Source organism: Solea senegalensis, linkage group LG1 (assembly GCF_019176455.1).
Source record: "Solea senegalensis isolate Sse05_10M linkage group LG1, IFAPA_SoseM_1, whole genome shotgun sequence".
Lineage (NCBI taxonomy): Eukaryota > Metazoa > Chordata > Actinopteri > Pleuronectiformes > Soleidae > Solea > Solea senegalensis.
The window spans coordinates 26,665,251-26,725,817 of record NC_058021.1 but is presented as its reverse complement, the minus strand read 5'-3'; the positions used below and the strand labels follow the sequence as shown (position 1 = coordinate 26,725,817).

The 60,567-nt window shown below is 43.9% G+C and overlaps 1 protein-coding gene across 16 annotated transcripts; it reads right to left on the bottom strand.

Annotated features, from left to right (window-relative positions):
* Positions 1-838: 838 nt before the first annotated feature.
* eya1 (EYA transcriptional coactivator and phosphatase 1) lies at positions 839-60,241 on the bottom strand. Of its 16 annotated transcripts, none has more exons than XM_044032511.1 (18): positions 60,120-60,241; positions 30,288-30,415; positions 29,546-29,611; positions 28,367-28,444; positions 26,461-26,527; positions 26,075-26,220; positions 25,082-25,219; positions 20,468-20,550; positions 19,039-19,225; positions 18,359-18,501; positions 17,508-17,591; positions 14,310-14,399; positions 5,326-5,384; positions 5,072-5,232; positions 4,731-4,845; positions 4,266-4,387; positions 3,373-3,473; positions 839-1,111 (listed from the first exon to the last, which is right to left on the bottom strand). In XM_044032511.1, the coding sequence occupies exons 2-18, from the start codon at positions 30,409-30,411 to the stop codon at positions 1,031-1,033; spliced, it is 1,845 nt and encodes a 614-aa protein (XP_043888446.1). In that variant the 5' UTR covers positions 30,412-30,415; positions 60,120-60,241; the 3' UTR covers positions 839-1,030. The 16 variants fall into 16 exon arrangements, with proteins under 16 accessions (XP_043888446.1, XP_043888430.1, XP_043888456.1 ...); XM_044032495.1 differs by lacking the exon at positions 60,120-60,241 and adding an exon at positions 37,241-37,313; XM_044032521.1 differs by lacking the exon at positions 60,120-60,241 and adding an exon at positions 37,241-37,301 and having other exon boundaries at positions 18,359-18,498.
* Positions 60,242-60,567: the final 326 nt, after the last annotated feature.

Below are 60,567 nucleotides of genomic sequence, written 5' to 3'. Positions count from 1 at the left end.
TATTTTATTTCACTTCCATGAAGAAGCATTGCCGCCTTTCAAGAGCATGTACCTAAATGAATATAGGAAGGAATAGTCCAGTGATTACAAACTTACACACACACAAAAAAAAGAAAAGATTTCCTCTGTACACGATTGTCTCAGCATTGTAAATAAAGTTTTTTGTCATTTTCTTAAATTATTAGAAAACCCCCTCTTTTGTTTCTTCCATAAATGTCTTCCTCTCGCTGCGACGGAAATGAATAGTACTTTGTAAAAAGGCACGAGTCTTTTCGTCGTCGAGGTGCCTTCTCGGCGGCACGGCGCCGCTCACAAAGTCTCCGTTCATAAATAAGAAGCCCGGGACGCCCCGGGACGACAGTTAACAGAGGAGCAGTCGCTTTGTCTGTCTGTCCCATGACAGAGCGGAGGATAAAAAGTAGGTGACAGATAAGGGAACGGGAAAGAGACGGGAGGTGACGAGCAGAGGTTTTAAAAAGAGGGGTGCGGAGAAATGTCACCACCAGTAGTCAAGGGCCTGTGGTTTTTACTGTAGCTGAGTTCTGTGGCGAGGTGAGGCGAGGCGAGGCAGCGAGGCCATCAGTAGCTCTGCTCTCCTCACAGGTGTGAACCCTGACAGAGTCCCGGCACAAACAGGAGGCCGTAAAACACTTTGACAGCTTCAGAAAGCAGCCAATTCACAGTAACCAGGGCAAGCAGCTGCAGCGCCGTAAATTCACCTCTCTCTCTCTCTCTCTCTCTCCTTCGCTTCCAGAAAAAAAAAGTTTAGGGTTAAGACGAAGTGTGACCGTATGTCAGCACATTAACCGTGTGCTCAGCCTTCTTTTTTTCTTTTTTCTTTTTCCATTCACCTTCTTCTTTCCTTCCTGTGAAGTGGAAGACAGACGCCAGGCAGCGCGCGGGGGGGGGCTTCTTTTTTTTTCTGAGCTGTGGAGTCTGCGGCAAAGCATGGGGATGGGGCTGGAGGGCGAAGGTGAAAGGTTGCAGGGTGTGCTGAGGTGGAGCAGGGTGTACGATTGTTGGTGCAGTGCTACAAGTACTCCAGGTCTAGAGCGTGGTGGAGGGCCATGAGGTCTGAATGGCTGGAGATCCTCCAAAAGGGCATGTTGTGCTGTGGACGGGGGAAAAAAAAAGCATCATACTGTATTAAGTTTTATTATCATTAAAAAAAACACAAATGTTAAATATTTTCTAAGCGTGGAATTATAACTCATTTATTAAAAGAAAAGAAATCGTTCAGGCTACAGATTAGAAAACTGTCGATTTATTACTTTTCCCTGTTTGACACAGTTGAGATCCTGAAGAAACCAGTTCATTGTGGTTTTGAACTTAAAATAGACACAGAAACATTATGCAAATGTGACACAGAACACACAGCAATTGTGTGTAATGTCTCACAGTGTGTTTGCAAATATGAACCTTTGATATATCCAAAAAAAAGAAAATTATATCTCACTATATATTATATATTTGCTATGGAATTCTTGCACAGCAAATTAAAAACACATATTTAAAAAAAACAAAACTTATTTGACTGAGATAGAGATTTTCACTTTAAAAAATACAATTCTAATATAAAAGGAAGATTTACACTGCAGCTTTGACGGTGAATAAACAAGGTAAAACTGGTTGGACCATCTTTCTGCTCGCAGCTCTGCAGCTTAACATCACATCTGTGCCTCTGACTTAGTTGCACGTGTGACATTTTACCACTAAACCACCGACCAGTGCCTGCTGGACGTCGACCTCCTGCCTGCTGCTGTGTGTTTTTTAGCACAGTGCAAATGAGCAGTTGGTTCACAAGCAGGAGGACGGAGAGAAACCCGAGTCGCAGAGAATGAAAGGAGCTTGTCAGGTAGAGTCCTGGGCTCCTCCAGTGTGTGGAGCCCATTACCCTCCCTTATCAAAGGTATGGCCTCTCCCAGGCATATGTTCCGCTTAGGAGAGCCTGCACTGACCCTTAAAAAGCTCTTTGCTTTTTGTTTTGTAAATTGTCTTTGCTTTTAAGTTTAAAAGCTGGAGATGTTATCTCCGCCTCCTCTCCCTGCCAATGGTAATAACTGAAGGCGGAATTGTTTCAGGGATTTTTTTCTCTTTTCCTGAGGTGAAGGAATGAGGGCCCCGAAAGAACTTTTAGACGTCTTGCTTTTGTAGTTCCACGCAGCGTCACGTCGTATATGTGCCTCCTGACGGGTGAAATTGTTGTGTTATTACACGTCCTCTCTGATGTTGACACAGAAACCTTTTACCGCATGGCGTGTCGTGGGACTCTTGATGGGGGGGGGGGAGAAAACGCCTCAACCTTCCATCAATGTCACACTCCAACAACTCAAGACTGAGTAAAAATATTTGCATCTTTTTTTCTGCAATCATTCCCTCAAGACTATTTTCCCAGGGCACATTTGCTTTCCATAATAACACAGGGCTATTGCTTTACACACTTATCCGGGGTAAAGGTTGCTACGTCTTCTGAATCGCCGCCTAATCACTCTTCATCTGTCCGCACGCTTCTGCCCATTGTTTACTGAGAAACAGGTGAAAAAGGAGCTGGAGGCTTTTCAAAGGGAAACTCCACGTCTTCTCTTCAACACCGCGGCTCCCCAGACCTGTCGGCCAAATATGCTCCTGAGCCGCTGATTAATTTGCTAATGAATATGTGTTTGCTGCGTGCTGCTTGCATGTGGCATTTGGTTTGCGTCCAAACCTGACAGAGGCTCCGAATACACAAATGATCCGGCAAGAGCCGACAAGCGGGCGCGGAGAGCGGGCAAATCCTGCGATTCACCTGAACCGATACCGTCATGTTCCCTGAGAAAGGCGCAGGAAAACGTTGGCTGTGATCCCTTCTTCGTCGGTCTCGTGCTAACAAGCCCGCCATCGCGGTAAATATTCTATTTTCATCAACAATGATTTAAGTCTCCTTTATGCGTGCTCTATTTACGACGGGCCTTCAACGTGCCTGAAAGGGCCTGTCTAGCGTTACACATACGGCATTCATGCTGCTCACGGCAGCGAGCTGGAATATATAATTATGCCATCTTTGCCGTCCCCTGCTCTGTAAACCTGAGATGGTGGAGGAAGAGCCCTGATTACACACTACAGACTCTTGCTCTTGTACTTGGATGAACTATAAGACGATAAACGCATGCAAGTAAAGGAGGACTGCGGAGGAGGAGAGCTGGAGCACTGATTACTCTCTTTGCGTCGTTACGGCAGGTATGTTTTCTGCTCCGTAGGCATTCACGGTGAACTCTCGACCTTATGGAAAGCAATCACAAGTCCAAACATTATCATTTCTCCTCGCTCCGTGTCCTTCTGATTAATGCTTTCACCACAAGACACCACTGCATGCATTATACCATGAGCTCTTACCTTTTTGGAGCCTTGCTCCTCTTCCACGCCGTCTCCAACGACAATGTAAACAACTTTCCTCCCGAACCTCTGAATTACTCTCTCAAAGCAGCTCTCCTTCCCTGTGAAGGAGCGGATAGAGAGATGTAAGTGGAGCGTTGCATGGATGCAAACAGACACACACGTGCAAACGTTTGCAAAGACAAACGGGAAAAGGCATCGAGTTGATTCAGAGGCGCGGGGCGACAAGAGCCCCCCCGTTTAAAAACACCACAAACACAAACCGGGGCTGAGTGTAAACACTTGGAGCTCAGCATGAAGATGTGATAAGATCGGCCCTTTAGATAAAGACAATTTGAAAAGCATTAACCCACTCCTTTATCCTCCTCAAGAATGGGAATTAAATCAGCTAGACAAGCATGCTGCAGGAGCTTTTTTTGAAAAGTGCCAAGGAACCCTGAGCTGAACCCTGAGCTGATGGGCCTGAAAATGGCACGGGAGTGAAGCTTGATGTTTATTTTGCATTTGAAACACTGAAGAAGGGGAAAGACCAGAGGAAAGAGCAGGGGAGGAAGAGGGGAAGAGGCAAGGGGGTCCTGTTGCTGTGGAATGACATAAATGTGCAGAAGTGGTTTCATATGCAGAGACTGAGCAGGAGAGGCCTGGGGAGGCCCAGCAAAGGCCCAGCTCCAGAAAAATAATCCCAGGCTGATTAGGCCGAATCCTTCATAGAGGAACATCAACCCTCTCCGGTGACTGAATCTCCCACCCTGTCCACACCTCCGCCCTGTCACTGAGGTAGCATATGTGTCTTAACTGTTTACACTCACACGGCTAAAATAGCAAGCCCTCGTGATCGATCGTTGACAGAAGAGAGACACGGCGGACAAACAAAGACACTTCCGGATATTTACCTATTTTGGTTGCGCTATAAATATTCTCGATGGGGAAGACAATTCCCAAGCCATAGAGCAAGACCTTAGCCAGGGCAGGGATGAGCTGCGTGGTGGTCACCAAGATATTCACACAGTTTGACCTGAATTAGAGAAGCAGAGGAGGAGAGAAAGAGGGGATGACATCAGTTTTAAATCACTCCCAGGGAGGACAAAAGAAAAACACGGCGTCTTGACAATGCGCACAAAAGCAATGTATCAGTTGTTCAAAACATGCTCTCAAAAGAAAGACTGTATCTAAAAGTCAAATCTCTTAACACACTTATTTTCCTAAATCAAAGAACGAAGCCTGTCCAAAGGACAAATTTGGAGCGTTGGTGTTTTCTTTAATAGCATGGGAGCATGGGGTTGACTTATTTACACCACATGCGAGTCTATGCATGTGCGGTGTGGGACTGGGTACAATTTTCCTCGCTGGAGTCCTACCTTGAGTGGATTAATGTTAGTGCTTTCAGTGCCAGTGTTAACCAGGAGTCCGTCAAGGCTTCAATTTCTGCTCGCAATTGCAACCAGGCTTCCCTTTTGGCTGGTCCCAGCAGACCTGAAATGCAGGGTAACATTGTTTGGGTTGGACCAGCCCTCTAAATACCACTGAAATTTTCAAAATTTACCCTGACCAAGTGCTGTGGCATATGAACTTTCAGAACACACACACACACACACTCACACTCACACTCACACTCAGACACACAAATGCTCACACATCACAATTTTTTTATTTCTACTGGACAGATGTGTACAGAGCAGCGCTGCTTGCTGGGGATTACCTCCAACGTTATTTTTGTAGGTGGTGTAGATTTCTTTTACTCGTCTGTAGCGGAAGGCCAGTTTCCTCATCCAGTCCACGCCCCCTCGCACCCCTGTGGCCAGACACAGGTTGGCACTGGTCGCCGCTGCGTGGAAGCCGTCGGCGCCGAAGTTGTACGTACTGAAATAGGAAAACGAAAGAAAAATTAGATCACTTGGCGCAAGCTACCTCCTTATTGATGATCTTTATATATGTAGATGTTTGTGTGCTTACCTCAGATCCTGGCCATTGTCGTCGGAGGACACGTCGTCGATGTGTACCTGGTCACATTCCTGCAAAACAAGAACCAAAAAAAATGTGACATTTGAGTGATGTGAAAAAATTCATTAGTCCGGAATTTGTGCTCCGGCCTGACACTTTTTTCCTTTAATCCTCCTTAACCTTGACCTTTCGAATCACCCCTTTAATTTATGTTTCTGAATGGGTTGCAACCACTAGAGGGGTCCAAAGACATGCACACACACACACACACACACACACAGACTTAACAAAGAAAAGACTAAACCAGCAATTTCTGACTGTCTCCAGTTTTGCATTTGAACAAACATAACAACATAACACACAGTAGAAGGGTGCAGCCAAATACTGTGAATAATGTGGTACTAAGGGTCCGTGTGTGAGCATCTCTAAACATGTGTACACACTCCTCCTCCTCCCCTCTGGGGGTGTTCCCGGCCGGGCTGGTCTTGGAAAGGTAGAGGGATTCTGCAGCTCTGCGCTGATTTCACTAGTACACAGTAACACAATCCAGACTTTCTGGTAAATGTAACCTACTAGAAAAATTGAACCTGATGCTAACCGCCAATGAAATTATGACCTCTGATTGCTGCTGCGCCACACACCAACACAGCCCCGGGGCCAGTCAGCCAGCCGGCCGGCAAGAGAGCGCAGGAGAAAGCAGACTAAAAATCTGTTATTAGTTTTCCATTTATAGGAACACTCCAGTGCCTCCCCCTTCCTCCTCCTCCTCCTCCTCCTCCTGCTGCTGCTCTCTCTGCCCTGTGCAGCCAGCTTGCAAATGTGAAGGAGTCCTGCCTTGGCATTGAGATCAACACATTTCACACTGGACAAGGCAGAGAATCTAGTTAAGATGGCAACAAAAGCTTCTTAGGCAACAGCCTGGTTAAGAGCAAAACGCTTTGATGACGATGGTGACGTCCTCTAATGTAGGACAAAAACACAGAGAAGTGTCTAAAGGAATTTTACCAGAAAGCAACAGGTTTTCAAATTGGCGATGTCACTGCCAGAAGTTGGTCTCCACTGATTTAAGTTATGTGAGAAGTAATAATTGAATCTTGAAAGACTGAATTCCTCCATGCCTAACTTTAAAAACTCCCAACTTTGGAAGCGTTTTAAATTGAGGTTTCATCCGGCAGTTAAGACACCCAAACACAGAAAAGGACTTCCTTGTTTTAAGTCAATCTAACCGAGGCCAAATGCTGACGTTATTGCATTCCTCTCTAATGCTCGCGCAGGGTAAGGGTAAGGGCTTTGGACCGTAAACCTTTTTTATTTTACTGGTTCCCCTCTGAACAAATTTTTCATCTCCCTGGATTTGCGGGGAGAGGGAGGGGAGAGCGACGTGAGGAGAAACTCAAACCAGCTGTTCTTTAACAGAATTAAAATCTTGACCCCCAACCCCAGCTCTAATGCAGCCATTCTCTCGCCAAGCCTCTCCCAGCAAGCCCCGAGATCCAAAGAGGAAAAGACTTTGACCCCGTGAACCCTCTCCCCTCCTCTCCGGGGCTCCAGCACCCCGATAAGGGGGTGGGAGGGCAGAGAGGTGGATATGGAGGAGAGCGGCGGGGCAAACGCGGAGTCCAAAGTGACCTCACATGGAGCGAGGCCTGTGTTCCAGAAGATGGACTGCCAGTTGGAGCTGGGGTGCAGGCGGGGGCTCGTAGCTCTGTCGGCCTAATCTGTTTCCAGACACTCACTAGCAAATCTTTAATAGATGAAGAAAGCGGCAATTTGTCCCGACGTGGTGATCATCTGCTGGGAACAAACTTGTGAATAATTTATGTTCACAAAGAAGTTTTCCTCAGAGCAGAGCGTGAGCCAGAAGTACAAGATGTGCTTAATTCCTTAAGTCGTGCAGGCATGTCTGTTTGTTTAGGAAAACAAAAGCCACCCCCTGGGTTAAGCACCACATAAAGCCGTATTTCAAAGACCTCCCATTCTGGTGCAAGTGAGTGGAATGCTTCTATTATCCAGTAATTACCCGCTGATGAGTCTAACACAATCAGACAACTGCACAAGCCCCTGCCACCTCTTTCACGTCAGTACAAGGCCATTTATTCCCACTCCTTTCCTCTATCATTGCCTAATTACATGCTGTCTCCTGGTACCTTGTCGCGTGAAAACAGTTCCTCATTTTATTTCTCCTACGTCATGTGTTTCTCAAGAGTCCGACACCCAGCATGGATCAAAACAGTCATCCGAGAACAATATTACTCAGCCCGTCAATTATGGGCGTGCTCAAGGTGACGTGGCACAAAATTTAAACTGGATATACACAAGTATATTTGAGTTATTAGGACGAACTGCAGCCATAATAAAAGCTGCGTGATTATGAATGATTTCACTGATTTGCACATGTGCGTAAGGCTAATAAACACGGTTTATTTGAATAGTTTGAAGTTTGAATTTTATCCTCTTCAGGACCTAATGAGGCAGAACGTCATTTCTGAGGAACTGGTTGAGTTCAGGGTTAACATTAGGGTTTAGGCATTAAATGGTTATGGTTAAGTCACTGCAGTGTCCTAAGAAGAATGGCTGCGCAAACCTGTGTGTGCGTGTGCTGAGAATAAAAGGAGAGGGCTGCTGGAAAACTGCACAGGCTCCGACAATTACTGTTCCCAGCTGGGGCTGGCATAAACCTCTGCACTGGCTCCCAGGGAGGACTGGAGAAGGTAATAGAGGAGGTGGCTGTGGGTAATGTCGTACAGTAAGCCTTACACATACTCATTAGGAGCCACTTCTGAAGGCCCCATAAACACCATAGAGCCATTGAACGGTGCAGGTTCAAGTCAGTTAAGTGCAGTCACAAGAGTCAAAGTGGTACAAGGAACAATGAAAAACAATTACAGGGAGGTGGATTTTTTTTTTTACTAAGTGGTGGATTCAGTGGCTGAAGGTGTCAAATGAAAACCAGCGTTGTCGGACTGCTGGATTATTAAATGTCCAAGAAACAGAAAAAGGATTTGACAAATGGAAAGTAAAAACCCACGGTAATGTGTTTCTTTAAGAAATAAGTGCCTCTTTGTAATTAAAAAACTCTTAGTAGTTAATAAGAATAATTCATAAGCAACAAACCTTCTGTTCAGACCGTACGTTGAAGAGAAATTAGAGCAAAATGAAATATTGTGTCCGGCTAAAAACCAGATTTAAAAAACCCCAAACCATATTAAAATCTAATTTCTCAAAGTTGGACCAACGCACGTGCAAGCTCCACATTTCCCATCCCCTGGCTTTGACCCGGAAAATAGCAGAAGCAGCCAGTACAAGGAAGAAGAAGAAAACAGCAAAATCCACATTGGTGCTTTTTAGGACTGAGGACACTGAATGAACGGAAGAAAGACACACAACAGCGCTCAAAATGCCACCGCATCTGCAGCATAAACAAACGTGTTTCATTAACAAAGAAGTTAATAAAAAACAAAGTCACTTTCACTTTCTAACTGATATAAGTGTTGTTTGTGCAACACTAACAATAGGATGACGAGCCTTCAACGCGGTGACAAATTAAGGGGAACAGAAATCCAGGAATGTCTTGGAACCTTCCGAACATCTCTTTTCGCTCTCTGTTCTCCTCTCGCCAAGCAAACAGTGGTCCCTCTAAAACCTACAATCACCACTAACTTGCACCAGATGTTCCTACTGTACTGCAGGAGTGAAGACTGTCCACAAGAAGCCGTCACAATTACTCCTTCCGCAATCCCCATTGGCTGCATCTTTCAGTGACAAAAACACAAACGCTTTATCTGCACAGGAAGGGGGGAAACGGAAGTGCACGACTGAAGCCAGGGCGAGTCCATCGCTGCGTCGCTCACTCGCGCCCTTCCTCTTGCTGTCTCACCACTGGTCCGCTGACAACTTCTCACCGGGGAGGAAGTTATCAGAGCCCTCTTTGTTCCTTTGGCATCTGTCATTAGGCAATCAGCAGTGTCGGACGGCGTCTTCCTGTAGCTCTGGAAAGAGCTCCGAGTGGTGACTGCAGCAGTCAGAGCCAGACAGGAGCAAAAAACCCTCAGCGTGTAACGCATGTTACCATCACACAGGAAGGGCCGCACTATCTGAATTAACCTTTAGACCCCCTTTACCCCATTAAGGTCACCGACATGTGGACAGCAAGCTGCCCTCAGTCTCCTGCTTTCTTTCTCTCTCTCTCTCTCAGGTGAGCTGCCGGGGAGGGGGTGGGTGGTCAGAACCAGTGTAAGCGACAACAGCCGTCATCACGGAATTCTTTCTGACCCTACAGCCTAATGCCATGTGAAAAAGACTCATCCATGGTTCGCAGGTTCTCAATACTACCACTCCACCGGCAGAGGCTGTCATCCCCCCCCAAACCCCCCTCCGCCCCGTGGTCTGTGACCCCCAGCAACTTCCTTCTCTGTTCCCACCACAGGCACCCTTGTCTGGGGGAGAAGGGTGCAGAAGGCAGGAGGAGGAGCTGTGATTACCTGGGGGTTGAACACAGGATGTGGGCAACAAAGGAAGAGTTCTTCGAAACCCACTTCATTCCAATCCACAATCTGTGCTTGAACAGTCATGGAATTCAAACAGCAGCGCCAAACAAAGCACAGGTATAGAGCTGTCTATGCTGGTTTTACAAAAAAGAAAAAGAAATCACACGATCCCGAGGGGGGGATGCAGAGGGAAAGGCATGAACCCGGGCTGAATTTGAACGAAACGGTCTGCAGAGTGCCGTTATGAAAGTTGGAAAAGAAGTAAAAGTAAACTCCACAGGTAGCGTAGAGCAACACATAAATTGGTTACGCGTGATGGACGAGCTGCCCCTTATTATTTCCTATTTTTTGGCAATGCAAAAATAATGGCGCTCAAAAGAGAGCGCCATTAAATTCAATATCAAATCTCAGTCATTACAGAGTCCCCGCCCCCTCCGTGCAACAAATGTATCAGCAGAGAAACAGTTCACTCCTGCCAAGGAAACCTTGTTTGGACAAATCGGTCCAACTGACTTCTCTCTTCTCGTCTGCCACAGACCATACTGGGCAGGTGCTCCGTCATCTTTTAAATATCGATGGTAAGAAATCTTAAATATCATAATTTGTCACCAGACATGTTATTCTTTCCACGCGCACGCTCCACCCCGATTGGTGCTTGCGCGGGCTATGTTGTGATAACGGGTAAAGGCGGGGAGTAAGGTGGAGCAAAGACTGACAAAGTGGCTTTCAAACCTCCACTGTCTCTCTGTAGTCTCTCCAAAACACATCAGTGGCCCCCGCTTTGAGACCTGATGGAGTCGTGTCAAGGACGTGACAGAAGTGCTGCATCAGTGGCCAGGCCAATTAGGAAATACCCACATCACTGTGTTCAGACCTAAAGGAGAACATCTGACAAAACACGCCATGTAGCAAATGTTCACGTATACAGTTGCAATTCGGTTGAAGCAGCCTAAGTTATTTTGAAATGGGGGGGAGAAAAGAAACTGTTTCACTGGGAATAAAATCACACACACAAGGAAAATGAAATAAAACCTTGCAATCATATGAAGTGGCAAGTGCAGGATCTGACCCGCTACAGTGGGACATAAAACCAACAGAACGGCTCCACGCTAAGAGGCTCTGGAGGGCCATTTCAGCCATTAGGAGGAGGTAACCGTGCATTTCACGGCATTTCTCATTAACAAGCAGACCCTGGGTGAGAGTGACAGAGGAGGTTTAAAACCTGCGAGGGCAGAGTGGGAGCCATAAAGGCGATTCAGCTCAGTGAGTCACTGAACACGGTGCATGTATGCATGTTCAAGGGTGAGAGTTTTTAAACTCTCATTTACTGCCTGCACTTGTGTACATGACGACTTTGCAGTGTTTAGAGTGTGTGTGTGTGTGTGTGTGAGAGAGAGAGCTGCACGCAGCATGGAGGCATCAGTGGACTAATTTAAAATGTTCCCACCTTTGGAGAACTCTCCCTCCTTCTCTCACTGTGAGTGGTTTGCCCCCGTGCCCTTTATCCTCCAGACAGGGAGTGTTGTTTTCTCACCCCGGGAGGGGGGAGACGGCAGCCCCCGTACCCCACTGAGAAGGGGAGCACAGGGGGCTTGGCCAACGACACCGAGGCCTCTGGTTCCCACATACTGCTCAGTGTTAGGGTTCGGGCCGCAGCGGCGCACCTCCAGTAAACTCACACCCCGAGTCGCAGCAGAGCTGTCAGTCTTCCCAGTGAGCTCTGCGTCAGTGGGCTTCATTACACACATCACTTTAGACCATCAATTAACTCACCCCCGCGCTACACTTCCAGCCGGGAGACGGCATCCGATGCAGCGAAAGAACAACAAACGTTCCTAGTAATTAAATTATCAAAACACAATTCCGAAAAAGTTTTTTTAAGTTAGTCTGAATGGAATGAATGGAAATCAATGCAGTGTAAACCCGTATGTGTGTGTGTGTGTGTGTGTGTGTGTGTGAATGAAGGCTGGGCCGTGTTGATAGAGCTGGTGAGTGACGATTCAGAGGAAAGTCATAAAAAGAAAGAGGGCATGCCGGAGGGGTCAACAGGGATCAGTTTCACCCTTACGTCTCTCTCTCTCTCTCTCTCTCTCTCTCTCTCTCCGTCTTACTCCTCTGACCTTTTTCAGGATCAGCACACTCTCTCTCTCTCTTTTCATTCACTGCTTAATGGCCAGTTCACAAAAGATTTCCCCTCCTGTTCCACACGCACGCACACACATCCAAGTGGAGTAGAATATTATGCTTAATCATGACGTTTAAAGGGCTGTAAAAACCCCTTATGAGTTCATAACTGATGTATGAAGTGTAATTAGTGGAGGCAACTAACACTGAACTGCATATACCGTGATGATTTAAGGAAGCGGAGTCCATATTTAATGTTCCTGCGCAGAGTCTGGCAGGACAACAGGGTGAAGAATTAGATGGGCCACTCACACACTGTTAGGGCCACTAACTCTGCACCTGTGTTTCTGCACAGCCTCTGGGGTCTCCCTTTATGGCTTAGACTAAATTAGATGGACCATATGCATTTCTGCACATGCTTAAATACATAACTGCTGCTGGCCGCGGTATTTATAGCTGGACTCCATTTAGCTCTATCTTAGATGGACGACTGTAAATCAGCGGACAGGAAACACAACTGGTTAGGCATCGCTGAGAACTGGCACTTAACACTCAGACTGGGCCAAGTCACTTTAAGAGAGAAGGTCTCTGTGCCTTCAACTAAATGTCACTCCTCCTTTGGTGTGATTGGTAATGACAAAGTGTCTGCAGAGAGGTCTTTACGTTGCACTATTTAACCTCTATTTATACTGAGAGTCGCGATGGAAAAAGAAAATAAAAAATCCTCAGCTCGTAAGAAACTTAAATAATTTGATTACCGAGACAGAGCAGAACACATTTTATAAGCAGCCTGCGCGGCCAATTCATCTGTGAGCAGTTTCATCACACATGAAAAGAAATCAAAACACAGGACAGATGTTGAGCGAAACCACATTTAAGCGTTGTCACAAACTTTTTTAAATGATTGGGGCACATCTATTAAATAAAGTGCAGCTACAATGGATTCTACATGGCCTGGGCATAAGGGAATATTTAACCAGCCAATTGCAGCCAATTAACTTTGATCACTATGACGGCTTTTGGAATCTCAGTCACTTGTCTCTTGCTTCCCTAAAGGGCTGTCGCGATAATCGCAAAAACGAGACTATCACAGAAGAAGAAGAAGAAGGAAAGATATCACACTCCCGCACATGAGGTTGCGTATCAAGACGGGTTCAGAGAGAAGCAATGACCGCTGCACTGGTGACTAAACAGGTGTCGTGTCCCTTTAAGACAGGGGTGTCAAACTTGTTTTAGTTCAGGGGGCCACAGACGACGCACTCTGATCTCAAGTGGGCCGGAGACAGAAAAACAACAAGATCTCTAAATTGTTCTCTTTTGTTTCACATTAAATTATTTTTTACAAAACATATGACGAACGAACGCAAATGAGATGTCTATGCCTAAGTTTACCATTTACTCATGTGCATGACAACTTACAGATCACACTGGAACAAAACATGTCGTCACAGGTATCTGGAACCGAAAAGTAAGTCACCCGCCGGATCGGAGGGTCCGATCCGGCCCGGGGGGGGAACCTGAGAGCAAGTCCTACACTGTGACTGTGATCAGTCCGCTGGAAAAACACTCGTTTACACATACAAACACAAGTGTGAAAGTGGACGACATAAACGCCCGACAGACACTGTTACACGGACGCAGAAGATATTAGAGAGGGAAGACGGCGGGAGTGTTGATCTCTGCAGCTGCTCTGTATGTGTTACAATATCGGACATGCGCTGCTATTGCATACTGTGGTTTTAAGCCACTTTCGTTTACCGTGGTGAAAAGTGTTTTTTTTCCACCCTCCTCATCCCTGGGTTTTCGTCACGCGGCGACGCCGAGCTCGGCGGTGAGTGATGAGTGGGTGAATATGAATAAATGTTTCTGAACACAGTCCAAGACTCTCTGACCCGCTTTCCTTCTCACTAAAGCAGAGCAGACACCACCATCACACACGGACACACCTACTATTCCGGTGCCCCAGGGGCAGATTGTACACAAGCAGTACATGAATCGGGAGTAAAGAGGCATGGGAGAATAGACTGCGGGGGGATTTCGTGCTGTGACGGGGGAGCGTGTAGTGTAGGTGGACAGCGACACCAAGCACACAGCATGACACACACACAAGACAGAGTGGCCACAGAAACACTAGAGCCTGACAAATTGCACTGGCTGTAAGGGAGTGGGAGGGAGCTGGAGGTGGGTGCGGGACTGGTGACCTGGGGACGACAGAGACTGACAGCACATGTAAAATTCATGGTGTCCCTTGTGCTCTGAGGTCATACTTCACCACTGTGTGACTGATCACTGAGTAACAGACTCCGCACGATAAAAAAAAAAAAAATGACACGTGAATTGAAATGGACTGTTCTGAAGCGACAGAGAACACAAACACACACCCACCTCTAAGTCGTTGAAGAACAAGTGTGTGTCGGCCAAGTTGAAGATCATTTCCTCCATCCTCAGGCCTAGTGATACAGATGTGGGTGGATCCTGGAAAAAAAAGAAAAAAAAAAGGAAAAAAGCAATTAAATACCGAATATTTTTTCTGCATAATATTCCTCAGCAGGCTATTCCCGTAAAAATAAGACATTAGCTGGGCTTGAAAGTTTCAGCCTCTGTTTACGACGCTCTGAAAGCGACTGAAATAGTCGTCAGAAATGCCACAGACTTGAATGAATGCAGTAAAAGCATGTCTCTTCTCAGGAGGGGGGGGGGGCAGTTCAGAAGAGACACCGGGGTCACAGTCACGTCGTAAATTAGCCATTCTCCACATACTTGTGCCGATGCATCGTTTGATTGCTCTGTACGTGACGGAAAACACAGTTCACGCACGAGATGTGTTTTTTCTTTAGAGTGATACATAACTCAAATGTGAGGTAAATAACAGATCATTCATCTGGATTCAATAAAATCGTGATCTCCGTCAGTCATGTGACGGGTGCTCTGACGGTGATATGGTTGCACTGTCTGTAAGACAATACCCAGAGAGGAGGGAACTACACTGTAAATAGTTAATGAGACGGTGACAGTGTGTGTGCGATTTTTAAATTTAAGTTCAGGGAGAAAAAACATCCCAATTTTTTTTTTATTAATTAGCTAAAAAGAAGCACTTCCATTGTTTTTGTTATTCCACAAATTGAATTTTTATCTTACATCTCTTATCAGCCGATCGCCTTTCGGCAAAGGATGAAGGCAGACAATGGCAGGCCAAAGAGGAGGATTTTCAGCAGCTGCACGAGACTTACGTTAAACACAGGCTCGGCAGGACCAGGACCAGGAGTGGGGATTACAGAGTTAAACCACCTGAAGACACACCTGAGCTTTCCACTGATTAGCTGTCACGCCCGACAATGCTCGTGTTTTTACTAAAAATGACAAGGACAAACCACACAAGTAGACCTCAATCCCCGTCTTAAACTCCCAGGTCAAATCAATCTTTCAGTCAGAATTCATCAAAAAAAAATAATTAGCCGTGCGACGTCAGCAGCGGAGAGCAGCGCCCTCTTCCCGGAGTCCGCTCGCCGCTGGATGACTTAGCGCTACGGAGCTGGTTTGGTGGGAAACAACAAGTGAATCCTTTCCCAATTAAATCTAAACAATCAGTCAGTGAGGGAGTTAAGAATACAAGCAGGCCAGAAGGCCAAAGTGCTGCTGCTGTCATTGCTCCGGCACCACCTGTCCCGAGATGTCAGTGCCATCCACAGGGGCGCCAAGTACCCTCCTCCTCCACCCCCCACTACACCAATAACTACCCCCACCCACTTTAAGCTCCAGCTCTGTCCAGCCCAATATGAGTACAGCTGGCCTCAGCCATCAGCTTTATGGGGGTGAGCTGCCTAGATGCCAATTAAAAGAGCTGATAAGAACAGCAGTGTGTTTATGTGTGCATGAGGGTGAGGAGAGGGAGAGAGAGAGAGGGTGGGAGGTCACAGTGAGAGAGAGAAAGTGTCGATGTGTCCTCACTAAGATTCACATCTATTTATAGGAAGTGCAAAGCAGCAGGGAGGGAAATCTATTTACTCACTTTTTTTTTGTTGAGGCCACTAAGACGGGACGAATAATGGACGGGAGGGAGGAGAAGTGGGAGAGGTTGTGGTTGTGGGGAGGGGGGAAAGTTGGGTCTTTACACGGTGGCTGTTTCAAAGATCTGCATTTGCGATAGGCATTGTGGGGAGCACGCGGTGCGGTTTCTGTGAGTAAACACGTCTTCCCCCTCTTATTCTATTTCTTTGTGCCGATGGTGTCGGCAGGTTGGTCGGAGCATGAAAGGGCGGCGGGGGGAGGAAAAAATGGTCAAAACGGGACTGAAATGGGCACCGGAGGAGAAAGACAGGGAACAAAAGAGAGAGCAGAGTGAGAGGGACTCTAGCGGCTGTCACATCCTATAGCTGAGCTCTGATGGAATGGGCCCTTATGGAGTCAGGAGTGTTTCCTGTTTCAGAGGAGCACACAGGAGACCCTGTGTATGCATGTGTGTGTGTGTGTGTGTGTGTGTGTGTGTGTGTGTGTGGGGTTGAAGAGTCCCTCATCACTGAGCCTTAGCCGTCTAAGCCTTAGCACTCTGTCTCTCTCTCTCTCTCTCTTTCTACCCAGCATGCAGGGCTGAGAATAAAGTAAATAAACAGTGGAGGGTCGCGGGGCAGCCCTCTTTCACCCCAAAAACAAAACACTGCCCCCATCAAATACCCCCTCATACCAGAACAAAGGCACAGAGCATGGGCCGCAGACACTGGGCTGTCTGACGTGTGAGGAGCAAATATCTCATTCCCAGCTTCAAAAGCAGACACTTCCATAACCCAAGAAATAAATAAAAGGTGATTTGAAATCCTACTTTGATCACAGTAAATTTTGAATTTGTCATTCATTTATATTCATAGTTTTTGTGTACTTTATCCGAATGGGAAAATCATGAGATGATGACGCTTTAAGTAATCTATATAGAACCTATGACCTCAACAGAACCATGAGAATATCATTCTGCCGTATTTCCCAAATTGTTTGTTTGGAGGGTTTAAATTTAGCGAAGCAATTTACATGGAACAACAAACAGCAAAGCCCAGAGAAGCAAACTTCACAGGGACATGGGACAGAGCAGACCCTCAGTTTTACATATGTATACACGCACTTATATATCTCTGCTGAATTACACTCTCTCTCTCTCCCTCCCTCGCTCTCTTGCCAAGCTCTCCAGGGAGATCCCTGTCTGAAAGGGATGGATTGAGGAGCACTTAATTAAACTAACAATGTGGCATTTCTGAAGGAGAAAGGAACACTTAAGACGTGTCAATAGACACCCCGAGTGCAACTGTTGTGAGCCCCTACAGCCGAGCCCCGAGCAGCCATGCGTAAATCCAACAGCTGCAAAGAGCACTCAAATATTTGTCAAGCCTTGTTGGACCTATTAAAAAAGAAATAATTATCTGTACACCGAGTTCTGCTCGCTCCTCTCGAGGCCTCGAGGCACAGTGAAATCCAACCTCCTCTCAATAGCACCACCACCCCCCCCCACCCCCCATATTTATTATTTTTTTTAACCCTTTTTGATATGTACGTGTTCTTGCTGATAAGCGGCTGCTGCCACAGTCTGATGTCACTCACCCGTCCGTATCTGTTGGCATAAGAACCCGTGAGCAAGGAATGGAAAACGATGATTGTTTCATCCAGGTCCCAGATGAAAACTCGCTGGAGAGATGGTGGTGGTGGTGGTGGTGGGGGAGGGGGAGGGGGTGCAGAAACAAAGAAAAACAGAGAGAAAAGAGGCAAAATCAATGGTGCACTCTGTAGGACTGCAAGGTGATCCTCCTGGTCAATAGGCCAGGAGCGTGTATTTGTGCGCCACAGGGACCCAGAGATCCATTTGCTTGTGTTGGTCACCACAACACTGGCCCACCCCCCGGCCCCCCTCACCCCGCCACATGCTTTCCAGCCTTTGCCCTTTACATTAGAGTAATCAATAGCGACAAACTAATTAACTCGATATGTTAACATACCATGATGTCAGCAATATAATGGGGTGCCATTAACCTTGTTCTAATTCATATCATATTAATGAAGAGCCCGTCTGAGTTACCGAGAGTTCACTGTGACATATGCTCATCAGCGAGCATTTAACACGGTTAGTCACGGGTTAGCTAATATTGTAATCTTTGAAGTGAATAATATATAAATATATATATATGTATATATTATTCACTTCACTCGCGCATTCACACGCCCTATTATATTATTTACAAGGGATATATATGAGAGCTTAATAAAAGATGTTTAGTGAAGTCATATATTCCACGATGCATTAATAATGCAAATAGAGTTAGGGAATCAAATCTTTAAGTATTAATGCCCGTCAAGTGTTAAACCTGGTGTGGCAGCCCATATAGTAAGTAGATTAGTGTCCGTGTGCCTCAGACAGGGCGAGGCAGTCTGTCGCCACGGCAGCGGGCTCACCCTACCTCAAGGTCAGAGTCGGGAGGCGGTGATGGGTTGTTGTTCCTTCTTCCCCGGCCACGTGACTTTCCATCCGAGGCCCGGCGCAATCGATCCGAATCTGAATCTTTAATGGGGGTTGATGGACTGTGGATGGTACTGTACTCTGCTGGAAGAAAGAGAAGAAGGAAGGAGGAGAGTATAAAAAGAGTGTACTGGGGGCTTTTAGCAAAATATGTTGAGGCACAATTTGTCTCGATGCGGGACGGATGGCTTCCTGCACGGGAGATTATTTAGGGATTAAGCAGGTAGCAAACATCATGAATCAGTTGCAGAACACACTGTAAAACCTATTGCCCGGCATGCTGATTTAATAAAGGGGTAACAGAGGATATGTCAAGTAGGAAGAAAAAAAAAAAAGAAGCAAAGATGTACTTTATTTAAATTGGATGAGTGTGTATGAAATTATGTTTGGTTCAAGGCCGGTGCACTCGGGCTTGATGGACGACAATTTCAATTGCAATCATTAAGGTTTGAGTGAGTTATGAAGACACTCGGCTGCCAGATGATGCATTAATGTCACAAGAAATTATTGGAAACTCTTGTATTGGCTCTCAGTCTAAATCTTTCCTGAGCTTTGCTCCAGTACACTGTGCATTGTATGTATATTTATTTTTGTATAAGTTTGAACAAAGACATGTCATACCTGCTGAGTTGTCTGTGAGGGCCTGGCTCGTGACGGCGGTCGGTGGTTCCTGGAGGGTGTAGGTGGTGGTGGTGGACGGTGTGCTCGGACTGGTGTTGTTACTTGTCATGTAAGGGGAAGTGTAGGGCGAACTGTTGTAATACTGAGCGTACTGGCCCTGGCCGAAGGCTGGATAACTCGGGTAATCCTGTGGAGAAAGACAGATATGGGGGGGGGGAGGTATAGTTTACATGGATAGAGATGAAGCGAGATGAGAACTAGAGTTCCTCTGAGCAGTGAGAATGCAGTGTACATCCATCTGTGTCCACACTGTGTTTGTTTTACAGCAGTTTGACGCCTGTGATGTTACATTTCTGCCTCCTTCCTCGTCTTCTCTTCTTATCCATGCTTTACATATGCTTGTGACACTTGATATACGTGACATGCAAACAAGGGAGAATGGCTCTGGCCACACACACCATCGCTAAACACAATGAAAACCTTAAAACAAGGTCAGGTACACAGCAAAGACTTCCTCTTTGCTGTGTTTTTTTATGTTATTTTAGACATTTGTCCAGTAATAAATGTATTTTATCTTTCTCATCGGCAGCCTAACCTTCAGATGTCACTGTGAAGATTCTTTGATATTTGACAGATGGCCTTAAAACGTCTTGTAGAGACTTAATAATTAAAAGTTATTAACTGTATTATATCGTCATATCACATCGACCTTGATCTCTGACCCAGAAACTGTAATCAGTTCACCTTTGAGTCTAAGTGGACATTAATGTGCCAGATGTAATGAAATTCCCTGCAGGCATTCCTCATATAACGGGACAGACATGTGGTTAGTGACCTTGACCTTTTACCTTAAAAAAAAAAACATCCACGAATGTGGTTGAATCTACTCGTTCATTCCATTCCAAATGGACGAATGAACAAACTATCAAGCCTCTGCAGCCAGAATGATTGGAGAAAACATTTGTTAAAACATTTTGGTGGAAAAGACCGAGGCAGAGAGAAGAGAGAAAATGCAGCAGAGCGAGGGGAGGAGAAGTAAGAGAATTGGCATCGTAATGGGAGATATGCCCTGCACCAGTGTTGCTACTTTACAGTGCAGATTCCAAAACCTAAATGCAAACACATGTCTGCTCTGTCCTCCATCTGGACAATAATCTTTTTTATTTTAAAACCCTTTCCTCTGTGGCATAATGCATACGTGTTGGCAGAAGGTAGAGTCGATGATCCCGCGTACAAAGCGCTTGACATTTCGAGAGATTTATGTTTGAACGTGTCACGGATGAAATGTAACATATTGAGTTTGCATGTTTCATATAGATTTTCAAGCTGCGGAAAAAAGAGGCCGGCGATTCAAACGCATTTGAACCGCGAGCTGCGGAATGATACCAGATCAGAGCGACAGAACAAAGAGGAAGAAGTGCACGGCTACCTGTTGTGTGCTGTTGAATCCATTTGAGTTTGTCAGGGAGTTGTTTCCCGCGTACAGTCCTGACGTTGTTGTGAAAGTTCCACCTTAAAAAGACAAAAATAAGAGAGGTTTTAGGCAACATTATGTCAATGATTAAAGCCTGTTTTACTCTAAAAGTAGCAGGTATATCCAGGATCTTTGAACCCACTAATCTGATTCATGACAGAAAAATGTTGAACGCTTTCCAAGGTTGTTAAATGTAAGGTTCACCACAGTCAGACAATGAATGCACATCAAATTAAGATTCCAACCAACTTGCATTGTACACTCATTTAAACCAGGAGAGAATGCTGGACTTCTGACCAGTGTAAATAGTATTTAACAAAGCAGTGACAGGAAGGGGGGGGGATCAGAGGTGAACAGAGGGGAGGCCTGAGGGAGCTACCAAGAGTGACCTTATCTTTCTCCTCTTCCTTTGTTATCAGTGATTGGATCAGGCCTGATGAAAGACAGGGGAGGACAGGAAAGGGTGAGGGACGGACAGAACCTGCTCCCAAAGCCGCCCGAGCTCACACACAAGTGGCTGTTGTGTGCGAGCTATCGGAGCGGGTGGCGTTGGGGGAAGTGGGCGTGGAAAAAAGAAAAGAAAAAGGGGGTAATGGTTTGAGTCGAGGAGAGAGTGGAAGATTCGCCACAACTCCAATGATTGTTTACGCTTACTCAAATAATGATGCTCCAGGGAAATGAAGTCATTCACAGGGGGTTGATAGCATCTAATGACTTAACATAATGACAATTATATGCATAACAGTAGTCACAGAGGCCTCAGGGGCATGACTTCTCTCTTCAGTGCTCATCCACCTGGACTGTCACCTTTTAATGACACTGTCCTCTTTACTCTTGTCTCTGCTATAGATTCCAGGACAAATAACCTCCCTATGGAACTTGCCATTTGCTTCTCCTCGTAAAAGCTTGAGACCTTCGGCGGCAGATCAACAATTCCCATGACCCCACGCTGCTTCCCACAATTGCCCCAGACGGGCAATTTTTGTTATGATTTCGATGGAGAGACCCCTGGCGCCAAAAGTTACATCAGAGGTCTCAAACTTGCGGCCCACGGGCCACATAGGGCCCTACACTCGATTTCATTTGGCCCACCACTTAATGTGAAGTTAAAAAGTGGTGACGTTTATTTCCCACTTGACTGGTCCCCCAACTGGCCAGACTAGATGCTCAGTGGCTCCAAGGTTATTTGAAGTTTGAGGCCACTGAATGACGTACTGTGAGTCCCAAAAAAAAAAGACGCAAAAGATGAGCAAGTTATTTTGCCTGTGCCCACGAACACTGTTTATAACAAGGAGATCAGGTAGTCACAAAGGCTTCAACTGAGCCGGAAGCGCTTGATTTGATGCATACTGTAGCCTGGCAACAAGCAACAAGTATAAACATGGCACCTACTTAACTTTAATGACATAAAAGTTTTAGAGAGCTGTTGATTTTCATATTAGACGCTTGAGTTTTACAGATCTCATTACAAATACTACATTTAAATAAAGATCTGTGTCATAGCAGCACTAACAAGCTTTACATATACGACCCCTGGGCTCTACTACTCATTTCTATACACAATAAGTCATGAAACTCCTCCATGCACCCACTGGGGACATTAATCGTTGCTACTGTAGCACTATTTAAGCTGCTTCTTCACCCATCGCCACAGCGAAACCTCCTGCAGCCACAGAAATGGTGCCATCGCTTCAGTGAAAATGAAGCAGGAGATAAATCTGCAGCTCCTAAACGGGGGCGTAATTACACCTTTGTTCCCAGAGACAAACAGAGTGAGTTCCTTTCATCCTCCAGTCATTGGCCCCATCAGGAGGGCCCTCCCACACCGTGACAAACGTGAAGCAGCTTTGAGAACACGGGGGGGGGACCGTTGAGGGAAATGGGAGCGAGGGGGTCATAGAGGAGAAGCGTATGGAGGAGAGCACAGAAAGGAAGAAGACGCGGTGGTGTAGCGTTTTCGCCCTGTCAGTTATCTACGCGGCACTGTGGCTGAAACAGAGAAACAAACATATCCCCGGCTCCGCAGATTACCCGGATCCACTAATTATTTGTCCAGTTTCTCGCTCTCTGGTTCCAGCAATAACACGCACAGCAGATTTTTACCATGCCTTTCACTCTGGCCTCAGAACTCCTCTCTCTCTCTCTCTCTTTGTTGTTTTGTTTGATATTTCAAGGCCTGCGGGGTGGCGGTGGTGGTGGTGGGGGTGGGATTTAAAACTTCTGCATTCTCCAAAAGTCCACCAGAACAAAAAAAGACAGAGAGAAGGAGCGGTAATGCTGTGAAGGACAACAAATTAGCCTAATGCACAGTTCAAACAGTCATAAAAGCGCTCACTGCTGGGGTTTGAGGGTTGAACAGGGAGCCACATAAAAGCCGAGGGGACCCCTGCAAGCATAGTGAGAATGAGAAGTGGTGGTGCAGGTTATGGTGGGGGGGCAGAAGAGTCTTGGTTTGGGGGCCATGTTTTCTCTCCCTCCCCTGTCCTGCTCCAGTTAGTTCACTCACTCAAGACCAGACAGCATCCCCCCCTCCCTCCTCTCCCCATTCCCTCCTGCCTTCTGGCTCCACAATTGGAAGTCCATTTGCTTTGCTTGATCAGTCCCCTCGCCGTGGGCTATGTCTATCATCATTGCACAATATTTGTAGCAGAAGTTTGTATGCCCCACTTGGGAATAGGCGATCAAGTCCAGATGGGGCTCTCCTTTTAAAGAACGCAACCAAGGCTCTGGCTTCTTCAGCTTGCAACTGCCACTGGGGCAAAATCCTGGAATCCAATTATTCACCTAATTAGCATCTGCTCAGTCTCACCATCTCATACTATCTCTGATAGTTTAGACCTTCTCTGAGACGCCTCCCATACATTCCTCTAAATTGCGATGACTGAGGAGTCGTGTCCCTTTTGTGACTCTGTGCCACAACTTTAGCACCCACACAAAGCTCCATGGCATTGGACACGAAAGCTTGCAGCAAAAACATTAATCTAATCATCCATCGCCTTGACAGCTGGCTACAGGCTGGTGGCAGGGACGCAGACAGGGAGGAGGAGGAGGAGGAGGAGGAGGAGTATCAGATGTGGAAAAAGACTTTTTTTCGGTTGGGACACCCAGGCCTGAGGCACCTCGCCCGGGCAAATCAATAGGCGAGAAGGAGTAATGATGATGGTGTGGCAGAGGGCCAGAGCCACAGTTAGGAAGGCCAGAGCCAGGATAGTGGTCAATCTGTCATCTAACATGGCTGTCAATTACTAACGCACTTAAAGCGATGCGGGGCAAGTGATGGCCAGAGATAGCAGGAGAGAGAGAGGGCGAGTCGGAGGTAGAATGAGGGAGAGATAAAGACAAGAGTAAGAGCATAATACTTAAAAGATGAATGGGCACATAATACTGTCATCGTGAGTTAAACCACTAAAGGCAGGAGAGCAGTGTACATTCTGCTGCACATGCTTCGTCTCCTGTTGCCTGCCTTTCTCTCTCTCTCTCCCTCTCTCTCTCTCTCTCTGCCTCTCCCTTTTTCAGGGGCTCTGATGCATGCTGCAAAACTCTGGTTGTGGCCGGCTGTATTTGGTTAAGAGGCGTGGAAAAGAGGCTTCCCCGTGCCACATCTGCTGCTGTGCTGGCGTTATTTATTGTGCGATGCTTTGGAGGATTTTCAGCAACATGTGGAGATGTTTCTGCTGTCACACACTGGATATTACAGGAGAGAGCAGAACGACTTCACTCGCCGTTCACTAACTGTACTTGCCCGGTGCAGGTGCCGTCAGCGGCGCGGCGCTCCAGGGTTTTTGGTTGGTTTTTTGTTGTTGTTTGTTTTTAACCGACGCAAAAAGAAAAATTGAAACGTTACATGGCAGGAGGCCTGATCTGCACTTAAACTAGCTGAAAGACTGGGCAGCAAGAGCACAAGAGGGGGAGTGCAGGCGCAGCAACTCATTTTTATGGTTTTCAGGGCCATAAATCTCGATGGTCTCAGCTCTTAAACAAATACAAATATGATCACAGGGAGAGAAAAAACAAAGGCTGGGGAGTGGGGACACGGCTGGTGCCTATAAGCGCCTGCCATTTTTCCATCTGTGTTGATTCTTTTAAGAGGAGAGGAGAAGCAAGCAGCAGTTGCGGCCGCACATAACGACTTCTGAGATGCAGCTATTTTCCGGGACGACAGCGACGGCTGTGTTGTGAATCAGCCTGGCTCTGCAAGCTCGGGGACAGAAGACCTACAGTATATCCTCTCATCTTTTCTGAAGGAGGAGGAGAGCAAACTTCATCTGGACTAAACTTCAACTGGACGGAACACATGGCAGACAATGCAATCAGGACAGAGAGCCAGGACAGAATACATGAGTCATTTGACGATGAGGTTGAAAGGACAAAAATAGATGCACAGAGAGTAAAAAAAACAACAAAAAAAACTAAAACAGGGAGAAAAACAACAGATTCCGAGCAAAGCAAAGTATTTTTAATTGAAATCATGTCAGTCAAGATCATTTTTGGCATCTTCTGCTACATTTTGACACCACACACGAGCATGCACAGAGACAAAAGACGCCAGTATCATAAAGATGTCCTCACCCTGCATCTGGTAGCTGTAGGGGGCCTGCCCTGTCTGTGGCGTGGTGAATCCAGAGCCATAGCCGAGGAAGCCCGTCTGTCCCGGGGACTGGGACTGGCTCAGACCCCCCTCTGTCTTTATGCCTGCCCACAATGGACCTAAATCAGTTAGTGACACCAGATCGGTTTGATGCACAGACAACAATCAACACAAAGTTTTAAATTACACTGGACACTGCAGAGGAACAGCCGAGGCCTGTGTCTGCCAGTACAAACGCACTAATCACAGCGGCTGAGCACTGGTGATCTGATTAAAGACTTTTATTAGCATTACTTGTTTAGAAATCCTATCTCGCACTGTCATGCCACACAGGAGTAGCTCGCGAAACTGTACAAAAAAAGCCATACAGTATATTTGGATTGTGTCTGATTTAACGGTGCAATCGTTATAATCATGTGAGCGTCAGTGAGAAGACGCACGGGTAATGAAACGTTTGGCTTGTTTTCCCCCCCCCCCGAGTTAAACAGCGAATCGGTCACGACGCAGTCTCTGCGGAGCGGCAGGTTTCAGGGCTCCATTCAAACAAACAGTGTAAATTCCTCCGCATATTGCGGAGTCTTTCAGGGTCAAAACACTCCAAAGACTTTTAGACAAATAAAGCCTACATTCTCTCGTTTTTGTTTTCAGATTTGTATCTGAGGCTAATCTTTCACATCTATCGGAAAAAGCTTGACGAGCAAATTCCCTCTCGTCGCAGCGGAGGAGAACATGCAGGCACTAAACAAGACCTCAGCATCTCCTCCCGCTCTTGCTCTGCAAAGAACGGGAACTGTGGGAACACGGGTTTGTCAAGAGGCAAGGTCTCACCGCGGACCTTAGGAAGGAAAAATATTTAGTTGCACAAATTCTCCGTCGACGCATGCACCGGGTTCACGGAACAATAACAGTGTGAGCGGGGCTTCTTTGGCAAGAGAAGGAGGAGGAGGCTATGAGTTGTGTTTGAGGAATCTTACCATAAGCTGGGATGCCATACGGCTGGCCAGGCTGGGGGTAGCTCGCATAAGCTGCGGCCTGCTGCATTCCTGTGGTGTACTGCGTCTGCCCATATGCAGCCATATTTTGGGATGAAGGGGTAGGAAGAATATGCGGATATGTTCTGCTATTTGAGAAAAGAAACAAAAGGCAAGAGTGAGAGGGGAAAGATAAACTCCGCGCTCTAAACAATAAGGCACGCTGTGAGACGACAGAGAGCGTCGCACAGCTCACATTATACACAGCGAAAGAACAGACAAAAGCAGGCCCGAGAACCTCCTCACTCGAGCAGGAGGATCTAATTAAAGAGCCCGAAAAGAAGTCGGATGCTGCTTATTTTTTGAAGCAAAAATTAAAGAAGTCTTACTTGGAAGGATAAATCTGTGGAGAGAACTGGTGAGTTTGTCTTGGGCTGAAGCCACTGCTTCCAATAGCTGAGGAGAGGCAAAGAGAAAAAGAGGCAAGCACATATTTAAACACGAAGAATTAAGGCAAATATTATCTTTTGCCAACAGAACTCGGGGATTCCAAGGAAACGGTAATTACATTGCGTTTCTCTATTTATTTCACTAACCTTATTTAAAAGGGCGAAAACCCGGAGAGCAATAATGAAGTAAAAATAATCAGGTAAGAACATCAGGTTTATTTCTGCTGACCTGCCATATCTCTGAGATACTTCTGGGGCTGCTATGGCGACTGCTGGTGTAAACACACACACACACACACACACACACACAGGGTTGCTTGACTCAGTCTCAGCCAGTGGCTTCTGTTGCCTTGGGCTTTTCAAGCCACAACCACATTGGAAGTGACATCACTGATTGCAGGTAATGAGTGCTACTGCATAATCATTCCCTCATTAGACGTACGACCGCGTGGTTCCACGGGGCTGTTCACTTGTGAAAGTTACGCCACGAAATAACTCAAAGTTTTTTTTTTTTGGAATTAGAAGAACGAGGCATAAAACACACATTTGGGGAGTTTTAGAAAAATCTGAAATGAATTGAGAAATAAAGAAAACCTGAGTCTGCTGGACCTCACCTACAAGGTGTATGCTTGTAATTAAAAAGTACAATTATTGCTTTAATTTTATTATTTCAAATATTACACATATCTGTAGATGGTTGTCAAACTAAAAACATTTAATGTTTGGTAAAAACATAAACAAAGAGAATAAATGATGAATAAATAAATAATAATAGTAAATAAAATAATAGCTAATAATAATTCACAGCTAAATAAAAAGCCGGAACAATTTGAATGTCAGTGCAGCTGAGTGGCACCGTTTTGAAACATCTGTCTAATTGGCCATGACATGTAGAATATGGGGATCTGGCTGTGGGGGGGTGGAGCACTAACTGTATGTAACTGTACGCTGTAACCCCTCACACACGTTATTAATATTGAACACTTTTTCCCACATCAGCAACACCTGCCGCTGGACAAAAACGTGCGCTTCTGAACGGAGCCCTGGGTTTCCCCACCCTCCGAGGAGGACAGGGCGGGTGTAAGATTACGAAATTTCATTAATACTGTCACAGTCAAAAGTCGTACCGGTGATTTATGCGCTACTAGTGTTAAAGTATCAGGTGCTTGGTTAAACAGCTCGAGCAAAAACAGGAAAATTAGCGGCAAGATAATCCCACGCACGACTGAACACGGCGCTATTAAAAATACCTGATAGAAAACATCAGTGGTTATTTATTTTATCATTATAGTAAAAGAGTTTATTTAAAGTCAGAGTGTGTGTGTGTGTGTGTGACTGATGTTCCCGTGCTGAGAGGAGGGTGTCAAAACCCCGGCTCTGACAGGGCGATAGGGTAACAGCCCGTGGAGAACGAGGGCCACTGGGACGCCATGTCACTCCACTAGACAGACAGGCTTGGTACATTACAGGTCATAATTCAGTCCTCAGTGGCATGGGAACCAGCAGCGTTAACACACACACACACACACATACATACGAGCAAGCACAGCATATATATATGTGCTGACGAAAGGTAGAGTGTCTTGTTCTTCAACACACACACACACACACACACACACACACACACACACACACACACACACACACACACACACACACACACACACACACACACAGACCCATGTGCTATGTTGGCGTTTTAGCTGCAGGGACACTTCCTGAGGCCCGGCTTATCAGTTGCCTATCTCTCGGCTCATCTCTCACTAATCAGTTCTGCAGCTGTGTGTGTGTGTGCGTGCGTGTGTGTGTGTGTGTGTGTGTGGACAAAACAGTGCTCCCTTCTCACCTGATCCTGAGAAGCTGTCTAGAGAAGTGTCTGCTACTGAGGTGACGATTTCACTGCTGCTCATTGGCTCGGTTTTAACTGCAAACAGAAAGGAGCCACATTGTCACCAAATGATGTTGTGAATAAATGTGTGGAAAAAAGTGCAAAAAAAAAAAGAAAAAAGAAGATGAGATTAATGTCAATAAACATCAAAATTATGCTTTGGAGATGAATGAAAAAAAACATGTTTTCAATGCAAAATAAAAACAAAATGCAGACGTGGGCTGATTTAGTCAAACAACTTTTCAACAGTGTTTTTCTTTATCACCTGAGTGAGCATTAATTATATACTATTATAACAAAATAATATATATATATAATTATATTCATCACTTTTATTTAGTGATGTTCAACCGGGGCACTTAAATGTAGAGTGAAATAAAACACCCCTTCTGTGGATGTGTGTTAAGAGTTAGTGCAATTGAAACGTCAGGGAAATATACGATGTATAAAATCTTTTTAAGAGTGTAGCAAACGCCGTTTGACCTCGACTCCATTGTGCAGCCCAGTGATAGATCTGTAAAGACAATTTCACAGCTATCTGACAGCCCAGGAATCTTTGAAATCAATCCATTTCACTACTACTCTTTTTTGTTCTTTTTTTTGGCATAAAAATGTACAAAGTGGGCAAGGTAGTCATGCTCGGTGGACTCCCTGATGGTTGAAGAAGCCATCCGCTGTCATGTTTTACATGTGTGCACGACGAGCGCCTCTTTCTGAGCAACACACTGATGAAAAATAGTCGGGAAGGTGCATGCATTCACTGGCACACTCACAGCTCACACAACGACACACAACAACCACCGTGTTGGGTTGAAATGAAAGCAAAATGCGCGACTTTGTCATCGGGAACATTCATTAACAACGGACACAAACTCCAGTCGTGTCAAACCATGCTTGAAACAGAAAAACCACGACATTTACAGCAAATACCAAAGAGTTTCTGAATGAAAGGCACAATAGTTGAGGTGAATAAGTGGATTTTTTTCTTTTTTTCTTGGGGGTGATTCTTTGAGTGTCATGAGAGGTTTTTAAAAGAAAATGTAAAATACAAAAGACTCTGTTCATTCTCAGGTGAGAGTGTTGGGGGGGAAACACCAAGTATTGTCCTTTCATTGTGTCACTGAAAAGTAGACAAACCTGCAGCGGACTGTGAGTTAGAACCTAACAACCAGTCTGCAGTGGTAAGCATTGTGATGTTATCACCTATGGGAAAGAAAGAATGGGAAAGGGACACATGACAGTCGGCTCCATGCCTACTGAACCCTGTGTCATCAATATACAAAAAACAAAAAAAATAATAAAAGAAAAATAAACAAAAGAAAAACTGACCAACTGTGAGATTACGTGACAGTGCAGGATGCAATGTAAATGTAATGACATGTTGGTCTCGGCCTGCTTTACTAAACAAAGGCTCAGATTTAAAGCACCTGGCTAAATAACTACTGTATGCACGACAGCGACCTCATGCAAATCTGTGTCATTTCCATGCTGTAGGTTTTGAATAATTATATCGTCGCTTAAATAAACAGCTAAGGGTCGCTGGAAAACAACTACTGGCGGCACTGGGAGGGAAAATTGTTTATGTTCAAAACTGCAAAAAAAGTATTGTTTTTCTCCATACTGTTTCATTTGTAATGTGATAAAAGAAAATTCTCTGCACTCTTAGGTCTATTTTATGGAAAAAATACTAGACTCAATTTCTTGAGCTATTTTAAGAATGAGCTGATTTATCCGGCTATATTAAAAATAAATCCTGCGAAACACTGTTTTCACTTTACATGTTACAGTACAGCTTTCTTTACATCGTAAAAGCAGAGAAAGACTGAGAGAGAGAAAAAAAGAAAATATGAGGAAAAGAGACGTCGCACTGCACACTTACCTTCAGTGCCATTGGGTGTCATGGAATTGTTATTGATGTGTGAGTTGTCGAGGTTGGGACCATTAGGAGATTCACTGCTTCCACTTACTCGGCTGTGAGGACTGGCGAGATCCTGCATTTCCATAGACCTGACAGCACACACACACACACACACACACACACACAAAATCAAATTACACATATCGCTATGGTTTCAAGTAAGACACTCGGCTCAGACACGCAATGCTGTTTACAAAATATGCACTCGTCCAGATTTAGGTGAATACAAAGCGGTCATAGTTACAGTGTAAATCATATTATATATATATATATATAAAATGTAACACATTTGCATTAACAATAAAAAAAAATTTGTACTGCAATGTGATGTTTTTATTTAAATTAAAATGATATAATAAAAAAAAAAAGAAGTACCGGATGAACTGTAAACATTTTGACAAGAACAAAACAGCGAGTGTCAGACGTTTACTATCAGTTTACTCTGGTGTGTGTTGGGAGTCCAAAAAATTGCCTTAAGTGTATATGGTTTTGTACGGTATGGAAGAATGTTAACAGATGTTTGCCGGTCTGAGGCAACGGTTAATGTGCCTGTTAAAAAGTGCAGCACTCTGCTTGATTATAAGAGCCTATGCCTCAGTGATGGGCAGATGAGAAGCTCATGAGGCATGTGTTTGCTCTGGCAAGCGCCTTAATTGTGTCTGTGTTTACACAGAAAGACCACGCCACAGAAAACATTATTCTATCTTCTCATTTGTGCGCTCAGGAAGGATTTGATCGGGGCGGGGGGGGGGGGTCGAAGGCACGAGTGATTTGAAAAGTACAGACACCGACTCCAGACTTCATTTGTCTCTGCCACTGTTCCCATTGCAGCGGCGGTTTAATGAAATTAGGGCAAAATGTTTTGTTACATTACGCTGCCATTTCCAATTATATTCCAGGGATCTTTGGTATCTCTGCTATCGACAAACATCGGCCCTTTTACCCAAGGCCACAGAGATAACTGCTCAAGTGACTCTGAGTAGTGTGAGTGCTATCAGATGCAGAAAAGAAAACCAGAATTATGAGATAAAGAGATTAAATTATGATCCACGCTGGCTGTCTTTAAGATTACACTGTTGTGATAGAGATAGTTTGTCAAACGCAGTCTTTTCTTGTGGTTGAATTTAACAATTAACAGAAAATATAATAATATACCAAGCAGGATAATTCATAATACAATCTTTTTCACACATACTCCAGTAATGGAAGCCGCATTAGCCTTTCCCAAAGGTATACTTATTTACGCCTCTCCTAAAAATATCACACTCAGGCACAGAGCAGGATAAAATAACCTTATTCCTACAACACACACGCTCAAAGCCGTCTTTCTCCTCCTTCGTGACAAATGTTTGTCATGAGCCGACATCACAACCTCAAATCAGGAAAAAACGAGCAGCGAGCTGATAAAGAGAAGTTGTTTCAGCAGAGGCTCTAACTTGAGAGTTCCACGTCTCTCAAAATGCAACCGCGCTCTTACCTGGACCTAGGTGGCTCTGGGTCCTCGCAAAAAAAAAAAAACAAACCCCACCACACTCTCTCTTTCCTTTATTCCGCCTCCACCTGCTGCAGCAGAAACAATGTCACTCGTTGTTATCGCAGCTCTATGTCACAGTCCAGAGCCATCCCTGACACAAAAAGGCTCGTCTGAGAAAACATTATTGTTATTCTGGAGCAGAATGGGAAGAGGGGGCTAGCAGGGGAACAGAGGCGCGCATTGTCTCTCCGAGCCGCAGCCCTGTTCCACTGTTGTTTCCTCCGCCAGGTCCTCCCTCCTCCCCGAGCAAGGGGAGCACAGCCAAATGACGGAAAGGTGATTCATCATTGGTCTACGACAGCTGCAAACTGGATTAGCCCTCCCCCAATCAACATGCAAAGCTGCTTAGCCAAGGTAAGCAGGAAGGGGTGGTGGTGGTGGTGGTTTGGGGAGTTATGGGGGTGAAGGAGTGAAGGTAGGCAGTGAGGGGTGAGGGGTTGGGGGATATCAGGCCGAGGGGGCAGCAGAGGGTGGGTGCTTGCTTTCCTGCTGGAGGTAGCTTGCCGCTGCAAGGGAGATGGGACTTGTTGAGGAGGGACAAGTCAAGCGTGACACCCGTCGCATCTTCAGCAGATCTTTCATCTGCAATTGACACTATCTGAAATTTATCAGCACTCCCCATCCCGGCAAACTGACAGCTCCTAATGACCGTCAGGGCTGCTCTCCGCGGGCCTGCCCCAGCCTGGGGCCATACAGCACAGCACAGCACAGCACAGAAACACAACTTTCGACTTCACAGTCCATTCAGAATGGACAGGACAGCAAAGAGAGAATAATGTACGCACACACGCTCACACACTCACACGGCAAAATGGATAAATCTTTTCTTTTCCTGTGGCAACATGAAAATTCATGCTTCTGTCTTTTTCTTTACGCACAGAGAGACACATAACTTACGCCTCTATGTCTGCATGTGGACACACACTCATGCACACTGCACATCAGAGGGCCCCCACATCAACGCACACACACACACACACTCACACATGCAGGGCACTTTAGAGGCCCCCGGATCAGTGGTGCATCTCAGACAATGAAGGAGACTGGAAACAAGAACACAGAGAGCATATGGAGCCACATATGTTTCCTATGACGCTACGAATGCCTCTATTACTCTCCTTTAGCTGACAGTTACATTTTCGCTGTCCACTCCCGCTCTGCTCGTCTCTCTCTCTCTCTCTCTCTCTGTGCAAACATCAAGCGGAGCCATATACTTGTATGACTATAACACTATATTTGACCCGACTCCAGCCCTCCACGGAACACAGGGTCCAAAAAAGGTCAAAGGTATTCAACTGGTCATGAAAAAGAGAGAAAAGACATTAAAAATCCTGGTATGATTTTTTTCAATAGCCGCCTGTTTACATGAGCCGCGGTAACCTGAGCTGCATGCATGGTCTTAAGTTTTTTGCTCTTCACACCACGGCAAATCTTTCATGAATACCATTCCAGGGCTTTACAATTCACTCTCTCTCTTCCACTGCTCGTGGCACAGCCATCTTAGCCATTACATTTCATTTTCACTTAAGAATCCACGGCCCACGAGCAGCAGTGCCTCCTCCTGGCATTTCACAATACTGAAATGTGCAGAGGGGATGTACAAGAAAAACAAAAGTACAACACAATACAACTGGAAAGGAAAGTGGACAGAAGTAGGAGCCGTAAAAGACGAAAGAGAAACACATTTTGCCACAGCACATTAACAGCGATCACAGAGTCGGGGAGGGGAGTTGTGAGAGAGATCTGTGGTGGGTTGATGTGGGATAGAGTGTCTGTGTGTGTGTGTGTGTGTGTGTGTGTGTGTGTGTGTGTAGTGGCTGGTTCCTGTGTTCAGCAGTGCAAGCCAGTGAAGCCATTACCATGCCGGTGTCTGAGCCAATGCCAGCAGGTGAAACCAGCCAGGTGAAAAGAGAGAGGAGGATGAGGAAGACGAGAAGGAGGAGGGGGATTTTAAAGCAAAACCAAGTCCTTTCTTCTGCCTTGCTAAATATTTATTGTTTAAAACAAACAAAAAAAAAAAAAAAAAAAAAAAAGGTGACTGCAGTCAGTATCTTTGATGTGCTCCTTTCGTTCGACCTGAACCGCCGCGGTCTTTGAAGCCGACGAGAACAAAGCCGAGTTCTGGATGAAGCGCTGGAAGTGTCATCAGGAGAGAAAAGAAAGAAGTGCCACAACACGCTTCACTTACGGTTGTTTGCAAGCCCTTTTTGTTTCCCCTTTCCTTATTTCAAGATCTGCGTCTCCAAAGGTAAACACAGTCCGCCAAGCTTTTAGGATGCATCACCTCAGCATAACATGCAGGCTGTCTGACTTGGCACTAATCATTTGTCCTTTTGCTGCTGCCTGACTACAGAGGTGAGCGTTACCCATTTTATAACTGAACTGTCACATTTTTTGGTTTGTTTGAAAGTGAATTCTATTTATTTTCCTATTTTTAAAGTTTAGTTTGACACAGTAATAAATAAGTGTGACAACGACAGAACAGCAGATGTGACTATTATTCCTATTTCTATCATCTTTGATAGTTCATTTTATAGTATTTTTATTTTACAGACGAGGCGCGCCATGTGTTGTGAGTTACATCTTTTTGCAAAAACAATGCTCTGATCAAAAAAATGTAACTTTAAAAAACAACTAATCCCCACTTAAGCTGGTCAGCTGAATACACATGGTGGCCCAGGAAAAATAAATCCACTCACAAAGAATGTAGATGCAGACAACAATTGGACACAGATGTGATTGGAATTAGGCACAGTTTGCAAAAAAAATGCTACACTTCACTGATGTGACTGGAGAAAAATGACGGCTGCCAGCGAGTGCAACATTAAAATGGGTGCTGGTGTCTTTTTTCTTTTTTTTTTTTACCCACGAACGTTACATCATTCAGAGGAGATATCTATAGCATCTATAGAATGTGCGTTTCACAGTACACACTCGGCCTCATTTTAGCACTAAAAAAAAAAAAAAAATGTGTTAAATAATAAAATAAAGAAATAATTAAATAGAAATTCAAATTTCAAATTCTGAAAATGAAACACTTAATTATGTGTTTGTGTGTTTGGCTGCAATTTGTCGCTCTCTCTCTCTCTCTCTCTCTCTCTCATTCAGTGCAGTCTGACACTCCAACAATTCACTCCATGGCTACATTAAATCTGTTAATACCGTGCTCTTCAACCTTCAAAATTATTTCCAGAAGGCCAGCTCGCCTTTTTCTGGGGCCATCAAACAAGATTTAAGGTGCACATTTTTATCACAACCTGCCCACCACTGAGACCACCGCAGACCGATGGAGGCAACGCAAAGATGAAAGGGGACTAAATCACCTTAATACTTGCGACAAATTCTCTCTAAGACAGAGATGTGCTGCGTTTGAGGAACTGATAACGTACATCATTTATATCGCCACTGCAGAGGCTCGTACTAATTTACAAAATAATTGTGTGTAAAGGTCTGCAGGCACATCTGCAATTCCTGCAACTCATTCCCTACACAAACACAGTATGTGTTTAGACGTACAGCTCAGCAGCTTCCCAATTATCCCTGCTCGCCGTAAACACGGTGCCATTTACAAACAAACACACAAGTGGGGTATTAGTGACCGACAACCCCGCGATGACGATCATCAGAAATCTTTAGAGCTCATTTCCTGCTCTTTCAGCCACAACCTCCAGATCCAAACAGTGGCGTGTTCACAAAATAACACCCCCGCGGTATTTAGTAAACAAGCTCGTCCACTATGGGCTACTTAATAGGAGGTCACCCATTTTCTTCTTCTTCTTCTTTCTTTCTCTTACTTCCCCCTCTCCCGTCTGATCAATTAGCCCTCTGTGTCTTTCACCGTTTTCAATCTCCTCCCTGAGAGAATAGACCGAGGGGTTCGGCCGGGGCTAAACACATCCATACGGAAGGCATCAGGCCTTGGGCAAACAATGCCACCGACCACTCTTTCCTTTACACACTGCTGCTACACATGCATGAACCTCCGCAGCGAGGCAGAGATAGAGACGCTGATCTCTCCCCCCCCCGTGCAAAGCAAATACACAGTGCAAACAGCCCCAAATCAGCCTGCTCATTATCTGTTAATTGGATAAATAAGGTTATTGTGTGAGTGAATGGCTGCAGCAGGCCGCTCTCACACACACACACACACTGTCATGTTTGCCTACACGGTGAAGCGGAGGCCACTCTGCAAAAGCAGTCTGTCTCGCTCCAGCCTTTCCTAACCTCTCCATTTCCTCCCTTTCATCTGCAAAAACACACACCTCTCTAAACACAGAGAGAGAAGTGCATGTGTTTGAAAATGACAAGATGAAAAAGGAAAGAAATCTAAATTTCAGGGATGAAACGCACCTCAAAACACGTACACGTACACGTAGGATAATTCGGGGGGGAGGCCCTGTGATCATGCACACAACATTAAACCAGAACATCCTTCAATTAGAGAGGGCGAGCGATTACAGCGGCTGAGTCATCTCCACTACACGTGAAACGCTGGCGAGCGGAGAGGCAGCGCGGCCCCCGGGAGCCGAGGCCTGTTGCCGTGGTCAGACACTGGGAGCCTCTCGCAGCATTCCTGGCCGCAGCAGATGGCATTAGACGTCAACTGCTTTAACTGTGTTAGGCCTTTTTTGTTTGTTCTGCCAGTCCAGAAAAAAAAGAAGAGACTCCAGCATGTTTGTCCTTGTCTGATCATAAATGTAAATTACATGTTCTAAAACAGGAAAAAGGGCAAATCTTAAAGTTAAAAAGTTTAAAATTTTAGTTTAATTACAAGAAAATGAATGACATTTTTTTTTTACAAATATATATATTTTTTATTATTAATAATAATGTTATTATTATTATTATTATCAGTATAATATAGTAGAAGTGTGATATTATGATTATTTTAATTCTAACGTGCCAAATATTTTAAACTAAATAATTACCTTTCCATTAAAGGAAAGTGGGTTTTATTTACTTTCACCAAAATTCAAAATAAACACTGGCTTATATAATATTTATATAATAAAATATTTGCCTTAAATCTGCCACTAAACCCTTCTTTTATTATTTTGTCTCTATAGGCATGTAGTTTTAACATTTTACAATAATAAAGACGTTCTTGATGAGAAATGTTTCTTTGAAAAAAATAAAAAGCGAAAACAAACAAAAAAATCTGACATTATTGACAGAATAAATCCAGAAATGTAGCTACACTCCAAGCACTTTGTTGACATAAATGATCTGTATTATATCACAAATTAAAAGAAGACGCAAATTAACAAACACACACACACACACACACACACACACACTCACACACTCCAGGCGTACTCAAAAATGAGAAAGATCGAGACGCAGATAAAAACATAAAAATGTCAATTTGAATTATACTCACTACAATTATGGTTGAATGCCAGTGTGTTTATCCCGTCTTATCTCTTCTTAAAAAAAAAAAAAGAAAAGAAAAATCTTCTTCAGACAGAGAGTGTTCAGTCCACCAGAATGGACAGCGAGGTCTTTAAGTGAAACACTTCTTCTTCAGGTGTTTGGTCGAGTTCGCCGCACAATGAACGTAAACGACAAGACTACTTTTTCTTTTTCATTTTAGGCGGTGGAACCCGTGGAGCCCTGCGCGCTATCTCAGGAGACCCAGTCCTAGTGAGAAAGAGAGTTGTCCGATTACTGCTTCAGGCAGTGACTAGTGAGTGTCTGAGGAAGAGGGAAAAAAAGACAGAGGGAGAGAGAGAGAGAGAGAGAGAGAGAGAGAGAGAGCAAACGGAGAGGGTGGGAGGGAGAAAGGCAGTGAATGAGGGAGGGAGAGAGGGAGGCTGCTGCTGCTGCTGCTGCTGCTGTTTGAAAAAGCAGAAAAAGTTGCTCAGTGCTCGCTCACAGGAAGACTTTGGGTCTGGAGGAGGCACGCGGGAGTTGTGCCTCACACCAGCTCCCCATATGTCATTCACTCACAGCTTTAAGCAATAGAGTCATCTCCAGATTGTATCAGCGGAGACGCAAGACAATGAAATGGCAGATATGTCCACTGGAAGACCAGGCTCTGCTCACACACACACACACACCCCGAGGGCCAACTCTTTTCTACCCCTTTCTCTCTTGTTTTGTCATCCCCCACCACCACCACCACCACCACAAACCACTTTTTTTTTTTTTTTGGTTCATTCTTTTTGCTTTCTCCCGTGAGTCTTAGGTCACTGCTGGATTTCTCTCCGTCGCAGAGGAAGTCGAGAGACAAAACAAGAGTTCAGGTCATTAGCTGAGGGGACGGGGGACGGGGGGCTGAAGTTTTAACAACGGCCCGAGCGCCCCGGCTCTGTCCGTCTGCGCGGCAGCCTAGTGGAAGTCCTCCGTCAACACATACACACCGCGTCTGTGTGCGAGGTAATGAGTGCCTTCTGTCTGCTCCAGGTTATTATTTCAACTGTGCGAAGCTGCTAAATAAAGCCACGCGGCTACTGATGACTTCAAACTGGTGATTTGTTTAAGCTGGTGATGAGGCTTGTGCAATTTTTTTTTCTGCCTTTTATATCCGTTCTGCATAATGAATGGTTGCGAGGGCAATGGACCATTTAAAATTGAATTTTCACATCATAAAAACGGGAGGGCGAAAACACCAACTGCGACGCTGAAAAATGATTGTCAAGGAAGAGGAAGCCATACATTTAGTGTGGTAAAGAGGTGCTGAAAGAAAAAGAACACCCATAGCTAAAAGAATAGTACACTGTGTTGGCCCAACGTCTATTATGCACCGCTTGTATATCTCCGTTACCTACTACTCACGGGGTGATGACAAGATATACACATTTATCATGCGTTTAACGGAAAGAGCACAATCATACGTGTTTGTACTGCGAGGCACATGTTTTTTCCATCAAAAAAGTGCCGATAAATGAGCCATTTACGCCTTGATCAGCTGCCGGGTTCACAACCCAAACTCGAAGCAGGTCAACGGTGAGCCACCTCTGTGCAGCAGTAGTCAACAAGGAGCTGACAGAAATAGATCAGTGCTCCTGATTTAAATACACTGCAGAAATGATGCATGGGGACGAGCTGGAAATCCAAGCGCTGCCTCCTTTTCCACACCAACAACCCACAGATGAATCCGCGGGCTTAAGTTTCAGTATCGGAGCATGAAATATATTGCACATTCACCAGGTAACAGATAACTCAATTGACTAATAGATGCTCGGGGACTCTCGAGTGACTATTTCTAATAGCGGCGGTGTTCACACAGCAGTGAGGTTTAGTGAATTAGTCCTTTGCCCAATAAGCAGATGTATAAAATTAGATGGAGATGTCATTTTGCAATGAAGTTATTTTCAAATTCCACGTCTTTATCCATGGTTGTTTATGTCACGATGACTCGAGTCAGATCCTTCGTACTGATACTCCTAACAAAGTAGTTTGTTTTGAATCAAGGCTTCACTTAACCTGGCAGCTGTACTATTGTTATGTTTGACAGTATACGGGTTTGATTTCGGCTCATTTTGAGCGTCATTAGGCCAAAACTAAAACATAACACTTATAAAGAGGCACAAAGACACCCCCAAAAACATGCGCAAGTTACGAGAAATAAGCTGCTACGATGTAAAACCCTTGAGGTCGCGTCATGTGCCAAGTGGAAGCTTAACAAAAGATTCCCTGATAGTGTCCAACGCACATCAGCGCTAAAACGCCACTTGCCAAAAACTATATCAAGTAAGACATTTGAGAAGTGGGATAAGATTAAATGTGAAGCCGTTCTTTATTAAGGATTATCTTGATGGGACTCAGTGGTCTTCATGTGGGGCTTGCGAGGATGCCTGCCTGCAATTTAGAGTGAAGAGAGATCGGCACTATCTCCCACTGCCAACAGGTTATCCACTCAGCTTCTCACACACATGAAAATAGACTCACTTCGTCTAAACGGCTGATGGCGGATCGGAGATAAAGAATGGCGCGGGTTAATGTACGTCTCACTGGAAGCCTTCTGAATAGTTGGGAAGTCTCAAATGCCCCCACCCCAAAACCCCTCTGTGTCTCCTTAAAGGAGGACATGGAAGTAAAGTGAGTTTACTTATCTTGACAAAAGGCAACATAAACAGTGTGAAAGAAGCAGGAGCGGCGTGACAGGGAATCAAGGGGCACAGATGAAACAAAATGCCAACACCCCCAGTGACACAGTTGCAATATTTTCATATGCATATGCTGCAAATTTGTTTGGGTAGAGCTACTACAGTGTTTATACAATGTCACACACGGGAGGGGGGGGGGGCGATCGAGTTCCTTTTTTTGACACAAGTCTCAGCAGAGCATTATACTTGAAATTTGAACTTGGGACAACTTTGGATAAAATAACAGATTTTTTATATATTTACACAGGCATTACCAGGTGAAGTGTTCACCTATTAACTAAAGGGAAAATAAATTATATATGTATAAAAAAAAAAAACCCTCCTTCTAGCCTTCAGCCTTGCTGCTGACACAAGTGGGACATTAAGTTTGCTGCATGGCAATTTGTCAAAGAGCTCTGTAAGTTGTTCAATGTGCATAGTTTCCTGTTGAAAATAACCAAGCGCCACGGAGTGACATGTGCTAGTTAAAGCAGAGCAGCAGTGATGACTCAGGGAAATTCAAGATCATTCTCAAAATTATTCCATTCCTCTTCCGTTCCCAACTGCTTGTGTTTTCATGTGCGCTCTGTAATATGGACTGAGAAAGCCACTTGCATAGCAACAGCGGCTGCTGCAGCATCCACAGCGAAAACAAAAAAGGCAACCGACTTAATTTCAAGGCCAAGAAACATGTTAAGGTGATGTATTCCAGTTTATACAATATAACATTAACCCGGGGCTTTCATTAAACTCCACAGAAAATCTTTGATGATGACAAGTTGCCGCCACAAAAAAAAAAACAACAACAAAAAAAAAAACCCTTTGACAGCACAGACAGATAATTTTGAAATCACTCAAGGTAAATTAGTAGCAAGTCGAGTGCTTTCATGTGGGGAATAAAAGTTCCAAGTGAAGCCTGAATTCCTTATAAATAAACATCAGGTTGGCCCGCCTCGCCAAGAAACAGTGACAAAAGTAAACACAGAATACCTCAACCTGAAAATACACGAGCGCTTTCCCTTGACAGAAAAAGAGGAACAAAGGAAACGGCTAACCTCAGCGGACATCACCAAATGTAAATGAACAGAGTGACCCGACTGTTGCTTCCAAACAAAACAAAGGGGGACATGTTGTGAAATTTTTCTCATGGATCACATAAAACATAGCAAGCACACATTAGCTTGCAAACTAAATATATAAAAAAAAAAACTAGTACTTAGTCAGAAAAAGGCTCAGTAGGCACATTTATCTGTGAATGTACCTTGTGAGAAAAGTTGTACTTTATGACCAGTGAGGCACACCTGGGAAAAGTCTATGAGGACCCCGAAAATCCTCAGACAGACACTTTATTGCTCTCCGATGGCCCAAAAAAAGCCAAACAAGCACACTTTAGAGACCTATTACTCATAATGAGACATCACTATGGCTGGAAGTATCACCGCGGGCGTCACGCTCAGAATATATAGCCTGTTAAAGGATGAGGGAGAATAAAGAGTAAATTTGGACGAATAAGTCACTTAAAATGGCTCGTTTGATAGATATTTAGTTTGGTGCCTACCTTAGAATAACACACTTCCATGTTCAACTGGGATCAATAAATATTTGGGTGAAGTAGACATCCTCACTTTTTACTCATCATTTGTGTATTTATTTGCAGTTTTGCAAACGTAAGAAACACTGAAGGTTTTGTTCGTTTTTAAGAGACGACTATAAAGTAAACAATGCAGTGACTCAGTAATGTGATTCTCAGTGGGCAAATCATTTTAAGGATTTTTTGTCAACACAAAGCTGTATTTGAGCCACGGCTATAGCATTATTGTAGTAATGGCACTGATATAACGGCATTTATTACACAACAAGCAGACTTTATTGGATTAAATTGATTCAATGTGTGACATAAACATAGAAGCAATAGTCGTTCAAAGTGATAATATTCTGATTTGCTTTATTGTGAAAATCCTGCACAGTTTTTTTAGCAAATAAGACAACAATACATTAGGGCTGCATGGATTATTTGATTAATCGATTACAAAATGAATCGTCAACTGGTTTGATCATCAGTTCATCGAACAAGCCCTCTAATTTTTCAGCTTCTTAAATGTGAATACTATGTATTTTCTGCTCCATGAAACAAATAAATCATTAAAAAGGAATCAATTTGGTTTGTTGACAAAACAAGACCTTTGTGAACACCATCATCTCCAGGTTTGGTAAACACCAATCAACATTTTCTTGACATTTTATGGACCAAACAAGACGAATAACGAAAATAACCGTCAGATTAATCGATTATGAAAATAACATTTCTTGCACTTCTCCGACACTCAAACATCAAACACACACACAAATCCCCAAAATCTGATAATTACACTTAGAGACAGAAACTCAACTTGCACTGCGCCCTAAAATACCGATATGATTGGTAATAAATTTTCAGCACCTCTCTAATGGCAGCATTTGTCGGGACTGCCTCAACTGTCCGGGGGTTGGCTTCTAACTTGCACAACCCAGGCGGCCAGAAATGTGGCACTCCCCGTCTCCTCCACAGCTGCCTGTCCAGTTGGGGCCTGGTCAGCGGAGCGCCGGGGCCCCGGGGACAAGCCGCTGATCAGCAGGCAGCGGGTCTGGCCCATGGGGATGGGGTTGGGATGGTGGGGGGTCATCACTGGGAACTTATGTTCACCACACCACCACCACCGCCACCACCACCACCAACTCCCGGGGGATTAGAGTACAAAATGCAGAGGTTATAGACATAACTGCTGCCTTGCAACCCCACCCCTCAGGCAGGCCCTGTTCCAGTCCCCCACACACACACACACACACACACTCCCCCGAGTAACAAACCAAACCCCCACTAGTCCAGCCACTGTGACATTTGTGAAGCCAGGAGTACACATAACAAAAACACATTAGGCAAATGTCCGGGGTCAAACGTCTGTTTGAATTGGACGGATGAAAGCCACTTTAGATTGGGTCCGTGCCATTCTGCTCAGTGACTGAATACAGTTACAAAAGAGGCAGTCCTGTGCGAGCCAGTTTGTCTCACTGGCAGAATATGCTTCCACATTCAGGCTACGCTGCTGCCTTTGCCAAGGGATGATACAAAAGCACAGACAAGACTATTTAAGCCCGTGGGTATTACCAATCAGCCATCTATCCGACATAAATAAAACACAAATGCCTCAGACCGGAAAATAACTTATATTTAACCTACATTCACATTTGTTCTCCAAGAAGCAAGTGCAGGCGGACACAGCGGGGGCTATTTGCAGTGATAAATGGGCACTGCCATTGGACACCAGTTTTCAGTAACTTCTAACTCCTGGACAGACTTAACAGCTGGGCGTATCTGTCTGCCCCGAGCCTCCTTATGCATGTGCACTTAAAGAAGCGGAGGCTCGGATTATCCGGACACCAAATGTCACTCGTCTTATAGAACAGCGGGAAACATGCTGAGCTGCGCAGTTTTTTCGCGCCCCCCCAAGGACAGCGCGAACTATTAGCGGCACGCCAAACGAGCAGGTACCTCCGCTCGCGCTGGTGTCAAAGAGACACGAGGCACGTCCAAAATAACCAGTGGGATAATCACGGTGCAAGACTGTGCAGGAGAGGTGCTGATGTATATGCTAATACGCTAACCGCAAAGTACCTCATGGTGACTCCTGTGCATGCGTCTGGTACGTGTTGCTGCAGTCATCGTGACTAAGGGAGACAACCTTTCATTTATTGTTTTCACTAGAGTACAGACTGCCGCACTATCAGCATCCAGCGGACAGGAAGAGCTGTCCGAGTAACTTTGCATATGACAAAACAAAGACGGCATCGTCCGAGTGAGGAGAGCGCTAACACTGCCACACAAAGCAGGAGGGATTAACAAACACATTATGAGGAATCTATTGGAAACGAGTGGCGATTCTTTCACCAGCGAGAATGTTAGTCGTCTTTCCCCGAGACCTCGGGCTCTCTAATGCAGCTCATTTGGACAAACATATCATTGTGAGAGACATCAATGGGGCCGACTGGACTAGAAGATATGCCAACTTTCCATGTTTGTTTCCTCTTGATGTGTTCAGAACAGCGGTGGCCCTGTTAAAAGGTGACTTCCTCCATGAGGAAATGGAATTTGCAACGCACTCCTTGCAGCACACTCCGTCTTTGTAGTGTGAGAAAATATGTTCTATCTCATCTAACAAGAACTGCTTACAGTCTCATACTTTGCTACTTCCTCTCTCTCTCTCTTTCTTTCTTTCTTTCTTTATTCCACAGATGGGTTTACAGTATTTCTCAGTTTGAGTGCGTATGACCTGAGGCTATATCATGACTAACACTATACTTTTAGAAGGACAAAACAATCGCAGTCAAACAACAACATAAAAGAGTGGAATTCTTTTTTTCTTCTGTTGAGCAAAAAAAAAAAAAAAAACAGTTGCTCAATAAAAGGCAAACACATTGCATCACCTCTTTCTTGACAATGGACTTTAAAAGTCGGTTTTCTTCCACAAACTGTTGAGCCAAACTGTGTTGTTTTCCTAAAGTGGTTAACCATTGGGAGCGTTTCATCTTCTCCTGCTGGAGAATGTTACTGGGAATGCAACGGCGATCCAGGGGAAGACTGTACGGTAAAAGTTGCATTTCAAGGAGGAAGTACCAAACGGATGACGGCAGACGAGTAACCACAACAACGGTGTTAAAGGGTGGCCGTGAAGCTGAGAATGTATCGACAGGTCAGATCTGTGTGCATTAAAAAGCTTTAAAGACAGAAATGATTGATTGTTAGTTAAGGTAATGTATCTAGTCCATAAACTAAATGGATTCCTATTGATATCTCTCCACTTTTGAAAGTCCATCTCATTCCATCTGTTGTGTAGCCTCTTTAAATCTCATTTGTGGACTCAAACCTTTTTTTTTTTTTCCTTTACAGTGTCTACATTTGGTTTTCAAGAAGCAGCACTGCTTCATGTTCACATGTTGTTCGTCTTAAGCTGATCTCACCAACAACTTCTGGATTAAATACAGTTAACAACGACACATAGTAAAGACAGTGACGAGAACTTAAAAGTCAGACACAGCTTTTACAGTTAACATCTAACATCTGCCAAATGCCTGGAGGGAAATCTCTTCATGAACTCTTAATGACACCTTTGATAATTAATACACCTTTATCTGTGATCCACATGACCGCCCCTGTGAATCAGAGATAAATGATCACTCTAACGTGGAGGGTTTCCTGATTAACCCTTTGATAGAGACGAGGGGAGGTGTGATGAACTGCCGAGGACCTATGACAACGAACGCATGACTCATCGGTACCAGCAGCTATGAACATCTTTGCAAGAAACACAAACCAAACCGCAACAAAGAATGCCGGTCATCCGGGGGAATGCATCCGACTCCAAAATAAACATTACATTTCGCTACAACAATCCGCTTCATGCGTTGAGGGGGAAAAAAGCCAATGGTGGGAAAACAGTGCGGGAGTGTGACGTTTGCTTCCTCTCGACTTGGTGACTTGCTGAAGCCCCAGGTGTTTTCTGTTCTCAAAGCATCCAGTCAACGTTCTTTCATTTCTATCAAAAGGCACCAAAGAATTTCTTAATTTGAAATGAATGACTGCAAAACTGTGTGCTAATGTTTAATGTGTCATACCAGATAAGATAGACCTATAAATATCTGCCAAGCCCTGCCATGGAAACAAACAGCCACCTCGTCGCGGATCAGTTACAGAAGTGGCAACTTTTTATAGGTCAGCAGAACTGCAGTTGCCTTGGAAACAATGTGGAAGAATAGCGCACTTTTGGAACAGGTAATACTGGTCAGGGCAATTAGAGGAGCCCATTTGGCTGAAGGGGGAATTATCACAGAGCTGTCTTGAGGTAATTGATGGGTTGGCTCATTCACTGGTCACAGAATGTTCCGCTAATGCTGCACCTGGACCTGGGCACACTGAACAAATCACAAAGGAAAGAAATGCCTGATTGTTTGTCGTAAACCAAAGGAAGTCATCTGTTAAAGGACTAGAACAAACAGGGACACTTTGACTTCCTGAAATGTGCTGCTTTCCTGTAAGTTTTACACATAACAGGCATTTATGCTCATCTCTTGCTGTGTCTGCTTCAGATTATGTGTGGGCTTAAGAATAATTTGCTTTCTGGCAAGAGAGTCGATTCCCACTGACTTCACATTGTTCTGTTTCTGTGCTGTGTTGTTGTTGTTGTGGATACCTGGAAACAATGCAACCACAACTGGATCGCGCTCTTGCTTTACCTGTTACGAAAACCCCCCGCAGGTCAGCCCGCGTTCACAACTGTGAGTCTCCGAGAAGCCGGGCCCCTCCATTGCATGATGACTATGCAATTTGCAAAATGACAAGCTAGCTGAAACCCTGCCCTGAAGAACCACCAGACTCTGCCTGAATTATTAATCAAGTATTGATGAAGGCCTGATAAATGCACTCGGCTCACCATCCCAATGACATTCTTGTCCCCCGAAGCCACATCTGCCACTTCGCCCGCCTTAAAAGTTCCTGTCAATTGACAGAAAACTTGTATAGATGTGAAAATTGACTCATTTAAATCACAAAAAATTGATTATTTTCAGCAATGTATCGCCTTACCGGCGGATCTCAACTGTACCACCGTCTCTCCTGCCCAGAAACTCAAATAAACACACTTCCATGCCAGCTAATTACAATTTCACACTGTGCGACAGTCGACAATCTTCCTGTACTCCGTTTGGCCCGCCACCAAAGTCTTCTAATGTGCTCACACAGGGGGAATCAACATGCCAACCTGATGGAGGTACACAAACATCAGCAGAGAATTACCGCCATAATTATGATTACTTCTCTGCCTTTAGGTGTTAATATAAAGTTCATCAAGCTTTGTGGTGAAAGGTCCTAAAAAAAAACTAAAAAAAAAAAACTACATGATTTTATATAAACACTCAGGGATAATGTGTATTGTGGGGCATTCATTTATGGATAAAATGCACATGATCAAATTACATTCAAGTACTTCAAGCAGCCCTTTGGACTGACCTCTGGGCCTGGTCGTCAATATCTCCACCGCCATCACCTCCAGCAGCTGAAGTGCACTTAATAAATTACACCTTTAACAATGGGAAAAGGCGATGAATTGAAAAATGTTTAGCCAGTTCATGCATTTTTAACGCGGCCTCTCCCTCAAATCGGCCTCTAATTAATAATTAAAATTAATCTCATTATGGGAGTTTTCATTATGGGATAATTTAATTAAATGGAAGCCCACAGGCCTCTGAAGGCCTGGAGCCACTATAGGACCCAGTGCTCTACTCCTCTAATGGGTCAGGACAGGAGAGTGCACTGGTAATGCACTGGAGGAGCCCATACATTATTTAATGGATGCCGCTAAGTAAGGACAGATCAATGATAACTTGTCATCTCGTCAATGTGTTGAAAGCATTCCAGATCCCACGGCAGGATAAATCCCAAAACTAAGGAGAAAATATCTACACACACACACACACACTGTATGACCTGTGAGTATTCTTTGTGCAAAGTGAAATGGGGAATTCCTGTGCATTTTTGCTGATATGAAAGCAGCAAAGGTTGAAAGATGAGGGTAAAAGACAAGGCAGCCTGTTGCCCACATCACATTTCAGGCCAAATATAAGCTTCTGTGTAAATGGTGATTGGTACAAGGTACATCGGATACCAAACAAATACAGGATATCACAGTCAAATGGGAGCCATTAAAGACGCGAGGAGGGGCAGAAGAGGAAGAGGGTATCTGAGTTGTCTTCTCTCCAGGAGCACTTAAGCACTCTAATTATCAGACCACAGTGAAGACACACACATTGAAGTCACTCGTACTGCTTTTTTTCCCCCCCTGCCACACATGGATCAAGTTCTCTGTTCCAACAGGCGCCGAAATAAATAGCGAGGTTAAAGTTTTGTTTAAATCTATTGAAAAATCACAAAAACGGAAGAAGAAACAAAACAAGAAGATGTTGACCATGGGTAAAGAACCTTTTTAAATAAAGCTTCATTCAAAAGAATATACATTAGAATAGAGACAGAATGAAGACATTCAGGGCAACTAATTAAAGAAAATAAGTGGGATCATGACATTACTATTCTCTCAAAGTAACATATTGGTTGTCTACACGAAAACGCAAGAGTGGCATTTTGAGATTTTAAAAAATAAAAGCATTTCAGGGCCCATAAAAGGCCATTTCAGTGTGGACAAAACCCTGATACAATAAAAACACAGATTCTCCTGTGTGGACAGCTCCTAAGTGTCATCTAAATGACAGATTCAAAGAAGCTGCATTTACATAAACCTTATTTTTCCACAGCCGTAATATCATTTCAACAAATACTCCTGATGGATTTCATATGTATTTGCATTAAAGAGATACTGGTCAGCTCATTTGAACTCGTTTCAGCGTCATAATGATCCACTAAATAACTTGCGAACAGCTGAGGCCCATTTTGGTTTCTCTGTGATTACTGTAGGACCTCACCCTACAATACATTAGAAAAGATGAGCCAAAGAAATTTGGTCAAGGCCAGATTTGACCCAAGGGCCTGGTCTGATGACGCATTGTAATTCTTCAAAATCATTGTGCCATACCATGTGTTCTTACTCAGATTTTATTGTTATTGCCAGGTTTCTACAAATTGAATTAATGCAATTATTATGCCGGACAATGAGAAACACATGTGACAGACCCGCATTTAAAATGCACAAAGTCTCGCATTATGCATATGCACGCCGGGGCGCGCGTTTAAAAAGAGGAAATCTTTAACATAAACATTAGCGTCTTGTGAAAACAAATGAGTAATTAGTTTAGGGCATAATAAGCTGGGGTAGGCACACAATGAAAGAAGGCATTCTGGCTTTAAAATGAATAAAAATTGATTGTGTCCCAATAAAAAACGAATTGGCGGAGTGTTAACTGGATTCCGCATAAACGTCTGTAGCAGTCCCCGGCCGCTTTATTGTGTGCTAATGCAATAGAGAACACTTAGCAATAAATGCTCCTCTCTGATGAGCTCACAGAGGCTTTCCAAGATGGCCTGATGAAATTGAAAAAATTAGATTTGAGCGAGCTGCTAATGACTCCTAAAACAAAGGAAAATCTCTAAATAGAATTAGCCTGCCCTCTTCTGCTCTAAATACATCATATGTAAATTACTGTCATTTGGAGAAATATGCTTGCCTGGAAGGTAAAGCCTTCATTAGAAGATCTCAGAAGGTTTGGGACTCGAGCAAGAACTCCTCCAGGACATTTAAAAAGTTTGAGTTCTCAGAAAAGGCAAAGATATTGTTCACTCGTGGCAGCAGATCAGAATTCCCACTCTGACTCTGTGTATTTATTTTTAATATTTTTTTTGAGGACAGATAACACCGCTTTGTGAAAGACGTGTAAAATGTTTGTGTTTTATGTCATTTTATGTCCTTCAGCTGAGTCCATGTGCGGATAAATAAATTGACTTTACTGTCTTAGAAGAATTCTAATTAGCAGAAAAGTAATTAAAGTCTGATCTATTAAAGTTGTCACCTCCAGCATTAATTGCATATTATTTTTTTATTTGAAGCTTGAGGCTTTCATTAGTGGCGTCCAATAGGACCAAGAATTATCAGCTGAAGGGTCTCGAAATTCTACAATGACCAAGTCAAACCAAGGTTTCACATACAATAAAGTATGTGTGTTTCAATCTCGGGGGGTTAAATTATGGTTATATCAGTTTAAAAGAATATGCTAAATACACATTTTAAATAAATATAAGGACAAAGAACAGTAGTTTAATCCAGGACGGTGATGGAAATGGTTTAAATGTGTTTAAATGCACTGAGAACCTGAAGAGCATTGTATAAAATACTGTAAATATGTAAATATTTGGTGATGCAAGTACTATTATAAATTGTGTTGTGTGTAATAGGAATGGGGGTAGGTACATATACGTTTATACTTCTGCCTACTCCTTTTCAAACACGTGACGAGATGTAAATGTCATCGTAAATGTTGTACGTGTCTGAAATAAAAACTATCCATACACCTATCTTTGTAAGACTTATATTTATTTTATGAACTATCAAACAATGCTTTACTATAATAAACATTAAAAACAAACCACATGTTTTTCCAAGTGCTTTTAATCTAAATATGTAAAATAACGTGAACGCTAAACCTAACAAAATACAATATCCATGTCTTAAAAACACGTATTTCTATTCGCTGATATTGTTGCTGTTCACATTTCCAGAATCAAAAAATAAGTTGGTCTTATATTCAGATGACTTCACCAAATTGGGTCCAGAAGTGTTTACACAACTCCCACAACCAATTATTTGAACGCCTAAATGGCCATTACACACCCTCCATTGTTTACGTACGGCAGAGAAGAGACATATTACAACTTTGCAGGAATTAGGCACCAATTAAGTGAGACAAAGTGTGTTTGCAGGAGCAGTTCGACTGTGTCCTTATACAAACACGGAGGCCTGTCAGTTGCCTAGCTTCAGGACAGCAGCCCTTGTGTGTTCCTACCTGGTAGGTAATGCAGTTATCTGGGCATTGTTCTCAGCTCATCCCCCTTGAATCACATGGCTTTGCCATTAGATTTGCACAGCTTTAGATAAAACCTTCCCCAAAATGAGCCCGGACCTCACAGGTTTCTCCAAATAAAACCCAGGCAGAATATTCTGTGTTACAGCGGAGTTACATCTACATTCTCCACATGGTAAGCGCTAATATTTTCGTTGTAGTAGTAGTTTTATATCAAGTAAATAAAATACGTGGGGGGGAAGAAGTATCTTTGTGAAGACTGGAGCTGAAATAGACCATGGCTGAATGGTGGGGAAGTTTGAGTGTTTTCTGAGGGTCTGACAGCAGGATCACATATGGAGCAACAGCCAGACTGCAGCTGTGGGGTATTTCCACTGTCCATAAGCACCTACCTATTAATGGGCTTAAAAAAAACACTAAAATATAATAATAAGTCAAATCTGTCAAACAGGGTTTTTTTTTTTTTTTAACCATCAAACCAAAGGGAAGCGGATACTCTCCTCTTCCCTTGTTTTTACGTACCATATTAAATGTAGTTAACAAGACGAACAGGGTTAGATTTGAGGGACAGTTCAGTCAGAGAGACAGAGAGACAAGGATTATATTGGACAAAGGATGTTGAAGATGGAGCCGAGAGAAGGTTCATGGACGTTGTGAAGGAGGACATGAGGACAGTTGATGTAACAGAAGAGGACCCAAGGGAGTGGACAAGATGGAGGGAGATGATCCGCCGCGGCGACCCCCGAAAGAAGAAGATGATTAAATGTAACTTATGGTATAGTCATTATGTCTGCTATTGCACCTTTCTACCAGTAGGTGGAACATAACACTGGAGAGTAAGATGTATGTGACTTCGCTCTTGACTGAGCTCATTGAAGCTGTTTTCATCAAACCAACTACATCTCTAAACCGAGAGGCAAAGTGTTTTTTTTTTGCTGTTCTTCCACACAAGACAACCGCGTACGTGATGATGATTAGCTGAGGTAGTAAAAGGAGGAGTAAAATTTCATTGTAAGCCAATCAGAGGCGGAGTTGGGCGGGTGCTGTTGACACACACGCGGACGTAAGCGCAGTCGCACACACAACGACACAAGCGAGTAAACAATCAACAACTTGTTGAACGGTGAGCCTTTTTTTAAACGTTTTTTTTTTAAGTTCTGTCAAAGAGGGAGTGGAGGTGGGGTCCAAAATCTCTGAGCATCTAAAATGTACTTAAAAGTAAGGCAATAGTTACTTTCCCTTGTAACTAGTTACTTTCCTTTATAACTAGTTACTTCTATAATTTGTAACTCAATAACTGATTCAGTTACTTTTTGGTAGAAGTAACCAGCAACTGTAAATAATTGTTTTTTTTAAAGTAACATTTCCAACACAGGAAATTTTTTTGTGAAAAACGTCACGTCAGACGTATCTGAATAGTTAATGGGGCCTGATGTTCTTGCAGGACTTAACCAGCGGATTACAGTAATTGAGAGCCCATACTGTGACAGAAATAACTGTTCTCACACATGGGCTAGACCCTCTGGTGCCTTTTGCTGTCTGTTGGCAACTAAATATATTTTCTGCATTCTGAATGGCATTCCACTCGAACGCATACGTGCCAGTAGTTAACAGTGCGCGAGAATAAATAGCTTTTCTCGACCGGGCCTTGACACACGGCGTGTGTGATATTTTGTTTGTTTGTGGACATTTTGCCGGCGTGAAGACGTCCTCATCGGGATCTTAACATTGTCTTTTCCCTCTATTCGGCTTACATTTGTAACAAGTCAAATATTGACATAGTAATAAACCTTCTGGCAGAGGAGCGGGGCTTAATTTCTAGGGATCTTCATAGTGAGCCAGAATTATGTCACCATGGCCACCTGTTCCTGAAAAACGTCATTGGCCCTAAGTAGTTCCGGCATGCATCCAAAATGTGAACTTCTGAACCAGAGTGCTTACATTTTCATTTATGTAGAAGCAGGAGGCGGCGGCGTGTAGCAACAGCCACTCTAATTTCGTGGCGGTAGAGGAAGGGTTTACGTCAGGGATGTGCTGTCCTGTGCCTGTCACTCAATCTGCCCCTGATTGGCAAACGCAAGGCTCGGCCGAGGCTGTTCCACGTCACCCGAAGACTAATGAGAGATTAAACAAGAGTAGCAGAAATGCTAATTATTTTTCCAGTTCACACTTGCATCTGTGCAAATGAGCTTTGCCTTGTCGGGTAAATTGCTGTAAAATGTTGGGAAAACATCGCTGCTATTAAAAGGTTTGTGTTAGATCATTTTAAAACCACAATGAACAGACTAAATCTTTAATTATCCAACATCTTATTGCGACAACATTTTTTCCCAATCATGATAACCCTGATCTCCAAATTAGATACTAGGAATGTGCATATTCAATGCAAAAATGTATTTATTTTCCACCAAAATGTAAGGTCAAGTGATTTCAATGCCATTTTACAATATTCACAATTATTTAATCAGGAAACTTTTCATTTTGTTCCATGTCTGGCTCATCAAAAACAGAAAATGCAATCAAACAGCAGCAGAAATATAAGCTGTGCTCGACTGAACTAATCACCTGTCAAAGAATGACGTGTCGCTAACCCCGTCCGTCTTTAACACCCACGTCGCGCTGCAGGTGTAGCACAAACGTACAGTATACGTATGGAGATCAGAAATAGCTCTGTGGGCCACACACAGCTGCTGGTGCTGCTTACATCACTGGAGCTGATGCCAATTAGCTTTTCTCTTCCTATTTGCAGGCCGTTTGTCATGGATGAAAATAGACAGACAAAACTCCACGGCCATGCACAACTGTGCTGGACTCTGAATTAAAACATTAAAACATGAATGAAAGTAGAAAATGTTTAAAATATATGACTAATAACAGACTGCATTATGAAGAGTCACGACTCATTTTGCAGCGAACGAGTGAGATCCAGGAAGTCCACGGATCGACGCGGTGTTCTCTGCACATACTGTAACATGACATGTTCCTTTTAAGTGAAACAGGCTTGCTGAGGAAACCGGCCCAGCAGCGGTCCGTCATGGGGAGCAGGGCAATCACCGTCCTGTGGTAGCCTTGATGAAATCAGCTCACACTAAGGCCAACGTGCTGACAGTGGGGATCAAGGCGGTCAGAGTTATTCCAGGGGTCCTGCCACTCTGAGAGACCAACGGCTGACCTGACCAACAGGCTGATAAGCCACAGGCACAGAGTGCCAGTCTCTCCACGCTGTAAACTACAGCAAAAAAATGAGGTCATTTTTTTAAATCTTTGGGTGAGACATGCCGGCAGGAGAGGACAGTGATTTTCTTCAACGTTACACACGAGTATAATTATTAATGACGTGTATCAGAAAGATGATTGAAATACCCATAGAAAGAATCAAAAGCAACCGTATGGTGGATAAAAAGCGAGGATATTGCAGCAAATCATTGCAAATTACAATTCCGGTTCATATTTTTGTATGAATGGTCCCTTTGTCAATTGTTGACATTTTTTTCGGAATCTTCTTCCTGCAGCACTGCACATTATCGTCATCATAATGCCATTTTGTCACAAGTTAGATTTTTGTTTGGAAAATAATTGCAGCAAACACATGCACTCCAGAGAACCTGGAGAAATCCCACACACACACACAGGGAAAAACAGGAAAACTCCACACAGAAAGGCCTCGGACAAGGACACAAACCATCAGTCTTCTTGCGACGAGGCAACAATGCTTGCCACGTTCTCCACCGTGCGCATCCCATAGACATGCACAATCAGTTTCCAATTAATTGTGCACCCCTATTATCATACTAATAAGAATATTTATAACAAACATGGTATAGAATTACATAATACTGTGAGGAGAGCAGAGCCGTCATAGTGGAAGTGGCATCTTTAAGACGCATTAGTTAAACAATTTATAGTCCAAATCTTTAATTTATTTACATTATTAATACTTTGATTCATGCAGCTCGTTATGACTCTTTTTTCCCCACACACACTACTTATTATACCATATTGCCAAATCCTATGCACTGTTATTGCGATGCTGATTCTATATTAACCATCCAATTTTTAACGAATAGCATTTAAGGACACAAATAGTATTCAACTAGAGTAAGACAGCCACTGTCTGCCCAGCTACTGTAAAGACAAGTAGCCACATGCTCCACTCCAGTTGCTCCATGTGTTAAGGTGTCTATCATGTGTGAAACAAGCTATTTTTCCTTCGGCCGTGCCTTTTAGGCTCTGACGACATAATGCTCGGGAGCATGCCCGCACACACTCTCACTTTTATACACCTATTTAAGAACGGCAGCCTTTCCCACCAAATTCAGCAGGAAGAAGCAGTAAAAAAGGCGAAATGGACAAGACCTACAGTATTTCATAATTAACAGGCAGCGGCGAGGAAAGAGCGGCGCGCGCTGACGTAAGAAGATCAACAACGTATAAACGTGATCATTCATTCTGCAGAAAATTGCAACGGTGCCACTAAAAAAACCCAAAATCATAACAAAATTGAAATATGCGTCGCACTTTTTTTTATAATCTTTGATTGCTTTGCTTTGTTTGGAGGTCCTGCAGCGCTGCCTATACGCTCTCTTTTGTTTCTGCGGTGGTCCCCGAGCTTTTAGCAGGTCACCGCCTGCAAGAAGTAGTGTAAATTACTTGGTGGGCCTAATTGCCCATGTCCGCCGCATTACTATAAACCACTAGTCCTGTGCTAACCCTATTGTCAGGTACTTAATCAAGGCCACCAGATTTATTTCCTAGCACTAACTCGGGGGACAAGCACAAGCAGAGGCCTGGGTAATTGGATCTTTTCTGCATCTAAAATTAACCACCTATTCTTAGTGGGAGCTAGGGTTTGGAAATGATAACAATAATGATATCAACCAATACCATATGAGGCTCTGCCTTTCATACTGGGAGTTGCATAATGTATGGTGCGACCCAGATGTTGCTCAGAATGACCTTACCTGGGGGGTACGGTGCCATTATGCCAATCAAACTCTGAAGCACATGATCAGTCACAGGCACCGAGAGCAGACTGAAGAAACTTAATTATTCAAGTCTCTTACCTCACACGCGCACAGCAGAAGCAACAGGCATTAAGGCTGGTTCGCTCTCTCTACCGCGGATCTGACGCAGGAAAAATGGCAGAAAGTGAAATTAATAACTTATATAAAAAAAAAACACGCGACAGAAAGAAAAGACAAATGAATAAACGGATTCTGTGAAATTAGCAAAAACTGTGGAACAACATGCGGCGAGAACTCGGGTCATTTGTCATCTATGGCAATTTATCACATCACATTTACCATTTTAAATGAAAAAAAGATATATACATATATACATAAAAAGTCATTTCTCAGCATAATGTAACACTAAAATATTGCGTAACACAAGTCCTTTTTGTCGATGTGGTAGGTGAAGCAGTGGCCAGTGAGGAGCAGAGGGGATGTGGTCTGTGCAGGGATGTCAGGAGCATAATGGCCAGCTGAGTCATAGGTTATAAAAAGCTGTCATTAGGGATTTCTGTCCTCAGCAGCTCATCACACAGGACCCCTGAATTATTTATTACGCTGGAAACTCAAGTGGCCCTTTACTCAAGTCCGCCTGGTTTCCTGCACTCCCCTTTCCTTGGGCTTTTTTTTCTTAATAAAAGCACAACATTTAGCATATTAATACATGTCCTTGCAGAGGGGCCATTATATAAACAGGAATTAATTTTAATAATGTAACTCCTATGTTTATGTTTTTTTTTATGGCCGAGCAAATGATACAGTGTGAACCTAATGAGGACCTTGATACAATAAGAGTGTGTAATCAAAGTGTATATTATTAGAATGGACCTAGTATTTGCTTTGCCTGGAGTCCAAATGACCGACTAATTAGTGATTAAACTTCTCTAATGAAGGGGATTTTTCTATGATATGAGATTTTGACAGCAATAATTTGTAAAATTCGGTGTGTGTGAGTTTGTGTGTACGTCTCTGTCAGAGATCACTGACTTGATAAGGATTGTATATCATGACCGGCAGATTCTACAAACCAGCGGGAAAAAAAGAAAACTACAACTCCCTCGAAATCAGCTTTACTTCATTTTTCCCCCCTTGGTTTTGATAGCAAAGTCGATGCAAATCAGCTCAGGCATTTTCCTCACTTTGTTTTGTTCTCGCTATATGAAAATGGTTAAAAATCCCATGGGTCAGTGAAAATGATCCTTCCACTCCAGTCGCCTGCTCTAAGTCAGCCAAAACATTCCAGACTTCAAAAGGCAGCCTTTGCTTACCAGGACCATTTCAGTGTCCCAACCTCCGTGGCTCAGGAGGACTTGGTTATTTGGATAAATTAATTTCTGGAGTCTGCCTGAGTTGCAAAAACAACCTCCCGCCTGACAGCAAATTAGTCTAACTGAAAAAAACCAAGGAAAAGCGCTTTTAGATTTTAAGAAAACACCTTCCCTCCCTTTTTTAAAATACAGAACTGATTTTCTGTTTAGTGTTGACTAAGCTGCGTTCAGAATTTTATATATTTTCTTTGGGGCAAGCGCAATAAAAGAATAGAAAATATTGCGGAACACATCTGTAATCCTATCTGCTGGCAGGTGATGTGGTTCAATAGGCAACATCAGCACACAGGCTGTAAAGCACACAGACTGTGTACAATACACAGCTGACAGGCTGCATACCATAAAACAGGCTGATGTAAAAGAAAAAAAAAAAAGAAAAAATTTAACAGCTGTCAGCGGTATTGAAAAATGATATAAAACTGAAATCTCTTGAAGACTCAAACATTTTTAAAAGAGGGAAAAAAAAAACAATAAACCACAGCGGATCGACTGTGAAACTGGTGGAGGAAAATGGTTATGGAGGGAAAATTATGCAAACAGATGAAGACAATCCAGAATTAATGGTCCGCAACATTTTCAGGCACTCCGAGAGCTGTCCAAGGACACCATAGGGGAGACTGCGTGGCCCCAGTAATTGGAGGAGCATGTAACTTCAAAAGTAAAGAGAACAGACTGAAGAACTTTCCTCTGAAGTCAAGACTTAAGGAAAACGTGAAGCACATGTATGCTACAGTAGGCAATGCGGTACATGTGCGAATGGAATTGTTCTATTCATTGCCGCAGACATGATACACTGCAGTGTTCCCGCTGAGCTACCACACTTTTATAAGCGTATGCGTTCACTCCTCCCCGCCCCCCCCACAAACGTAAAGGTCACAGCTGTTCCATCTCAGGGCGACGACTGAAAATACAGAATGCAGCAAAAGAGAGGGAGAGAGAGAGAGAGAGAGTGGGTCAACACAAAACAAGATATTCCACAATGTCGATGAAGAAAACTGTAAAGTATGTCACTCAAGACGTGAGCTCACCCCGAGCAAGAGAAAAGGTTTTAAAATATAATGGCCGCTTTTACTGTGTTCCCCGTCTTTCTATAAAGTAGATGATGTTTCAGCGAGACGATCCGACGACGGGATCACGGGACGCTGGCTTTGTCAGATGATGATTCAATCCCAATATACGAGCTGTGTTACAGTATTAGTGAAGCTGTGGTTGAAAGGATTCCTCACTCAAAGGCCCTCGACTACGCTCCCTTCTCTTTGTCGCGTGTGATTGAACGTAGCGGTGTCGCTCAGTAAAATAAACACTTATCGGAAAAGTAATTGTCAGATTAATCTACAATTAAAGCCCTTAATACAACTTTAAACAAGCGGAAGAGACTCACTTGCACGCAAATCCGACGTTTGGCCAAATGACTGCTAAAGCACCGTTTGTCTTTTGCATCTAGAAAAGCAGTCTGATTACTAACGAGGACGAGGAAGCGCTGACTAATATTTGTGCTCAGATTAAAAACACGAAAACGGGATGAGGCAGACAAAGCAAACACCGTCTGTGAGTTCTGTTCCACTTTCCTACAAGTGTTATTGTAGCATGACAGGTTCCGTGCAACCACGCATCCACGCACGACCTCAAAAAAACCAACCGACACTCAGCGGTAACCTCATCTGAACAGTTGACTAAGTGCATAAACGCGGCTGCTTCTTCGATTCATGTCTCCACTCCACTGAAGCAATACTGATATTTGACATTTTTTTTGTTCCGCAAAGACAAAGAAAAACATTCCACTGGGGGAAACCACCGTCTTTTCACAGTTGATTCAGTGAGAGGTTAATCCAGTACTGCCGGTCTACTGGAAGACCTGCCTCTGCAACCTCGCCTGTTATCGTGATGGCACGACTTTGACATAACATACACTTCTGTCGCGACGATGTGCCTCGGCTATACATCATGAAAATGAGCTCACGTCAGACGACAATGAAGACAAACTGTATCGGATTGGAATGGGAAAAGCAGAGGGGAACACAATCTTTCCAAGGCCCTTTTTGGTCTGAGGGTAGAACACCAATGCGTGCATGAGTCAATCCTGCAAACGCTAGCTGAGGAGAAAATGTCCATTTTTAACCTGTTATCCATCACTGTCGAATGTGGTGCACGGTAAAAAGGAAATAATTAGACGGAGAAATGACTGCAGCCAAAGGCAGAATGAATGAGAGTAAAAACCTTGGTAGAACTGCTGTTAACTTAAGGCAAATGATATTTTGATAAATGTTCTCCGTTCAACTACCTACATGGCCCTGTGTTGGGGAAGGGAAAGCATGATGTTCTCACATTATACAGTCGCCGGCCACTTTATTAAGTACATCTGCTCAAATGATAGTAAACATATATATCTATACAGCAGCATTAAGGCATAGACAGTTCAAAGTGCGCATCAGAATGGAGAGAGAAATAGGGTTTAGGTGACTTTGAATGTGGCATGGTTGCATTTCAGAGACTGTTGATCAGCAGGGATTTTCACTCAAACATCTCTTGGGTTGAAACAAAGGTTAAAATAAATAAAAAGGGAGAATGAGCGAGAGTTTGCTGGGCAAAAATGCCTTGTTGATACCAGCTGTTAGAAATAAGCACTAGCTACAACCAGATCATCACATATCAAATGTTTTGACGCAATACCAGCACGACACTCTGTGCCACTGGTTCCAAATAAAGTGAGGGACACTGTACATGCAACTCAATACAAATGCAGACGTTTTATGCCAAGATGGGACTTGTTTGGTTAAAGGTTAATAATATTTATATTTGTTTTGGTTTGCACGGTTGCACATTCCATCGTGACTCAAACAACACCACCTTAGGCAGATTGATATTAAAAATGATAATATATTATAATCTATCAAGTCACACAAATGCAGTAGTCTTAAAGTGTGGCTTTTCTAACAAGAATGCACAATAAAGATCTACTTGGAATAAACTCTAGCTTCATGGAGCTGCAGCTCAGAGTAACTGCTGCTGTCCATGTCATAAAAGTGTCAATACACCACGAGTCCATGACATGAGACACTGTGAACAGGAAAGTGACAGGGGAAGTGGATTAGACGCGAACACACCGTGTGTCACAGCAGCTGCTTACCTTACTGTCCAGTCTGTGTCACCACATGCAACAAGTCCACCACCCTCCTCCTCCTCCTCCTCCTCCCTCTGACCATAAACATGACATTAACGTGTTCTCAGCCCGGAGAGCACGCGCGCGTCTCTGTGTGTGTGTGTGAAGGTGAGCTCACCTTAAAGTTCCCGGTTGAGAGGTGACAGTTTCCGCGGAAGCAGCAGAGTCGGGAAGGTTACACTAAGTAGACACGGTGAATCCGCGTGCTTAACAGCGCGCGCTGCCATCTGGTATCAGATGCAGCACGTGGGAACGTGGGCATGAGGAAGCCTTTACGCACACAGCTCATTACTGGCATTAGCAGGCTTGTTTTCGTTTGTTTGCGTGCTTGTTTTTTCCCTCTCGAACGCACTGTGGCACATATTTTCATGTTGACGACACAAATGTGTCCCTAAAATGTACTTAAATATCCTTAACGTCCACATGCTCAAACGCATCTCATGTGACAGCAGGGCTGCATGTGCCCATTTCTCTGGGTATGAACTAAAGCGCCACCTATAGGTCTCTGTCAGATATTTTCATACATTCCAGGATTTAAAAAAAAGTGTAGGCAATATGTTGAAATA

Excerpts from the sequence above, each read along its gene's own strand:
- eya1 (XM_044032511.1), bottom strand. The coding sequence starts at position 30,411 with ATGGAAATGCAGGATCTCGCCAGTCCTCACAGCCGAGTAAGTGGAAGC. Across the intron at positions 29,612-30,287 it reads GACACCCAATGGCACTGAAG|GTGATAACATCACAATGCTT; the intron begins GTAAGTGTGCAG and ends TCTTTCCCATAG. Across the intron at positions 25,220-26,074 it reads GTATGGCATCCCAGCTTATG|GTCCATTGTGGGCAGGCATA; the intron begins GTAAGATTCCTC and ends TAACTGATTTAG.